Source organism: Phaenicophaeus curvirostris, chromosome 3 (assembly GCF_032191515.1).
Source record: "Phaenicophaeus curvirostris isolate KB17595 chromosome 3, BPBGC_Pcur_1.0, whole genome shotgun sequence".
Taxonomy (NCBI): Eukaryota; Metazoa; Chordata; class Aves; order Cuculiformes; family Cuculidae; genus Phaenicophaeus; species Phaenicophaeus curvirostris.
Genome location: NC_091394.1, coordinates 76,019,030 through 76,079,977, shown reverse-complemented (window position 1 = coordinate 76,079,977; position 60,948 = coordinate 76,019,030). Strand labels below are relative to the sequence as shown.

At 41.8% G+C, this 60,948-nt stretch overlaps 1 protein-coding gene across 1 annotated transcript; it reads left to right on the top strand.

Moving 5' to 3' along the window:
- The first annotated feature begins 947 nt into the window (after positions 1–947).
- Positions 948–53,042, top strand: NIPAL2 (NIPA like domain containing 2). Its single transcript, XM_069853132.1, has 11 exons — positions 948–1,114; positions 18,902–18,970; positions 22,034–22,205; positions 31,706–31,765; positions 33,733–33,854; positions 39,802–39,898; positions 44,118–44,253; positions 46,632–46,720; positions 48,441–48,504; positions 51,440–51,534; positions 51,853–53,042. The coding sequence occupies exons 1-11, from the start codon at positions 1,010–1,012 to the stop codon at positions 51,945–51,947; spliced, it is 1,104 nt and encodes a 367-aa protein (XP_069709233.1). The 5' UTR covers positions 948–1,009; the 3' UTR covers positions 51,948–53,042.
- The last annotated feature ends 7,906 nt before the right edge of the window (positions 53,043–60,948 follow it).

Genomic DNA, 60,948 nt, shown 5'->3' with positions numbered 1-60,948 from the left:
GCTGTAAAAACAGTCTGCAACAATTTACATAGCCATGAAATACTGAAGCTGTTTTTTTTCCAGTATACCTATGTATATATGGCTGCAGTTAGCTCCATTATTTACAGAGGACTCACTGGAGCTGCAGTCACAGAAACTGGTATTTCAAGTTAGGCAATGCATGTGAACAAAACATTTCTTGTTATAAGGCAAGGTTTTGTATTTTGAGGTGTTATATAATCATTTAATTGAAGCACCACCTTGCCCCTTCTGCCTTTCCTATGTCACCTCTGACTGGATTCAAACAACATCCCTCTGGCGAATGCAGGCATTGGTTCTGTAGTCAAGTAGGAGAGTATTAATTTAACTTCAGTTTCTTTCCTGTAGTTGCATGTTCTTTACATTTTCAAACAAGTTAATCACACTGAGGGGCTGTATCCTCATTTCTCTGCCTGCAGTCAACTTTGCTGCTGCTCTTTTGTATTAGGTATCATATCTCTTGCATGCTGACATCTCTGCAGAGAAACTATCCAGGAAATACTTAACCAAGCGAAGAATAAATGACAGAAGTAAGACTTTATGGAAGTGACTTATACATATGCGAACAATAACTTGTAACTCTTGCAACCAAGCAGTGAGGAATTAATAACTGACCATTAGGTTTAGGCACTGATTTGAAGGAGTTAAATTCCCAGGCTGCCTCTTCAGAGCAGGGTGGGGCCTTAGGGAAGTGAGAGAAGAAAAAAAAGGCACCTGAGGGCCCTGGGAAGGAGCAGCAAAACCTTCTATCAAGCTTGCCTTCTTCTCAACGCTATAAGTACTCCTCAGCTGAGTGTCTCTAGGTGCCCGCTGGCAGCCATGGTCCTTAGCTGCAGACACCTGTGTGTGGAGTGACCCACGGAGCAGCTTTTCCCCCCACCAGGACGGGAGGGTCACATCCTGGTCCTGCTTGCCTCTTCTCACAGTCACCCATCCCCACTGGTGTGACGGTGCATGGCATGGCCAGTGGCCAGGGCCTAAGGGCAGGGACATGGACATCCTCCTTGTTTCAGAGAGGGCATCCTGGAACGCATCCTCTGGGGAGTCGGATGCTGGGAATGGGTCCCTCTCTGGCCCCTGGTACAGCACACACAAGGTAAGTACCTGCTGTGCAGCACTGTGCTGGGGGCCAGGAACAAGTAGGGTCTGGGAGAGCTGGGTAATCATTTCAGTCTCTCCCCACCATCCTCCAAAGAGCTTCCGTAAAGTGCCTGCTTACTGCTGACACCTGCTCCCTTTTCACCCCATGGTTCAGTCCACGCTGCCCTGACTTCCCACCTCCAGCAGTCCTTTAGGAGCAGGAACTGGGCAGAGTTGTGCTGTTCTGTGCTAGACCATCGCTGGGTTTTGTCATTGGTGTTTCTGTTGCTGTCAGTGCTGACAGTGTATTTGTGCAACTGCAAAAGAGAGACTGAAGCAGCCCCTGAGAACTAGCAAGTTGAAGCATCTGCTAACAATAAAAGTGAATTGGATATTGATTAAACCCTTTACCTTTTCCCTGCTTTTTGCTTCACAAACTAGGAGGATAATCAACATTCTTGAGTTTTGCTGCATAAGAAACAAACTATTTTTTTTTATGATGCAAAGTACTTGTAGAAATTGTGTATAAAATGGCTTGCAACTAACTGCTCTCCTTTCTCTGTGAGCGACCCAGTAGCAGGTCATAGCCTGTGGAAGGTCCCAAAACCTTTTCCCTCTGGATTCTATGTTTGCTACTGTGTAAATATTCAGGTGGCAGGAGGCATTGCTCAGCCCCATGTTCTCAGAGGGAAGGAAAACTCTGAATTCGTGTGCCCGGGTCTCCAGAGCAGCAGGACTCCTGGCTGATGGTCATACTTCCTGGGACCGGAGCTGGGATCTCTTATAAGAGACAAGAATGTAGAGCCAGAGATTATTGTGGGTGTGGAAATCAAGGCCCTGCAGCTGAGAGCACTTGAAAAGTTGCTGTGGGAAGGCAGAGACAGGGAACGTCCTTGTTAGGGGAACACCCACCTGCATGTTATAGCAGATTATTTATTTGCTTGCAAGATATCCCAGCCCTGCTCCTGTACCTTTTGTGGTGGTTGTGTGAGGGCTGCTGTGTTTTAAGCCTGGTATTTTTCTGAGGAGACTTGAATAATTTTGCAGTGTTGCTTGGGTATCAGCTGTCAAGACTGACTTTCTGTTCTTCCATTTGCTTGTAGAGCTGTGACTTTGGAGCAGGTAACGGGTAACTGTGGGTTGTGTGTTGCTGCCAACCTTCATTTCCCCAAGCGTTAAATTCTTCTGTGCACTTCCATTTCATTTTTCACATTTTTTTTAAGTATTGGAAACCATTTCCTTCCTCCATTCTGAGCAAATGGGGTGTCCTGCCTGTGATTCTGTGGATCAGCCCAGTTTCAGGACTTCACGTGGAGGCTTTTTCCCTCCCCTTTTTCTTGAGACCATTTCATGCTGTCTGTTAGATTTTGAAAGGAGGTCTGTCTTTTTTTACCTCTACAAGCAACTACAATTGCATCAGTTCTTATCTGCCTGGAAACACCCCTGGAATGCTGAGTTGAATTGCCTTTGGGGGAGTATTTTTCAGTTCCACAAACCATTAGGAGGTGAAAGAGTGACATCCTCTTAAGATCCCCTAAACATGAGGAGCTCAGCATGGCTGTGGGTCACAGCTGACTAGTGCCATGTGGGCATCAATACATTCATGTGTGACCAGCAGATCTAAGACATGTATCAGGAAAGTCTATGGCACTAGAGTAAGCCTTAAACAACAACTGTAAACATGCAGCTTTCTGGAAGAATCCAAAGTGTTGGTGTCCATGTGACTGTGCAATGTAATGCCTCCTGCATTACCTTTCTTTGTTTTGTTTTTTTTTTTAATTGGGTTTGCCTTCCTGCCAGTTCCCTGACTGAGCTAATTGGTGCTAGCTGTTGGAGTGCAGGTAGCAGGAACAATGGGGAAAGTAATGGTGGAAGTAGGACTTCTTGGTATCAGTGTGGCTGTAACTTGGTTGGTGCTGCTGGAGGAACTCCACCTATGAAATAAGCAACACAGGATCCTGTCCTTCCACAGTCTTCCCTGTCTCACCGTTGCGCTGTGTGTCATGGGACATGGGTGTATTTAATAGTGCAGTAAAAGTTGATAAAATATGTACTTAGTTACCTGAAGTATTCCTGACATAACAAAATCATTGTAATGTTTTTGGGTCTGCTGGAGTAACGAACGTAAGAAGCCACCACATGTGGATTTGGTCTGCTTTATAGAAGTATATGTCATTACTTCAGTTTAATCCTTTTTTATTTCCCTCAAGACCTCTTGAAGGTTATTTATTTATTTCCAATATTGTTGTTTATGGACAAAAACATTTTGCAAGATTAGTTGAGATTATTAACTACAATACTGATTTTGATTTGACTTTGTAGCAGAGAAGGAGAAAAGAGCTGTGTGGCAATAGTCAATGAAAGCTCGGAAGTGGTACTTCTTCCATAACTCAGTAGCTCATGTGGCTGTTGTGTGTAGTTGCTGTGTGTAGTTGTTCAACTGTGGAAGCTGAGATGGAGGTGGAAATTCATTTCACTTCTGGGCTTTTTTTCCATCTTTGCTTGTCTCTTAATAAACACAGAGTTATTAGTGGCTGCCCAGACATTCACCTCGAGAGATTGTTTTATTTTGTGGGTTGTGGTAATAAATCATTTTGGCTCTGTTCATAAGTTTTAAAATGTTGACAGCTCCTTCAGATGGATCTGTGGCCTCTTGTCCTGTGACGATATATCACAACCTGTCACATCCCATACGTGCAGGTGATGAGTATGTGCAGCCAGAAAACCTGATCCTTCATGTACTGTAATCAGCAGATTTGGTGGCTGCTATCAGGTATGATGAGAAATCCCACAAATTAAAGGCATTATTGTGAGGTCTTTTTACACTGTCTTTTATTGTATGCAGGAAATTTAGATTTTGTGTGAAGTGCCACAATTCAGGTTTTTGGCTCATTTTGTTCAAGGGCAAATTCTACAGTACTTCACCACGCCTCACCTTGCTAAAATCTAGTGCCACTGAGGCAAGGTCCCAGGTAGTAGCAGCATAATCTCTGCAGGTATTTCTGCTGTCATGGGAGCTGCTTTCCCTGTGCTATGAGAGACCAAGTGCAGGAGGGCAGGGAGGTGCTGCCATGGAGAAGATTTTTTTTCTCCATTTCACTTGGCTCAGGAGGCACCTCAGAAACGGTGAGGGTGCCTCCAGCTGGTATTACCACCACAGAAACGAGTTGTTATGCAATAGCCTACAAACATTCACCCAGAATATTTTAAGCACTTAAACCATGGATGGAAATTTCATTGTTTTCAACCAGAAAAAGCTCTAGAGCAAGCTGAGGTGTTCATTGAAGTGCTGGTAGGAATGAAAAGGACAGCATGACCACAGCACACATGTGTTTCAACCACGGCAGCTTTTCTCTGCAAGAATGAGCTTCAAGTTATTATCAATGTACTAAAGGTGAAGGCAAGCTCCCCTGTTTTTTTCCACTTCAAGTGTTTTCTAGTTTTTTTTCAGGTTGTTTTCTCAGTCTCCGTAGGGTATCTCATCCTGCAGTCTGCTGCCTGATGGACTGCAGATGTTAACTGTTTCAGGTTAATCAGTAAACCAGTCCCCAAATAAGAGGAAAGTAGAGACAAACATGTCCTCACCCAGTTCTGCTGCTGTACTTATTTGTGAATACTACGTAAAAAGTTTTTCCTCTTCCCCCTAGCTCCTTATTCTAAAATTGCTCAATGAAAGCAAACAAGGGTATCAAAACACTTAACTGCTTCACCGTGTTGTTCTTTACCTGTCATATTTCAAAGTTTACATAATTTCCTTTATTTTATGGGATGCATATGGGAGAGAATGCATACTGTTTTCTTAAATGGGAAATATGAGTTATTTTCAGTCCTTATAAATCAAAAATTTGGAAGAAGGCTTTGTTCAGCCTTTCAAGTATACCTTTTTTGAATTAGTCAGAGGGAATCCAAAAGTCAAAGCTTATCATGGAGAAGCATTGCCAACGGTTGCTGCCAGGACCAATGCATGCTCTTCTGGTGGTGTTCTGCTGTCAGGAATCCAGCAGAATTTCCATTACTTAGTCTCCATTTAATTAAACTCTGCTAGAAAAGGATGTGTGGCTTTGGGTCATAGATGCAGGACTGTCAGCTGAGCCAACTTTGCACCCAGGCTTTCAGGCTCTACCAGAGCTGTAGGTCTGATCAGCTGGAGGTTGAGCTCTGATTTGTGTTAGTGTGACTGAGAAGCTCGCATGAGAAAGCAAAATAGAGCGCTGGTTTGAAATTGTCACCCATATCTTTTTTTACAACCTCATACATCCATTCTGCCTTGCCAAACATCAGCTGTCCCTGCAGATGTAAAGAACACACCTGGCATGAAATGAGTGCACATTTCATATAAGCTGTGGCCTCCAAATTAAAGAAAGATCAACTGCTGCATGGGAACTTATTCATTACTTCAAGATAAGAGATATAAGTATAGGAGAGCCTTACTGCTTCTCCCCTTGCATCGTACTATAAACATGTTTGTGCCATTGCGGCTCTCAAATTCCTTAGGGAAATGTAGCTTTTTTTGCCTTCAGTCACTGCAAGCAGAGTGGGAGTATGCCACAGAGCTGTTTATACCTCTGAATATAGAGGAGGCTGGGGATGGGGCAGCAGGTCTGGAACAGATGCCCTGGGTGGGAACATAGGTCAAAGACTGGAGGTAACATGCAGTTTTCTGAGCCAGCCTGCTTACCTGATTTCCACTGGGCACTACGCTGGGTCCCAGAACAGCTTAATTTCCTAGTGCCTCTATCACTCATCTTGGGCGTCTCCTACAAAGGCTGGAAGGAGTCAGGTGCCTGTGGCAGGTTCCCTCCAAAGCCCAGCACGGTGTTAGGCTGCAGATAGAGCAAACCAACTCAGCTCCATGTTTTGAGCTTGGGTCACACAGATCCAAAGCAAACGCTGTTGATGGGAGAGCTCATCCTCCATCTGTTCTGGACGCTTTAATCTCTTCAGCATTGCTGACAGTGCTGCTTGAATGAGTGTTTTCTAGCCTGACAGCCAACAGAAGCTGTTGAGCAAAGTCCTTTATTTAGGCTGACAACGCACACTTCGTTTAGACTGAACCAGTCTTGGTGGCTCCTCCTGGACATCATAGCCAGGGCATTGGAAACAACTACCCTCGAAGGGCTGGGGCCATGCTGAGCGCCAGCTACAACTCTGCCATTTGCCTTCCCTGATTCTCACTGGGCTATTTTTCTCAAATCTCAGATATTTTTAAGGCTTCTCCTACCGACAGCTGCTATGGTAAAATGTTTTCAGTTTTTCTGAGGACATTAAAGAACATGTGCATTTGATTTTTATTTAATGATTAAGGTGGCAGTGCATTAATCAGGAGCCTTGTAATTAGGCTAATCTGTTTTAAGAGGTTTGAGAATGTTAATTTGGAAATTTCTAGGCAAGGCAATAAGGGACATTACAATTCTTGTTGTTTGTCAGAAAGTGGGATACAGGAGACAAATGCAAGGAAATGTGAGTCAGAAGTTATACGTCTATACCTAGTGCAGAAATTAGTTTTGCTTTAAACTGCTTCAAAATGGTATTTTACAGAAGGATTGGGAGCATAGCGCAGAATCTGTCTGATACTCTGCTCAGCCACTGACTACAGGGCTTAAAACATAGGCACTGCTCTTCAGCACAGTGATCCAGAGCAGAAGAATCTGATTCAGTTTGGGGCCAACAGAGCATGGTGAGTAATCCTCTTCCCTTAGTCAGCACTGAATAGAAAAGACCAAGTGTGGACAAGTCTGAATCCTTACCTTGCTTTGGAGGTGCAGTGTAGCACTTTGCCCTCCCTGCCCCCTGCTTCTAGACTGCTCTGCAAATAATGGAGTGTAAATTGACTGTGGCTACTGTGTTGATTTTGGTGTTTCAGACTTGCCTGGGAAATGCAAGCTGATGTAGGGTGAAGGTCTGGCTGCTCAGGGAAGCATTTCTCTGCTTCTGAGGGTTCATGAGATTGCTGTGTGGGTCTAGGACGTTGTGGCCACCCAAAGGCTAGGTGGTGCTCCCATCTTGAACCTGTGCTTCCTGCTTCACTTGCCCTAGTGCTTATTTGGATAAATTGACAGAAAAATACCAACTGATATAATTTTTCAAAAATAAATGTTGCCTTTCTCAAAATCTCACCTGTGGCCCCATATGGTTTTATGATTCAAAGGAGACTTTATTCCTCCTTGAAGATGAAGTATCAGTTTTCTCTTCCTATGCCCTGGAAGTCTGCCTTGGGCATCAAAAAAGAAAGATGTCTGAATCTTACCCTGTCGTTTCCAACAGTCTGCTGGATCTGATTAACTCCTGTTTGAAGAAATCAAAATAATACAAATGGGTCATGCAGAAATGTGACCAAACTCAAAGCCAAGGCTTTAGAGATGAGTAGAAAGTGGACTGTGCATTTCAGTCATAATGTAGGAACCTTTGGCTAACCTAGTAAGAGGAGGCTGTTATGATTCCATTTGGAGTTTTGGTGACATCTATAAACTGTTATGCTCATGTTTATAATGTCACCATGGATTGTCCCAGAAGAATGGCATTTGTTAACGATAACAGTTGGGAGATACGCTTCGCATTCTGTGACTAATCTGGACTTTGAAACATACTGCCAGCAGCTTCAAAAGATAGCCAGTTGGTGTGCAAATCAACGCCAGACCTGGAGCAGAGATCTTAAGAAATGTGGCAGTGATATTTGCAGAGCGTGCTCAAAAGTAAATAGTCAATATCAAATCAAACCAAGGCGTACTACCTAAATTGAAGTTATACCAGTATAGCTCCATTCTCCTCCATGACATCCGTGGTTGATATACATCATCTAGGCTAGAAGTTTTGGTCTTGTTTGGCGAAATGAGGTGTTCCACCCTAATGGGGGAATGAAGAGAGATGGTGGAACTGTGATAGAAAATAAATCACATGATTTTTGGAGTTTAACTCTTGGATGAGGCACACAATGGCCTTCTGGCTGTATTACCTTTTGTATTTGTGTCATGGCAAAAATAACCCTGTGATGCAGAGGCCTACATGGTGAATGAAAGGTCTGGACCATTATGACTGCAAGATCTGGAGTAAACTCTGTGTGCGGAAGCAGTATCTCACAGGAAAGTAAATGCTGGCTCCTTGGATATGGCTTCTTCATGCTGGCTGAAGTGAAGTAGTAATACAGAAATACCCCTCCTCTTGTGGACAAACCTAGTTCTTGCTGACAGTTAATTCCCTAGAACAAAATCAGCTTCATGAAATCTAGAATCTCCTCCACAGTCTTAGCCAATATGTCCAATGGCTTAATTGTCATCCTGCTCCAAAAAAAGGTCATTTTGCCAGCTAACATGGATTGCACTTGAAGCCTTTTTTTTCCAGGAGCCTTGGATATCTCTGCTGGAAAGAGGTTCCTGTGAAAAACAAACACAATATGGGGGTTGCGTACATAATGGACTTGTATCAGGATGGTTAGCTGCCCATTAAAATCTAGTTTAATTTTTTGGCGCTTCAGCTTGTGAATAAATAGATCATGACTCCATTTACTTTGCTTTATGGCTCTAACCTACTATTTCTCAATGTTTTTATTATTTCTTTTTCCTTTTAATTTTCTTTGGACTTGTTAGGACACTCTTGTATTTATTGACTTTACATTAATGTCTTTGCTTTGTTTTTCTCTTTCAGTGACAATCTTTTGCTCTCTGCAGTGACTAAAGCACCATGAACGTTATCTTTCAATGTCTGTGTTATCATGCAGCAATGACTCAGTCATCATGTCAAGATGACGGAGAGCAAATCTTGTGTCTACAGAAGCTTCAGTCAAACAAATAATCACACCTTACATCTGATCAGGGCTCTAGTACCATCTCTTAACTATTGTACTAGTTTTCATTGGGATAGAGTTAATTTTCTTCATCAGAGCTGCTGTGGTGTTATGTTTTGGATTTGTGATGGAAACAGTGCTGATAACATGGGGATGTTTTAGTTATTGCTGAAAAATGCTTACACAGTGTCAAGGCATTTGTTTCTCACGCCAACCTGTCAGTGCGCAGGCTGGGGGTGCACAAAAAGTTGAGAGGCAACATAGTTGACCCCACCTGACTAAAGGGCTATTCTGTACCATTGTGACTTTGTGCTCAGCAATAAAAGCTGGGGAAGGAGGAGGATAGGCAGGGGACTTTTGGAATTACAGTATTTGTCTTCCCAAGTAACCATTAAGTGTAATGGAACCCTGCTTTCCTGGAAATATTTGAACACTTGCCTGCCAATAAGAAGTAGGGAACAAATCCCTCATTTTTCTTTGCTTGCACGTGCAGCTTTTGCCTTACTTGTTAACATTGTCTTTATGTCAGGCCATGAATTTTTGTGCTTTTACCCTTCTGCCTCTCTCCCCCATCCCATTGTGGGGCTGTGAGCATGCGGCTGTGTGGGGCTGTGCTGCTGGCCAAAGTTAAACCCCAGCAGCTATGGATCAGAGGCTGCTGGGACAAACTAAACAGGAATGAGTAGTTTATAAAAGAAGAAAGATGATAGAATCTGACTCATTAAAAATGTGCTCAGTTTTCCTTCATTTTTTAAGTTTCTCAAAAGGAGTAGGCAGAATTTACCTCCCTGGCCGTGTCTCTGTAGTAATCCCTGTCAACAAGAAACTCTAGCTATATTATATCCTACACTAACACAAAAATACCATAAAAAAAGACAAGTTCTATATTGGAGAATCCACATAAGGTACAATTGCTGAAAGATCAATAATACTTAAAATTGAGGGGGGAAAAAAACCCCAACCAAGCAAAACAACCTTGTTACCTCTTTGTTTAAATGCAACAGAGAATATTAAAAGGTGATAAATGTGCATAGAAGGGATCATCCATGAGGCATGCTGAGTCCAACGGCATGAGGTTTAACAAGGCCAAAGGCCGGGTCCTGCACTTAGGGCACAACAACCCTATACAGTGCTACAGACTAGGAGAAGTCTGTCTAGAAAGCTGCCTGGAGGAGAGGGACCTGGGGGTGTTGGTTGACAGTGACTGAACATGAGCCAGCAGTGTGCCCAGGTGGCCAAGAAGGCCAGTGGCATCTTGGCTTGTATCAGAAACGGCGTGACCAGCAGGTCCAGGGAGGTTATTCTCCCTCTGTACTCGGCACTGGTGAGACCGCTCCTCGAATCCTGTGTTCAGTTCTGGGCCCCTCACCACAAGAAGGATGTTGAGGCTCTGGAGCGAGTCCAGAGAAGAGCAACAAAGCTGGTGAGGGGGCTGGAGAGCAGGCCTTATGAGGAACGGCTGAGAGAGCTGGGGTTGTTTAGCCTGGAGAAGAGGAGGCTGAGGGGAGACCTCATTGTTCTCTACAACTACCTGAAAGGAGGTTGTAGAGAGGAGGGCGCTGGCCTCTTCTCCCAAGTCACAGGGGACAGGACAAGAGGGAATGGCCTCAAGCTCCGCCAGGGGAGATTTAGGCTGGACATTAGGAAAATAATTTTCATGGAAAGGGTCATTGGGCACTGGAACAGGCTGCCCCGGGAGGTGGTTGAGTCACCTTCCCTGGAGGTGTTTAAGGCACGGGTGGATGAGGTGCTAAGGGGCATGGTTTAGTGTTTGATAGGAATGGTTGGACTCGATGATCCGGTGGGTCTCATCCAACCTGGTTATTCTATGATTCTATGATTCATCCGGCCAAACTGGTTTCTGTTTTCTGCAGCAGAAGGCAACTATGTAGTAGATGTTTTGGATTTTTGTGGACTAGACACCTACTTCTTATATCAGCATCCACCATGGACTGCAAAACAGTAATCAATATTTTAAATGGGTTTACAGTTTGTGGCAAAAGATTAAAATGCACAACTGTAAAGTGTCACGGGGATGCAGCTAGAAAAAAAATGAGTCAATTGCCTGTATCTTAAGTCCCGGCAAGAAATTTGCATATGAGATAATTTCTTTAAAGAGTTCAGTATCCCCAGATTTGCATCTTGTAGTTATGCCTATAAGTATGTGCAAATTAAATGCATACAATTATGTGTTTGTGTGTGTATACACCCATATATATGTGTGTGTGTGAATATTTTAGAGTACAAGACCTCTTGGTTTTAGATAATGATGGTCTAGCAGTTGTTTATACTTAAATGAGTAATGTTGCTAACCAGAAGGTCTTGCTTTCTGGAGTCTAGTAATTTTTTTAAAAAAAATTAATTTTATTTTTTGCATTAGGAGCTATCTGTAAATGATTAACACTCTCTGTGGAAATTAAACTAAGAGAGCCAAGTGCGTGAGGTGGAAGAAGGAAAGCGAGGAACTTATGTACAGCACCCCTTCTCTGCAGGAACAGCAGACTGGAAGGTCCTTTGGGCTGTCCATTCCCCTACCATAAAATCACGTAATTCTTTTAACAGATGGATGAAACTCTGTTCTAAATGCAGTCAGAACTTTTCTTTTTTCCCCTCCTGTTTTGTTACTCTGACGCTGTTCTGAAATGCCACTGGCTTGGAAGTGCTCTCATTTGCAACCTATGTCTCCCCCAGGCCTTGCATGTGCGATACTAGGGTTCAACAACTAAGCATGTTCACTCGGGTTGTGATGTGGACAGAGAAGGATTTTCTGTGCACATAAAAAGAAGGGTTAGTTATAGATAACAGAGGATTGATTGAGACAGGATGGGAGACAAGCCTGCCTTTGTTGGAAAGTGATTCTGGAGAGGCGTATGCTGGAAGAGGCGTGTCATTCCTCTCATGAGCTCCTCTCAGCTGGTAAAGGGAGATTTTTATATAAAAGTTCATTTTAGGATTTGGTAAATATTAAGCTGGCTGCATTGCTGTCAGGGTTTTTGTGTATCTGGTTTAAGTGGGATTAGAAACAGCTCATTTGTACTCCAGCAAGACTGTACTACAAAAACAAGAGGGAATGAGCTAACTGTGCTGGGTTTGGAGGCACATTTGTGTGTATGTGCAGAGTGAGCTATCTCTCCAACAGTGCTCTCAGTGCCTTGTGCTGTGACCCGATCTAACTCTTACCAGCACTATTTACTCAGTTGTTCAGATAGCTCCCTTTTGAGCTTGCCTGTTGTTATGAGCACTGTCAGTGCTCCGTCGTGCAGGGCATGCAGTAGTACAGTACAGCTCCCCATGAGCTTTGAGTCCCTTCCTTACCTCTCAATGTAGGTACCCAGGGAGCCACACGAAGCAGGGAAAGAAGTGGCACAGCTGCTCAGTGTGAGCCAGGCTGTAACTTATGGGAATTAATATAGCTAGGCTTTGAGTGGTCTGGCTTAAACTTTACCTTGTACACCAGCAGTTAGGCAGGGTCAAACAGGAATATGCAGAAAGCCTGCTCCTGGGTAGGAATAGAGGAGTATCCTTAAGCCAACTTGCTGTTTTCTGGGAGAAGCTGATTAGGCAATGCTGGCTTGCTTCCTGAGGGACCTGGAAACTGGGAAAAAATTGTAATCCTATTCTTACTTTTCTGGGTATGTAATTTCTATAGTTGCTATGGAGATGTTATGTGATGGTCCTTGAAAAAATCTTTCTATTAAGATGCTATCAATTATGACTGAAACTTTTAGAGCTTCTGTTATACAGTCATTGAAGTGATTTTTATTTGCAATCTAATAGGGAGTATTAAAAACATTAAATGATTTTTGAGTATGTGTCAAAATATCCCCGGCTGTTCACCTGAGGAAGAGTGTAAAAACCCATTCTGCCCCTTCCCCGTTTTCTCACTTGTTTGTAATTTTGAGAGTTGTTTCCTGAGAATAAGGAATTGAAATTTAGGAGTTGAAGTTTGTTTGTAACTTTTCAAAAGGGAAAAAGAAAAAAAAAATTCTACTACTCATAATGCTTGTGAACTTACAGTGGATGGATACTTACTGAAGTATATTTTACAATTCATATTCTTTGTTCTCAGTTTGTTATCCATTATGGACATAAATTAAAGTAATCACACTGATGAATGTAAGTCACATCTCATGGAAATAATTAAAGCATGGAGATGAATAGAGGCATCCCATTTCTATAGTTGCTTTATCCTCTCAAATTCCCTCACCTTTTGGTAACTTACCAGACATTCCTCCCAGCCTTTACAGTTTGTTTCTTTTCTGGAAAAAGGTGTATTTTAAATTTTTGAGGTAATGAAAGGTAAAACCTAGTAAAGGCAAGGGTACTGCCTTTATTCATGAGATAGGAACTTTATCTACTGTGATCTGGAATCCAGCCTGGCAGCCTGGATAAAATCTACAAACCGTCTTGTCTTCATTCAAATTTATCCTGGCTTAGTTACCAAGTTCTCCTCTGTTCTGTTTTTAGCAAAGATGGTGCCAATGTTTTAATTCTGTCCTTGTATATTGAACAATGTCCTTTTTTCCTTTATGTCACAACAGACAAATCAAATGTATTTTCATTAGATGTTCTCTCTCTGGTAATTGCCCTTTAACTCATATTTCAGTCTCCTTTCAGTACTTCATAGGGACCTAAACCCATATGCAAGAACATGAATTGTACTATGAAAACCATTGAACAAGGACATTGTTTTCCTTATAAATCTGTAAAGCAATGAGTACAGCCAGAGCTCTGTGAATAATAAAAGCTAAATGATAAGACTCTCCTAAATCCACATGGTGTCTCTTTTAAAAATATGGGTTTTGTTAAGAACTCTGAATTCCCCTTGCTTCAGAGTTAACTCAGAACTGGAAGTTTAGGAGGCATTTCTCCTCCTACCCCTCCGCCTTTTTTTAATAAAATCCATTGAGATCTGACAAAATCATAATTACTGGAAGCAATGTGTAGTTTTGGAAGAAATAAATGTCATTACATTTCTTGGGAACATATTTAGATCACAAATAAATTCAGAAATAAAGAAAAATAGAAGGAACAGATTAACTAGCCTTGGTGAGTGAGCTGACAAAAACATAAGGTTTTTTTTCTATTTAATTATCAGTTTAATTTTTTATCATAGAAAGTTTCCACAAATAGTGGCCATGTACCTCTTAGTCAATGCAAATTAAGTCAATCTTTCTGTTTTCATTTTACAGATCTGGCAAGTGCAGTTTAATGCACATTAGGAAAACATACATGTAATATGGGTAAATTGCATCTCATGGTATTATTAAGTGCCCAGATTTTAGTCTGCAAGGGATACATTTATTAGAATTAGAGCCAAAGATTTAGATTTCAGCCTTGCCTTAATTTGCCATAAACCCCTTATTTACTTTTTTTAACTCTTTAATGAAAAGAGACCTTGAGTGTAAAATGCCCTTTTGAAACACCACCAGAATGATGTGAAAAGGTGCTAGGGTAAATAAGCATCAGGTCCTGTGCGAGTGCTCAAAGCAGGACCATACGCAGCAATATGCCGCACTGCTGCTCATTTATTTTGAATAGCAATATGTTGCCACTTCACTTGGCAAATGGATGAGGGCTGACCAATCATTCAAGCCTTCCTTCCCACACTTGGGCTTGTGTGAGACCCTCATGCAACTGGGACGGGGGATGCCAGGTTACTGCTGAGAATGCCTTGCTCTAGATGAATTTACCACTTTTTGAACTTGTTTTCCCTGCAGATCCCTGTTGAAGCCACTGGCACACAGTGTGGAGTCACCATTTTAAAACCCTGGCTTGTGAATTTTAATCCGCCTTTAATGTTAAACATTCACAGGTGGCTTATAAAGAACATAATGGTAATGGGGTATTTTGGAAGGGTTGCTTCAAACCTGGAACAGTGACTAACCAGCCTCACAAATAGTTGTTTTAATGCAAACAAGGCAGTGAGGAACTGCGGTGGGGGTGCATAGGAAGGCATTCCTCGAACAGTCTTTGGCACTGAGGAAAATGTTGGCAGATCCACAGCCTCAGTCCATGGTTTGTGCACTCAGGAATTGTCTAGAAAGGACTGCAAAGCCAGCAAGTGACTTTCTTGGCTTGTTCCAAACCATATTAAGGTGAAGGAAATTGAATTTCTGTGGTGTTTTTTTTCACTTTCTGGAAAACTTAAAGCCAGAATGTTTCTGTGACAAATCTCATACATTTGGAACTGCTGGAAGAATGCGTCAACAGTTTGAAAACTGGGGTCTGACAAAGTGTCCTGTATGTTCAGACAGATGTTTTAGTGATGAAGGGACTTGCATTTTATGCCAGCAGTTTTGAATATTTAAGGCTCTTTCCTGTAGAAGTCCTTAGTTGACTGAAGTAGCACTGTGGCTCTGAAGTTGTGTCTGCAACTGAATTCCCTCCTGGAGGTTTGTCTCAAGACTTATATGTTGGAAGCCCTGCAGTGCTGCAGATGATATCGCAACTGGATATTGCAATTGGAAACTCTGTGTTCAAAGAATATCATGTTTATTACTTATAAAACTGGCTGTTCCACCAGTCCTCTAGCCTCTAAAGGATGTTGAACAGCAGACACAGCATGCACAATGGAGCCTTTTACATGACACAATGAGAGCAGAAAGATTGTGGTGACCTTCAGGGCATTATAGCAGCCTCTATGGTTTGGTAGGTTCATCTGTCTTCTGTTGTGGATCATCTTTCACTCATGTGTGGTTTTACTAGCCTGAGGAGGTGCAATACTGGACCTTATGGTCACCAATACAAGTGAACTTGGGGCCAGATGGGATCCACCCAAGAGTATTGAAGTAGCTGGCAGATGTGCTGGCCAAACCCCTTTCCATCATCTTCCTGGAAGACTGGGGAAGTTCCACTGGACTGGAGGTTGGCTGATCCTACACCTGGGTCTGGGCAATCCCCATTTTCAGTACATGATGGGGGATGATGTGACTGAGAGCAGCCCTGCAGAGAAGGACTTAGGGGTGCTGGTTGATGAGAAGCTTGACATGAGCTGGCAATGTGTGCTCACAGCCCAGAAGGCCAACTGTGTCCTGGGCTGCATCAAAAGAAGCGTGGCCAGCAGGTCAAGGGAAGTGATTCTGCCTCTTGTGAGACCTCATCTGGAGTACTGTGTCCAGTTCTGGAATCCTCAAATTAAAAAGGATACGGAACTGTTGGAATGGGTCCAGAGGAGGGCTACAACAATGATCCGAGGGCTGGGGCATCTCCCATATGAGGACAGGCTGAGAGAGTTGGGGTTGTTCAGCCTGGAGAAGAGAAGGCTTCAAGGAGACTTTATAGTGACCTTCTGGTACCTGAAGGGGCTACAAGAAAGCTGGAGAGGGACTGTTTACAAAGGCTTGTAGGGATAGGTCTAGGTGCAATGGCTATAAACTGGAGAGGGGCAGATTTAGACTAGACATTAGATAGAAATTCTTCACCATGAGAGTGGTAAGACACTGGAACAGGTTACCCAGGGTAGTTGTGGCTGCCTCATCCCTGGAGGTGTTCAAGGCCAGGTTAGATGGAGGCTTGGGCAGCCTGATCTAGTAGGATGCCTCTGCCTATGGTCCCTTACAACCCTGACTATTCAGTGATTCTGATATGTATCCTATTTTTTTAATCTCCTGCTTTGAGCGCTGCTGTATGTGATAATTCTTGTACACTACAAATTGCTTCCTGATTTAAGATGCACTCTGAAGTCTGTGATCCAGTTTCTCTCTTTACTGCATTTTTATTCCCTGGGTTTTTTTTAGTGTTGGCACGTGTGAGTATGAACCTGTACAAGGCAGTTTTGCCATGCTATAGCTGTATGGTGTTATTGTGCTTTCATCTCATCTCCCTGAATGCATCCATGTGATATTTGACCTCCTTAGGGCATCATACTCTGCTTTTAATCTTTAGTGGTCTGTCCAGCCCTGCATTTAGAAGTATAGTAGTATCACTATATTAACCAGAGCTCACTAACTTGTCAGTCTGAAGCAGGCAGCCCAGTATATATGCCAACAGTAACGCTCGGATGAAACACAGTCATTATGTTAAAAGAACCTGAGCACTGAGGGTAAGTTTTCAGCCCAGACTGCCACCACGAATTTGCCTTGATCATACATATGCACTGTTTTTCCTTATCTGCAGACACAGGATGTTGCCTAAATTAGTCACAAGGGAGCATCACCTCAACAGCTTTGCATGTGTTTGTCAGGACCCTGAAGGCACCCACAGCCCTGCCCACCCCTGCCAGCCACCAGGGCTCTACCCCCCTGCCCAGGATAACATTACGGACCCCTGGGGCCATCAGCCTCTGCTCCAGCAATGCCACAGCAGGGCTGTTCTCCAGCTCACTGCAACCCCACCCTACCCTGCCTGACCCACAGACCAATGTCTTAGCCCAACCTCAGCTGGGGCAAATGCTGATCTTGGTATTTCACAGGGAAGTACTGAGACAATGGTTGCCCATGTCTCAGTATTTCCCAGAAAATGAGAAGACAACTGAGAACCTGTAAGAAAAGGATTGACTTTTGAGAGATGGTTCCTGCTCAGACACAGGGTGGTCATCATGGTAGGAATCTTGCGTGTCCCACAAGGATATACGAGATGGGAAGGATCTCCACTGGCCAGGCACTAGAGGATATGGGCAAAACTCATGAGTAAAACTTCTCATCCAATGCTTCTTGCACACATTCTGTAGCACTGGTGCTGTATTACTTAGCATAGAGGGTATGTGAGCAAAGGGAGCCCTCTTGCCTCCTGCATTCCCCTCTCCGCATCCCCTTCTACCTGTCAGTCACATTTTGGTGACACCTGACAGTCAGAGAAGTACTTCACCCGGAGCCATTCTCTTGTCTGCATCTCTTTCTGTGTCTAAGCCACTACAGAAATGGATAGGCTGGAGGTACTTGGATTCAGATGCGTCTCTTAAATAAGAATATTATCATGCATTTGTAATAAGGCTGTTGTTTCTTCACAATTTTGGGGATGCTCTTTCCTAATCTGGGAATTATATAGCCATGATGATAATCCTACTCTATTGACATGTCCAAGGGCTTGCTTGAACCATGTGTTGCCTCTTTATAAATGTTGAAGTGCAGCAGCCTCTGTGGCTGGTAGGCACTGCCCATTAAAATGTGCCCAAGGACCTTCTTAGGGAAGAGTCATAAAAGCTGAGGCTGTGAGGTCTGAGTTGGATGCTACATTACAGCTTCCAATCAATAGTTCTGCTGGGTTACATTACAATGACCTTGTTTTTAAAAACTCTCAGACTGTATGTTTGTCTTCCCTACGAGCTTATGGAGCTCCTCACAGCACTATACCAGTGACCTTGAATGGGTCTTGAATACACTTATGACAACATTGCAAAGTGATTCAACACTTTGAAAGAAGCCAAGGAGCTCTACTGTAAACCTGTTGTTTGAGCTTGCTAAATGGCATCTTTGAATAGCTGCTTTCCACAATATGGAATCTTGCTTGAATGTTTATAATTTCTCAGCTTCTTAGAAAGTTTGGAAATCTTACTGAAAATTAAGCTGATTAGAAAAGAATTTGATGAAATAACACAATGCATTAAAGAAACTGTCAGGAGACCTATGTTCCTGGATGACCTGTCAAATAGTGGATGTGTTAGCACATAAGATAATTGTGTTCCAACATGAACAGTTCCATTTCTGTTGATTTTCCTTCTGGTTTACATAATAAAACAAGTTAACTTTTTGGAAAGAATAATACTTGAGTGTAGTGTTCAAATGAGACCTGTTTTCGTTTTTGGGGTTTTTTTTATCCAAGAGTTTTAATGTGTTGTATGTAAGGACATCAAACCAACCCTTTGCACTGGGATGCCCTTTCATTCCCAGTTTCCATACTACTTAAGCTGTTGTCAACTGTGCAGAGATTTTACTTTTTTTTAATCAATTTACTTAGTGTAGTGGTTGAAAAGTACCCTAATTCTTTTTTGGATTGGGTTATGATGTGCGATCTGAAAGCCACTGTTATATTGTTCTTATAATAATAAGTATTTTTGTATTTCTTTATTTTGTGATCTTGCAGACTCAGCTGTTTGGAGTTTTACTTGCTGCTGTTTCAAATTTTCTGATTAGCGTCTCTTTGAATATACAGGTATGAAATTATTTCCCTTTATTGTAGGTTGCTTATATTTAGCGAGTAATTTGTTACTTTTTTTATGGTGAAGTTCAAAACACAAATTTCATTATATTTTATGAACATTCCCTCTCTTTAATGAGTGTCCTGCTGTAGTTGATGGCAGTATGTTAGTTATCAACCTGTTCTGTGCTGTGTTTCCCATGTGGGAAGAGAAGAAAATTCATAACACTACCTCCTCCTCTTTGTAATGTACCATAAGGAAATACCAGTGGTGACTGGCTTGTGGTCCTACTGGATGTCACATAAACCTGTCTCGGAGTGTCCAAATCTAAAATGGAATTGACCACGAGGTCTTAGGGGCTGCTTAATGGAGCAATTAATGTAATTAAGTGCATAGAAATATAAAGTTTTTTTGTAATATTGGACCCCAAAATATCTTTAACTAATTCAGTTTTCCTTCTGCAGTTAGAATGAAATATTCTGAGTAAATATTGTTTTAAATCATAAAATCAGTGAGAGATGCTGAGCTTACAACTATAGCAAAGGGTTGTAGAATGAGATTTGTAAAATTCTTTCTGTATTAATGATTACAATGCATACTCAGTAGAAAGTTAAATCATTTATTATAGTCCATATCTTGTATCATGGTACTATTAGATCTTCTAACAAAAGGTTTTAAAGCGCAGAAGGCATTGTCATATAGGTTTTCCAGAAAAAGTATTTTTGCTAGCTTATTTCATGAGTTGTGTAGGTCTCACATAAAGCTACTTCTTACTTTTTCTGTAAAGGATGAAACAGTAAGCTGTGGAATATGAAATAGTCATAATAACCAATTTCATTATTGCTGGAAGGTTCTTCAATTAATCTCTTCTATTTTAAGTACCTCTGGTTGGAGAATCCCATAGAAAGGTATCTGGTTAGCCAGAAGTGGCAGGCAGGTTGAGTTGACTGCTGCCTTTCCAATATGAGTTCCAACCTGCTGATGGTGACAGTACAAGGACAGGCTCTGTTTCAATGGAAAAACTCTTGTTGATGAAGTGGAAATTCATTTTATCCCACAATAAGGAGGTTGTTCAGACTTTGACTTTTATCTGTTGAGGGCACTGAATGCCAAAGTGGATTTTTTGCCAGGGGATGTAGAGGCATGCAGACAAACATTTGTTGACTTATAATCCCTAACAGCATTTGCTGGATTTGAACTATCTTCAAGCTTTTTAAATGCTCTTTAGGGAAACCCAGTAGCTTTGCATTGCCATTTGACAGACAGTTTCCACTGAAATTGTAATTTAAATTGATGATTATAAGGTTTTCTCCATTTAGGAATGATGTCTTATAAAAATGAATAATATTTATTATGAATAATCTCTGGATCTCAACATTTATTTTCACATTCCTATTAATTGGACTGGCCGAATTATATTGTTCTCTGTCCCTTTCCCACCATGTAATCAGTCACCCTCCCTCTCTTCCCTCTAGCTAGTTGTCAGTTAAAGAACAGCCTGCCATTTCCAACATATTTCAGCTGGATTATGAACAGCCTACACCTAAATACCATCCACACACATTACAATGCAAAGAAGGCAGACATCTGGAGAAAGAAAGTGTAGGGGAGCTGTTAAGCTCACCCTCCTCTCTACATCACACATCTTTTCAATCATGCTGTGCTATCAAGAGTTGTTTCTACAAGAATTTGGGAAGAAACCAGAGCCCAGGACTCAGTTAAGAACTTGACCTATTTGGTTTTCAGCAGAAATTTAGATTCTTGATTTCGCAATATTATTTAATATTGATTTCTCTTTTGGGCTTTTTCTGTTTGTTTATATGTGAAACATACAAAATCCGAATGTTACTGTGAATTACTGGTCTGCGGCCCAGGGGAGTTTGATTTCCTTGTTCTCCCTTTATCCTTGGAGGATGAAATTTCTTCCTAGGATTTCATCCCTTAACATGTTTCATAGCATGAAGTTGCAATAATGTTCTGCATCCTCTCAACAAGAGGAACCACTGAGGTCTGTCACAGATGTTAGTGTTTGGCTGATACCCTGTAGCATAGTCTACAGAGTAGAATGGGAGCGTGAGAAAATTTATTTACAACTTCTTTGAGGCTCTGCAAGGGCACTTCCAAAATCAAATATCAAGCGATGGAAGAAAAAAAATGTATTTTACTGCCATTTATGTTACAATATCTGTAACATTTGTTTTCCAACCTTTTTGTCCCTTTTCTCTGAAAAGAGGAATCTGAAAAAGGAGACAATATTTTGCAGAACTAATGCGGTAAACATTGCATCCTTCCCAATCGTGACACCTTCCTGATGGAGACCACCTTCACTCTGTTTCAGAAGACCAGTGTGGTCAAAGTCAGTTACCTTGTAATGCACAGATTCTTGCATACAATCAGAAAGAAAACTATTCTAACATGTGTAAGTGATAGCTTCTCTATATAAGAATTGTTGATGAAGTTTTACTTGATTATATATTATATTTGTTTTCCTTCTGAAAAAAATGTTTTACCTGAGATGGTTTTCTAATATCATACAGAAGATTGTACCCAAATCTTAAATTCTGATTAATTTAGAGTCCTCCGTACAGCAGATGTGATTAAGTGCTGCCTTTTTCATTTTGAAATTGTATTTCTGGCTAGGAGCAGCAACACCAAGTTGTTTGATCCCCTTCTCCCAGTTTGTTGCCAGAGTTCTGGTTCTGCCCCATCCTCTGCCTTTGAGTGTTTCCAGGTTGGCAGCACAACTGTTGAGCATTGCTTTGAAGGAAGAACAGAGACGTGCAGGGATATCTAGGAAGACTAGCTAGTAGTCACTTAATATTTTCCCCGATTATTGAGAGCTCTATTTTTTCAGTCATTTCCACCCCGGATAAGAAAGCACGCAGCTGAAGCAGAACTGAGTTAACACAATAACAGTGGGTCTGCAACAACAAGCTGAAAGTCATGTTTAAAAAGAAAACCTTGATGCACCTGGAATCTGAAGTTGACAGCCCCCTTAATTATTCCACTTTTGTCAGACATAAGAACACAATGGAAGTCTTTCTTTTCATGTCTGTTCCTAACAATTATTTTTCTAGAAATGCGCTCATCTCCGACTGACTTGCCAAGCAGAGCTGAAGCCCTACTACATGAGCAAGCTATGGTGGTGTGGTACTACCCTCCTGGGGCTCGGAGAGGTGGGCAATTTTGCAGCCTACGGATTTGCCCCTATTGCCCTTGTTGCGCCACTGGGATGTGTATCTGTCATAGGTGAGATAACTTACCATTCCTTGCTTGGGTACATACTTTAATCAAGTGCTTGTTTGTGACTAGAGGAATAATACCACAGGAATTGCAGCAAGAACACAAGGGGAAAATGTTAATGTTGTGGTTTGAAAGGAAATCGTTCATATAATTACATGAGCTGACAGTTTAACAGAAACCCTCTACTTAACTCAGAGTCTCTTCTATTATCTTTCTTTTTCCCATAGTTTTGTCTTTCGTGTCGCTTTGTGCTCTGCTAGTTCTGTCAGTTGGTCACCCAGTGCTGTATGAGTGTTGACAGCTCTGCAAACCCCCAAAGCAGAGGGCTGGTGTCCTGCTGTCCGCATGGGGCTGTGGTCAGATCCCGAGTACCTACAATGTGTTTTCTGTTACTGTCACACAGAATGGTTTCTGCTGCCTGTCCCCTACCCATCACCATGTTTCATGGTAGGCACACTTACTTGACTTTCTCTTTTGTGTGTGACAAAAAGGGGCTAGAAACTTTCTGAAGTGCTTAGTTTATTTATGGACATTATTGAAGTTATTAATTTGTTCCTTCGTGTTCAGATGAATCAGACTTGAGCGAATTCCTGTCCTTAGGACTCACTTTATATAATCTCACTCTCTACTTAATTTGGTTTTTTTGTAGTTAAGGTGTTGACAGGTATGAGGTGTCTGTTTCTTTGATGAAGAGACATACATTTTAAAATGTGCTATTACGTTCTCCTAATGCAAAGCAGTGTGGATGGGGCAATACTGTAGAGAGGCTGTGAAAACAGGAATGCCAGCTGTAGCTGTATCCCTTAACTGAGTTGCTTCATATTCGCGGCTGAAACGTCCAGGGCTGAGATATCTCAAGAGCTCTGTATATGCTAAGGCTCATTCACTTGCTATTGACAAATAATAACATTTCATGGTCTGTCTTTTGCAACCAGTTTCCTGCTTGGAAGTGGCATTACAGTGAATGATTCTGCATGGGAAGGTAGAAAAGATGAATTTTTCTCACGGTGGACTGCCTGGCTGTACTGGAAGGAGGCAGCCAACTGTATGTGGGTGGAATTTTAGCAAAGAGACAGTGAGAGAAGGGAACTGCAGGCAATTTACGGTAATCTTTAATGTTAAACTGTTGTGGAACTGTGGTGAATGAAACACAAAGCCACGGTAGTTTACCACTGTAGGAAAGATTCCTCAAAGAGAGGAATGAGATATTACCTGAGATGAAAATGTAAAAATTAATGTGACATATCCCATGTTGGTGGCAGTAGTTATATCTCTAACACCTGCAGACATTTCCAGATACCTCTGAACATAAGGGACACTGGCCAATCTGATTTGTTGCCCAAACTGAATAAAATGCACAGTGAAAATCAGTGGGAAGGGGAAAAACTCCATTTGTTATTAAACAAAGAAGAGGTCACCTTTAGGGTTGATTTTTATCTGGGCATATTCCTTCTTTACCATGCTACAACTGTTTCCTCTGTTTCTCCAATTCCCTTTACTTATGACACATACAAAAAAACCATTTTCCTAATTGTAATATCTTAACAAAATTTTCATCCACATTTTTTTTCTATAAATGACCCAAAATGCTTATTCTGGAAGACCCCAGAAAGCACTTTAATATCTTCTATTTCATTCCCATATATCAGCTGACAGTATTCATTTCATAGCCCAAACAACAGAGATATCTGAAATTTTATTTAGTCTAGCAAACATTCCCTTAAGAAAGGGAAAGTAAAAATTATGTAGGCAGCCAATTACAACAATAACTTCCCAGTAACACTTCCTACCACTAGATACTTTCCTGTCTTCTGAAATTAAAGCCAGAAAGAGAATGAACTCATTTAATTTTAGAGAATTTGACATTTAGGGCAATGACAAATGGACCAAGACACATGCACATCATCTGCTGCCAGCTGGCCAAAGGACAGTTTAGGCAGCAGGGCTTCCAGTTTAAAACATCAAGAAATATTTCCCCTGTTCAGTTGTGACCTATTTTATGTGGTGGAGGGTGGACTTCATGCAGTCTAGTTGGCAGTTGTTTTGAGGTACTGTTGAATGTGTGTCTTCATAAGTCAATTTTTTAAATGAAGAAATTAAGGAATTGATAACAAACTCCAAATGTGCATCTGAACCCTAAGTCTCCCCTTATGATAAGAATTTTTTTCCAAATTCAATGTAGCACATCCCACACTGTAAGACCTGACTCTCACTGATATTGGGTACTCAGTACTGAGAGGAAATGTGCTTTGCAGAATGCCCGCTCTCTGAAGATCACCCATCACACTGGGTCTGCATGGAAAGTTTCCTTCTCTTGGAGACCAGAGGTTTGGAGAAGGATAAGGCACACTGGAATCTCTGCCCAGAACAGATTTGGGCATCATATATCTCCAGACCTCTGAGATGTGTCTTAAAATAGATGGAGCCAACATCTATTATGCTCTGCTGCCACACTTAACTGCATCCAACTGAATTTTGCACTTAACCCAGTATCAGTTAACTATTGAAAAGTTTTTGTCTCATCCTATTGAGCCAGGTATTTCTGATGGCTGTTTTAGAAAGAAACCAACAGCACAGACCACGAACTGACATAACACCAGTAGATTTTAATTTTTTTTTCCTTAGAATTAAGCTACAATGGCTATATTTTTCTTCTTACACAGTGTAAGTATTTCTGTGTGTGGTTGCAATGATGCAAGCTCTACATCTGTTCAGGGTTTTAAATAGTTTGAGAAGACAGCAGTTTTTTTCTTCAAGAGGAGAAACTGGTAAATTTTTAATTTAAAAATGAAGTAGTAATGCATGTTTGATGTGATCATTAAGAAGCTGTTTATACTTAAAAATTAAAAATCATGTTTTATATGTAACGGGTAATTTTAGGGTAATTTTAGGTTTTTCATCTCATTTCCTTGCAGAAATAACTTGGTGGGTTAGGGGGATGAAGAGGGGTCAGTGCTACCAGAGAAAATTCCTTCTGCAGTTTTCATCTTAATGTAGACAGTTGCTTTACGCTTAACTCCCTTAGATTGATATTGTTGAGATCCCTTTGCGTTTTTATATGCTCCTTCTAAACAGGTGTGGGGCAAGAAAGTAGCTCTTTGTTTAGCTCTGGCTATGCATACAGGTATTCTTCAACTTTCTCGAAATTTGTGACACTCCTCCCTGACACAGAGCTCTAGCCCTGAAGGACACCCAAGTCCCACCAGGTCTAAATGCATCTATCCTCCCTATAGTCGAATCGTCTCCCCTGACTACCCCAAAATGACCCAGAGTAGGTCAGCAGACTGGTTTTCCTTGAGCACCTGCCCTCCCCTTGGGCAAGACAGTACACGTGAGAAAGTAGGCAGCATAAGGTGAAGGAGGTTTTAAGCTATTAGTCTCAGGGCAGGGGATTCTTGGTCATTAATTGCCTATACACAGACTGCATCACAGAGAAGGTACTACAGGCACTCCAAACCAGCTGTGTTTAATTTGTCGGTGCCTGCAGAGTGCCCACGCACCTGCTTGTCTTTCTGCTTTGTGCATGGGCTTCTGTCCCCTCCAGTAGCCCTTTGCAGGAGAAAGAGAGAGAGATTTTCTTCTGCTCCAAGGCTGCGAGCACAGTTTCTTTCTCCAGCTCCTTTCCTTCTCGATGTGCTTGATAAAAACGGCTGGGCCATTTTTTAATAATTTTTTCGCACTATCTTTCAGCTAAACCCCATTCCTCTCATCACCAGATGTCTTACCATGTCAGCCTTTTTTCGTGTCCCTCTCTTAGTGTGCAGCCTCTGGATTCCCTGTGGAAATTCTGGTACTTGCCCAGGAAGACCAGTTTCCAATTCTCTGCCCCCCCGAACCACCTGCTTCTTTGAGTGGCAGTGATCGAATGTAATCACCTGCCTCATATCCTCTCCAGATCTCCCTGATTGTGTGGCAGACCGCAATAGCTTGAGTCTGGGGATAGTTTTAAGCATCTCCAGTGCTTCTGTACCAATATGGTACTGAATCTCTTCAGCTTGGTCTGTCTGTATAAAGCATTCTTTAAGATCACATCTTAAAATGTGACTGCAGCAACTGCATCCTCCAAGCCTGAGCACCACTCAACCGATTCTGGGCAAAATCAACTGGGTGAGCTTCAACTGACCCTTAAGTTGCATAAAACAGTGTGAATGCTTGGTCTCAAAGTGAAATGTTTTTCTTGTTGCACAAACTGGGAGAGATGCAAACTTTAAACAACGGTCTTTGAATCATGGCTGGTACTCCTCCTTTGGTATTTCATCCAGACCACCAGTGAAATGTATGCAAAAGTACTCTGCAAAATGGGTGGTTTTAAATACCTTTACTTAACTGAATCAGTTAATCTTAACAGAATGAACATTTGAAGCAAATACTAAATTTTGTGGGTTTATTGGAAAAATATTGGATAGGACAGAAGCAGTAAAAGCAGTCTATGCAGTTATGAGGAACATATTAATGTGTTTAAAACAATACATAAAGCTCATCTAAGAACTGAAAAGAGGCAAAGGAGGAATATACTAATGTTTGAAGTTATGAACAGTTATGAAAGGAGTTACTTACTGTTGACCTGACAGTAAAAATAGAGGTAAAAAGATGAGATTCATAAATAGCTTCAGTACCAGGAAAACAACGTAATAATGAAATATACTTATTTGTGACATAGCTTTGGATAGGAAAAATAAGTGATGGGCACTCTTTCATTTGATTTATTAAGGCTAGCTTGGACAAAATACAGAAAATACACTCTATGGGTCAGTACATATTTTCTGTCTAACTCTCCTGTTGAGTATTATCCCTTTCTTAAAGAAACAATTCAGAAACAGTCTTAACTACATCTTTCATGTCTAGGAGGCATTCAGTGTCTGCTAGTGGCAGAACTGACACATCATTCTGCTCTTTATTTCTGTTTGTGCTGGAGAAAACCTACATATTGGGATCATCACAAACTCACTCTCCTAGGAGAAGTAGCATCTGATTAAGCTATGTGTGGCACCATTACAGCTCTCCCTTAGGGGACTTAATTGTATATTATGCAGAAAAGGGATATTTTTCTACCATTTTTTCAATTTAAATTGAAAATCACATCCTCCAGCGAATATATATTCATTCAATATATTGTGAATATATATTAATTCCAGAATAAATTTTATGCTGATGTATGAGAAGACAAGTTTGTTTCAACATAACAATTAAGATCCTGAACAAAATGTTTCCCCCTTTTTCTACTCAATATTTTTTATTTATTGTGATTTTGATGCAGTACCAAGTAATAATATTTTTCATTTGAAATACTAACTCTGTGTATCTAGATTGAAGAGTTTCCCAAGCTTTCAGAAAGACTCTGTCATATAGAGACAGATATTTTACAAGATGTATTTACTTCTCAGTTTGTGGATGTTAATACAAGCATAACTCAATTAAGGCATGAAATGAACTCAAGGTTTTCATTAGGACGTGTTGATTCTGTAATGTTCAATCCTGAACAGATTATCTCCTAGACTTTCTGCCCTTCTCTTGATCTAGCAGGCTATCTGCCACTGCTTTCAGTGGGAGTAGAATCTGCGTTGGGTTTTGAAAGTTTTGCCTTAATAGAAGTTAAAAACCTAAAAATGTTCTGATTTGCCCAAAAGTATGTGAGTCTTCTCAGATGACCAGGGATGCATCCTTTGCTTCAATAACTTACAGGGTAACAATCTGGGCTTAGAGTTGTGCATGTGTTGTACTGCTAAAGCCAGTGGCTCAAAACCAATGAGGCTTCAGAACAAGGATGAATTGCTTGTTTTGCTGCCAAGCTGTCACCAGCTTACACTTCAACACAATTTTTTGTCTGCATTTATGTATTGTTATATTCTATTGCTGATGAATTAATGAAAAAGAGAGACTATTTCTCCCTATGACACAGATCACAATCTCTATAACTGTCTATATATTTTTTTAAGAAAAATAGGCAAACAAATGAACAGTTGCAAAGACACATTAATGCTTTTCAGCACAGCAGTTTCCCAAATTCATCAGTCTGTTTCATCCCTAGAGTTGAACATAATGTTCAGTGATTTATTTTCCACGTCAGTAAAATGGTGTAGGAGGAGGAGGCACACAGCTTCTGTGACAGAGGGGGGAAACAAGAGGACCCTAATGTGGGAAAAGGAAAACTGGAGCTTGATGGTTGGAAGTTAGACTTCACTCTAGTGAAGGGGTGAAATCATGGAGAAGAGTAAGCTGTCTAGGAGGAAAGCAAGAGGGTGTTGAGGAGGAGAGGTGAAGAGATAGGAGACACCTCACTTATGGTGTGAGGGATGGTGGGGAAGGAGCAGAGCACAACAGTTTTAACAGGGCTGCACACAAGAGCTGAATCTGGGACACAGTAAGAACTTTAACTCAAATATCTAACTGATGGGCTTAGCCGTAGCCTATAGCTGCCCTCTTCTGCCAAGGTTTCACAGGGTCCTAGGGTAACTCAGGTTGAAAGGAACCTCAGGAGGCTCCTCACTCAATCTCCTGCTCACAGCAACGTCAGCTTGGAGGCCATCAGGCAAGCAGGAGATGGGGGATGGGGGGAATGTGCTGACCTTCCCTGGAGGTGTTTATAAGACTGGTGGATGAGGTGCTGAGGGCATGGTTTAGTGGCTGATAGGAATGGTTGGACTCTATGATCCTGGGGGTCTTTTCCAACCTAGTGATTCTGTGATTCTGTATTGCCTTAAACTGCCTTTTCTGGAGGAGTAAGCAGCTAAACACATCTGAGACTGTGGGCTGGAGCCCAGAGAAGTTATGGAAGAAGGGCAGAACAGCTGTGAAGGCTGTGCATTTCTCACTGGGCTCCTGGGGCATGTGATGGTACATGCTATTTGTATGGCAGCTGAGGAGAGCTGCAAACCCAGCAGAAGGCAAAATGAGCAGACAGGATCCTTGGGCTCACAGCCGCCCTTCATACTCCTCCTCCTGTGGCCCAAAATTTCTTGTGAGCTAATTCCTGCTTCAACACAATCTGCCCTTGATTTCTTTGAATTAACCTGGCTCAAACCCACCCCGCAAATTAAAGAACATAGAAGACTAGTAAAAGTCAAAATTAGTGATTTTAAAACCCAGTAAATTATCAAAATAAAAATAAAATGTGTTAGGCGGTGTGTAATAGTAAGGTATTCTCTTGCTTGTGCTAAGGTAAATCACTTAAAATTCATCCCTGAAAGTAATAGCCACTATTTGCCAGGCTGCTGTCATGTATGTCCTCCAGCATCTCATTAGTTCTGTGTAATTTTTCTCAGCTTCTTTGCTTAGATTTATCCCATTTGCTTTTCTTCTTCACTTGAATGCATATGAAGTATTGACTTACCCACAGGGGCAATTGCCCTTTGTGTTCAAAGTCTCTCCTGGGTCTCACTCTCCTCACCTTTGTGTTGCACTCCCCTCCTACTTCAGGTTTTACTCTAGCCCCAGATTGCCTAATATATATTCTTAAAACCTCTCCTATTTTTAGAGTCCTCTGCATACTAGACATCATAAAGAGCATTAATTATACATACATTCTGTTAAGCTCATAATCTCTTGTGCATTACCAACTATCTCTGGAGAAAGAACTTGTCGCATTTGAATGCATTATTAAAGTGGATGACAGGCTTGGTGACAAGTTTCATTATCTGGATGCATTCCAGTGCCTCCCTGTGCCCACTGCTGATGTTGGAGATTGTGATTCCCCCCAAGCTGCCATTTGACATCTCCAGAGAAGCAGGTAGTGGAATTTTAGGCATAACTTATGTCACCCCAAATTAGATGCCAACACTAGAACTGAACCCTAAACTGTATTTACTAGATCTCCACTGATTGCAGAGAGCCCAGACAAGAGCATACTCCTCCTCCCCGCCCCTCCCCCCCGCCCCAAAAAAAAAGAAAAATCACTGAGGCATCAGTGAGTTAAGCAACAGGTCTTTGCTGTTATGGAGATTGCCTAGGTGGGTGGCCTGAGGTGGGATGTGGGAGAGCTATGACAGCAGGGAGACAGAGTAGTAATTAATTCCTGCACTATCTTGTGTTGTCGCTGCTTCTTTCCTGTTTTTTGTCCTCTCTCTTTTCTAAACCTAGATAACTCTAGCTCTGTGTTGCCTGGATACCAGTGTCTTTTCTTCAGCAAAGTTATCACTGAAACATTGAATAAAGGAAACCATTTTAGGCAGCTTACTTCCAGTGAGGCATTTTCAATTGAAGATTCTTTTATTACACTTATTCCTTTGCGTGGATCTTCATCACTCTTCATACAGTTTATATTTATGACTTATGCTATATCTGATTTTCTACTGGATAACACAGACATCACAATGAATTCCAGTTCTCTGTTTACCTCCTGGTATAAACCTTGCCAGATTTGTCTAGAGTACAACTACTAGCTAACCACAAGTTAAATTTTCCATCGGAGCAATAGGGATAATGTGGCAAATATGGTTGCAAAAAATGTTGAACTGTTATTTCAAGAATAAACTAAGAATTCAATGCTCTAGGCAGGAACAGAGCTTTTGTAATAGCATCCCATGATTTAGGTCCAATGAGTCCCTTCACTGTCCCTCCTAGGCAGAGTGTTTCTTTGAGATTTCTAAATGAATCTAACATTACCAACGCACCTCTCCCGAAGTCCTTTTCTCATCTCTTTTGAATAGGAGCTATTCAGCCTCTTTTGTATCTCCTTAGAGGTAGATGTGTGTGCTGGAGTAGAGCCATGTCTCCCGGGTGGCCAATGGTCTCATCCATCTTAAGTCCAACCCCCTTGTCCCTTTTCTAGCACACATCCACACTGAAATGCTTACCTGAAATCCTGGCCTGATCACTACTGCTGCTCACCCATCCTGAAGAGGCCAGTCTAGAGGCTGGCGTGGGGGAGACATGAGAACTGAACAATGGGAAGATTTGCCCAGGGCACAGAAGGTCATTTCCAGGGCTCACTTCCATTTTTCTGGTTTCTTATCTCAAATCAGTCTAGAAGACCATGGGAAGTGCTCCCATGTGGTTCCTCCACCTGCTTTTTACAGACAGTTTGACTGCTCTCTTAGTTCATACTAAACAGATGCTTTTGCAGTGGCTTTCTTCCTCTCAGATGTACTGTTGCTGCTTTTCTTATAATGCTAATACGCTGAAGTCTGAAGAAGCATAACTTTACCCTTCTATGAAGCAATTTGCCTTGAGCAGGTCCATGGGCAAAAATAGGTAGTGAAACAGTAAGGCTGGCCACTGTCCAGCTTTCCTGACACTTCCAGATGTGACTGAGCAGTTTAAGCAGGGTCTGTGTGGTAGACAGGAGGGATATTGCATCCCTTCATCTACGTAAGAGCCTGTTGAATAAGTATAAAATGTACAAAACTGACTGTTTCTTCATTGCTGGAATGGAATCCTGGCTGGTTATATTATGATATGGTGCAAAAGCTAGCCATGATATATATTTATACTTGGCCCAGGGCAGCTTTTTGCTATAGCACTTGATATTGTATCAGATATAAAAAATGGTCTTTATATATCTGTTCTAGGTAGTGCATTTATTTCTGTCTTATTCCTAAAGAAGACCATGAGGGCTGCTGATATATTGGGTAAGTAAGCGTCTGCTAATACAGACGTGGATCACCATATGGTTAGCAAGCTGTAATTCTCACGCAGCCCCTCACCTTCACACTCCCACTTTCCCAAGCAAGTGCTTTGAGGCAGATACTTTCAAAATTGGGAAGAAGTGACAAAAAGAGAGAAAATCTTTAATGCATATGGGAAAGACTGCATTCCCAAACCCTTCGCTTTTATAACCATAACTCATTCCTTATGTGTCCTCATTGCTCAGATTTATTTTAATTATCTATTTTTGCCTCTGAGGTTGTATTTAGTATTATCTTTATGAGTACAGTACAATTTTAATAAAAACAACGAAGCTATTGAGTTTTTCATTCAAAATAGAAGATTTTTTTTTTTCCTTAATGCATAGGCATTGCACAAAAATTCAAGCTCAGTTTAAAGTGACGACTTCCCTTTTGCTATTAGTTTTATCCCTTCATGTTGGTAATATTTTGTTGGGAAACATCGATGTCACTGTAAAAGCATGTCAGTTTTTTTGTCTGTGTTCAAGATTTTTTTGCATATCAGGACTGCCCTGGTTGAACACAGTAATAGTGAGAGAAAAGCATATTTCAGGGTATGGGCTTTATACAGGCCATTTCCTTTGGGACGGTGCACCTGATGTTGTTAAAGGGTACCTGATGTGTCTGTGGGGTTCCTAATGTCTAGGCTTGATTGCCAAGACTATAACAAGAACATCCCAGCTGTTCTCATGAATGTTTTGGAGAGATCAGTTCAGTATTTTTCCAGGAATACTATATAATATTTATTTAGGCTTGGGATCCAAGTTTGCCAGCTCAGCTGCTACATTCAGAATACCCCCTCCCTTGACTGATCATGTTTCCCTTATGGCCTTATACGCTGCATGCTTCTCTAACTAGTGTTTAGCACTGATTTATTTTATTTCTGTGAGTTCAACTTTGCAAGAAAGATTTAACAATGTTGCTACATTCCATAGGAATGAGCTGTATGATGGGAAATATGTGATTTTTTGCAAGCACATAAATATAGAACAGTTCTGCTTTTTCAAAGGCACTATGTGCACAATAGCTGTGCCAGCAAAGCCCTCCGGATCTGCTTTGTTTTGTTTTTCTGAGCCTTGTATTCCACACCAATTTGTATGTTTGCCAAGAATTTTAAAGATTACTTGAAAAAAAAAATTGATCAGTTATTATCTTCCTTAATTCAATACTGTTTATGAGCTCAGGATCACTTCTATCTTGATACTTTGATGAACATCTGTGTTTGTCAGCTGGATGTCCACAAGGCAGAACTTCAAGATTTTTATTAGAAGCACAATAACGCAAGCTTGACCTTGAAAAGGGGCCCTGGCAGCCTAATGGCTGAAGAGTCTTTTGCAAATCAACCTTTTATAAAATAGGTCATAGGTCTACAAACACAACAGGGAGCGGCCAAAATGTTGGCTTCGTGACAGCTTCACCTAAGCATGGACTGGAACATACCTGTTGTGCATAATGTTTCCAGGGCAGGTCCATAGCTGATGCAGATCTCTGTGGTCACGCTGACTTTAGGAAAGTTGTATTTATTAACACTGGTTAATGATCTAGCTGCCTGGCTCAGTAAGCAGCTTGTCCTTTCACTTTAGGATAAGTTTATGTGACCTTCTTTGTGTCTGTGAGAAGTACAAAGGATTGATTCTCCTGTCATGCACTCGGTGTTAGAATTGAGACTATTTGAAAATGCATTGCTGTTTTGGAACTTTAACTCATGAGGCTTTACTGACAACATTTTTTTCATATTTCCAAAATCCTTTGAGTCTTCAATAAAAATTACACTAGGTAAGGCCACAAATGCAAAGCAACCCAAGAACCTAAGCCAGTATCTGATTAAATGGACTTAAATTTTCTTCTAGAAACTATTTCCAAATCAGCTGGTGAACAAAGATAACCATGATTAACTGTATTACCAAAATAATGTGTCCTTTTCTTTAAAGGAGGAACACTGACAGTAACAGGGACATACTTGTTGGTGACATTTGCTCCAGATGTGCCCCAAGAGCTCACAGCAAGACAAGTACAGAATTATTTAGTGAGCTGGCCTTTTTTGGTGTATTCAGTGAGTATCTGGTCCATATTACTCCCTAAATCAGAAAAAAATGGGGTTCTTGGGCTTTTTGCAGCGTTCTGAATTAGTGGCAGGAAAAGATAAGATTAATTCTATGATTTTCATAGAAGAGAGAGCAAGTTTCTGGGTCATCACCCTAGTACCCAAGCTTAAAATATACTGAACTAAAAGATGTCTTTCAAACTATGTGCCAGGGAAGAGGCATAGTTGTGCAGGATTGACAAGAATGGGAAGATTTTGCATTTCAGTGGGCTTGAGAGAGAACCTAAACATTTGTGCTGCTTATAGTTCCTATGTATGTGTTCATGCCATGCTATCTGCCTGTATATCTAAGTGCTTTTCTGGAATGTAATGGACTTTGCTTTTAAAACTCAGGCTGTGTGTGCTCTTGGTCCTGCCTTTTTCTTTCATATCACCCTGTTTTATCTGCATGTTGCCAAGCCTGGCTGAAAATAGCTTTGAATGGAATTGAAATGTGGAGAGGTGACCTACTTCACTGCCACTCAGGTTAATCTAAACCTGAGTTTGAATTCAAATACAAAAATATAATTTTGTATCTGTATGCAAACTTCAAATACCATACATCATCTTTGATGTATTTAATTAGCACCAGGAACAAGACCAGAGTAAGTAGGAGGAATTTCTCTCTCTCTTTTCCTCTGGAATGCTGAAAATTTATTCCTCCAGCTGAATGCAAAAAAAGTGCAATATAGGAGTTTCAGAAGCAGTTACTTTTCTCCCAGTAAAAGGACTCACTTGGGTTATGTTATTAGTGCCCAGGCTTCTCTCAGTAGGAATCATAGAATGATAGAATCATAGAATGACCAGGTTGGATGAGACCCACCGGATCATCGAGTCCAACCATTCCTATCAAACACTAAACCATGCCCCTCAGCACGTCGTCCACCCGTGCCTTAAACACCTCCAGGTGTTTAACACTCAACCACCTCCCTGGGCAGCCTGTTCCAGTGCCCAATGACCCTTTCTGTGAAAAATTTTTTCCTAATGTCCAGCCTAAATCTCCCCTGGTGGAGCTTGAGGCCATTCCCTCTTGTCCTGTCCCCTGTCACTTGGGAGAAGAGGCCAGCACCCTCCTCTCTACAACCTCCTTTCAGGTAGTTGTAGAGAGCAATGAGGTCTCCCCTCAGCCTTCTCTTCTCCAGGCTAAACAACCCCAGCTCTCTCAGCCGCTCCTCGTAAGACCTGTTCTCCAGCCCCTTCACCAGCTTTGTTGCTCTTCTCTGGACTCGCTCCAGAGCCTCAACATCCTTCTTGTGGTGAGGGGCCAAGGAAGGTCAGTTAGAAAGACACTGAGTAGGCCTGCAAACTTTATAAACACATCTAATTATCCATGAGATTAAGCAGAAAATATACGCTTCCACAAAAATTCTTGATCCTCTTGCTCGATTTTTTGTGCATATTCAAGGCTCCTGAAAGAAGGTGGTACAACTCAGTGGAAGGCATTAATGATCATGCTGCATAAATCCCAATATTTACTTTCAATCAAGCAGTAGAGAGGCTTTTGAAAGCAATGCCCAAGAGTTCTGGTGTATTTAGTAAGGGTAGCTTCAGTATCAATGAGAGCTTCAGTAAGTCCACGTAACCAGCAGAGGGAGAGGGACTTCTCTAGGAGGGTATTCAGAGCAAGCAGCTTGATGCTCACTGGAGGACCTTCATAATTTTTGTGTAAAATGCCTAGTACAGATTAGCTGCTGAGATGTAAAAAAGCACAGCAGAAACTGCAGTTTTCAGTATAAATTTGTAGTGAGGAGACAGTGCAGTGGTATAATGCAGTCCAACACCCTTTCTAAAAGAAGCCCCAAAGTGTGGTCTGCTGAGGAATACCAAAGCACCAATGGTACAAAATGTTCTGTGTGGGTTATGAACTATCCCCATGTGGCACTCCACTGGCATCAGAGGAGTTCTGCAGAAATAGCCTCTAGTTCCCACATGAGACAACTTTGAGTCACCTTCTGAGACTTTGCGGAGGCATAATAAAGTCTGAGCGAGAGTGCCTCTCCTAGCTTGTTTTTTGTCTGTTTTGCTTATGTGCACTTTGAGTCACTACAGAAGATATCAATTATAGATACCGCTCTTAGGTTTCCCTAAACAGAAGTGTAGTGAATATTGGGTTGTTAATATTTAATCTCTGTAAAATCAGGTTCAAACATTTCTGTTCTTCCTTCAAAGTGCCTAGAAGACACTTGCTCTGGTGCCTTCCGGTAATGCTTAGAAACATGGAAAACATCATGATTATAAAAAATGTTAAGGAGATGTGGGCTTGAGGAGACTTCAGTAGAGATCAGTTATAATAGCAAAAAACTATTTTAAGCAGGTTAAGTCCCTTAAATTCCTCCAAACAAAATATGTGAAACTGATATAATCTACACACTGTTCCTAGACTTTGTATTTAACACTACCACAGCTATCAACTATAAGAGTGAGCAATGTTTTGGGTAATTTTCAGGAGACAATCATGGGCAACACCGAGGAAGGCCAGGAGGGTCCCTGTCTGCATCAGGTCCTGTTAGGAGCCATGGACTCTGCTTGCAGCTTGACTCAATGTGATGGCCTCTCCGTTGTCTTGTGATTAAAGGTGAGCTGCTGGTGGGTCACCAAGTGGCAGAGAACCATGGAAGAATAGTTTGGCTGCTGAGCAGCATGATGTGAGAACCAAGTGTTTGAATTTCAGAGTTGAGTAAACTTAAATAACACTCCTGAAAAGCAAACATCATCTTTCTGTCCAGGTTTGGCCACAGGACCGCCATCTCTGGACATATTCCACTGCTGCTTTTGGGGCTTCCCCAGGAGGCAGAATCAGCCAAGCACATGGAGCTATGCACCCCTTTCAGAGCTGCCATCAGGGACTCTTTTATGTCCCTTTGATGGTTTTGCTTGGCTGTTTCCTTTCAGAAGTGACTCTTCTTGGTGGATTTGTTTACTTTTAAATAAGATTATGATGGAGCCTTATGGTAGCTCTAGCAAGAGAAGAGCTGATGAACAGAGCCAGCAATGGTCAGTCAAGGTTGGTGATGTTTAGCTCTACCTGCCACTTCGGGGTCAGAGCGAGGTGGAAGAGGGAGTACAGTAACAGAGCTGGTGTGATGGAGTGGTTTGAGCCCACAGCTTTCCCTGGGCTTGATTTTGAATGATTGTTCTTGCGCAGTTTGAAATCTAACTGACAGGGCAGTTGATGGTGCTTCCCTCTATTGGCATTGTGATTAAAGTTGTCTAGGGGATATAAAATAAATCAATACCAGAGGTGTAGCTGGCTGCTTACAGCAGGGCTGTCTCATGGGTTTCTACATACTCTGTAGCAACCAGTCCAAGAGTCTGGGAGAGGTGATGGGAATGCTGAGGTTTGCACTGAGGGTGAAGCAGATGTCACAGTGCTGTGTCACCTGGAGCTGTGGCCCCATCCCAGTCATACAATCCTGTGTGCCAGTCCTAAACTGGTGTGTCATGGAAGAGGATACTTGGGACATCTCTGAAGCTTCTTTCTTAGCCTAGGTACCTTAACATTTAGGCAATATTTATTTAGCACAGCTTTCTTCTATTCTGTTAGCAATTGTTCACTGTCAAAATAGCAACTGAAGCTCTTTGGAGGCTGTTGTGGCTGCAGCCTGAGAATGCAATATCCCTCTCTGGCCCTCAAATGCTTTTGCCAGTGGCGTGAAGAGTGAAGCTGCTACCTTTACTTCTCCTCTTGAGTTCCCTCAAAACCCTATCCTAGTCTTCCACAAGGAGGCCAAGATGAACTTAAATATACAGACCTTAACATGACTTCTGCTTTCGTTCCTGATTTAGATATACCCAGTGTCACCCTGTGGAATGAAACTGGGGAGGCTGGCCAAGTTAGTTACTGGGAGACTGAGGCAAAGGTCTCTTTTCTACCATCTGGTGGCCCTGCTTGCACCTCTGGGTGCAAGCCTGATAAGGAGGGATGTCACTCTGGTGGGAGATGAGGCCAGCAACCCACAAGAGATTGCAAAGATTATTAAATGAGGGTTGGTCCAGGAATGTACTTTTTATAACCAATAACAAAATGCTTGTTTCTATTTAACACATTATTTTTTTAAAAAAAAAAAATCTACTTTGCCTTTTTTTTAAAATCTTATGATAATGTTTGACATGTTTTAAAAAGAAAGGTGGTATAAACCCCAAATTTGTGTTTGTAATGTTCTGAGATGCAGTTGTTTCTTGGTTGTCTTTGGAAGCAAGAGACCACTGTGAAAGTAAAAAAGAAATTGATATAAAGCATAATTATGTTCTGTTCATATTTTTGAACACTACTAAGCTGGGGGAGGTGTGAGTGTGGTAGAGAATTTTAGTCTGTCTGAGAGTAGCTGACAGCTACTTTCATGCTGCAGTCACTCTCCAAAATAAGAAAACAACTATGTTAGATTATATAACCATTGCTAGTAACTGTTCAGTCGCTTCTTTGGAAACTTCATCACCACAACGCCCAGGTCTTTTTGAGTCTAGTGCTGCCATATTGCAACTGTTGGTTTAAGAGCGGAGTGGCATTATAAAGCATAAAATAGTCTATAAGGATGAAACCAAGGACATAGACATGAAGTTTTTCTATGACTTGTTTTGTTGCTTAAAATGGCAACAATCAGAGTCAGTAGTGATGACAATCTCATTTTCTGTCTTATATTCTAACATACACAAATGAACTTCTGTTTCTCCATGCAGTCTTTAAGGCCACCAGGCTTCTGAGCATCTCTCAGTGCTGAGATCCGCTACGCCTGTTTTCATAAGTCTTCTGGGCTTCACAGTTTTTTGGCTCTTCCATTTCACCTCCCTAGCTATGCAGCACAGAGTATAGCTTAGCGTTGGCTTGAGTGGCAGACGGCTTCTGCTGAGCTGATGATGCAGAAATGGCATTGCACTGGCAAAAGGCAAGAATTGCTGGGGGAATCTGCAAAGACACACATTAACAACAAGTCAGGAAATGTAACTGTCCATCATTTAGCTTGTTATTTCCACAAGGAGGCCAAGATGAACTCACTTCTCCAGACCTTAACATAACTTCTGCTTTGCTTCCTGATTTAGACATACCCAGTGTCACACTGTGAAATAAAGCTGTGAAGGGTGGCCAAGGTACATACTGAGAGACTGAAGCAAAGGCCTCTTTTCTACTATCTGGTGGCTCAGCTTCCACCTCTGGGTGCAAGCCTGATAAAGATGAGCTCCACCACTTTAGATGTTAGATGTTATTAAGGGAACAAGTTTGGACCATGCACAGTGTAGGTAAAGCTGCTTCAGCAGCTGCAGATGTTTTGGAGTGTGGTCTGCTAGTGTTTCATTGAGATTTTCAAGGTAAGCTCCTGACAGGTACCTGTGCTTTGAGGATCACCACCACATGAAATAAATGCTTTCCTCCTTACAATGTATGCAGAAAGTTTGAACAAAAAGACAGTGTTTGGGGGGAATTTTTTTAGTGGGACTGGGGAGAAGAGCAAAGAAGGTAGCAAAAATAAGTTTGCATGTCACGAAGTATGACACTAGGAATACCATAGCTAGGAGAAGAGACTGCTGTTCTTCCAGGTAAGTATTTTTCTCTATAGGAATTATGAACAGTTTCTGTAAGAATTATTACCAATGAACATGGGTATCTTTGCTGTCAGGTTAAAATAGTCTTCTCAGTGCTACCAGTGACAAAATATAGCTAGAAGTGCAAAAAGAAAAACTAAAGAAATAAGAAATGCTCAAAGTTCAACTTTTGCTATAACGGGAAAGATAAATGACAACAATTATTTGATAGCTCAGTCAACTGGTAATAAGTTTAGTTCTGCTAAAGCAGAAGATGTTTAATAAAGTAGTTCTCCTTTGAACTGTTAGAGCAGAGAAGATGAAAAGTGACATTTCAAAGACTGATGAAGCATTTATTGCATAGTTTCACAGCTCTAACTTTCTTCCTTTTTCTTTTCAGATTGTAGAAATTATAATATTCTGCATTCTCCTCTATTTTTACAAAAGAAAAGCTGTGAAGCACATTGTGGTTTTGTTAATGATGGTAGCACTACTGGGTAAGAACATATTATTCACTTTAATGTTCCTGTCTGCTGCTTGATAGTTCCTTGTCACTCAGTCTCCCCAGCTAGTTTAGATTAGGAACATCTCAAAGCAGTGTGCTGAAGGAGAATCGTTGAAACACTTCACATGCTTCTTACTGTGGTCTCTTTTTGAAAAGACAATTATGAAACATATTTTCTATGCTTATTGCTGGGATTATTTATTTTTACTATTTAATTTTAGCATTTAATATGCTGTGTGCAATGGGATTAGGAAGAGTTTTTTTAAAAGAACACATCAGCTTGAGATCCTAGGAAAGAGGACTGTATGAAACTGTTTTAGAGAGAAGGCTAGCTGTGAAAGTCTTTAAAACAGAGCAACATAAGATGTTGTAAGAAATCTGTAAGCAAACACAGTGATATGCTGTGACTGTGAGGACCTTTTCTTTGAATTATCTAGGCCTGTTTGCATATGCTACATTTCATACTTCACCACCTTTCCAGAAGCATAACAAGATCTTGGTGTGGCCTTCTAACATTGCCACAATCAATACTCAGGGAAACAAGACAGATCATTATCAGGGAGCTTTCAGTAAGGTTAAACTTGAAACAGTTTTGAAAAATGCTGAGATACTATCACTAAAGCTCCACTGCTTGCAGGCGTACTGTAAGAATTTGTCACTATCCTGTGTCTTCTCCCATCCTTGTCATATCACTTCACCATGAAATGCTGATGGGACACCACATTTCTTTGGTTGAAGTGAAAAGGTGCTTCAACTGTGCCATTGAAGTCAATTATTATATTTTTCCTGAGTTCAGCAGGTGCATGTATCAATCTGCAAAGACTAATAAAGCACATTTCTAATGGAGCTGGTCATGAGTGTTTTGATAAAACACTCAGTAAAGTTTGCCAGTTACACAATTTGGATTTAACTGAATGTGAAAAGCCTTCATGGATTTAATTGCTTTCCTTCAGATCCTTGCCTGGTTTCTTACCCAGCTGAAAAACTCAGACTTTCAGATCAACCTTTTTGAGACAGTCCTGCCATTTAAGTTTCCCAGTGCTAGGAACATAAAGATCTGTAGCTCTGCAGAAGCCTTGAAGGATTTCCATGCTTCCTGCATGAGACAGAGATGGAAGGGCCCCAAATGCCTTAGGCCTAACTGTCCAACTGCTCTTGGTTTGGAGGAGTGGAGTGTGAGTCCAGCCATCCCTCGGCTCCTAGCATGGAGCCTGAGAGCTTTGGCAGAGCTTTCTTGAGCTGCTCTGCAGCTTCCAACCCTGCCATAAGGAGTGTGAAGCACTGTGCATGCCTGAGGGATGAGCAGGTCCAGTCTCCTTGTATAACTGGAAGCCTGAAGATCCCCAAATGGGCGTCTACACTTGGATGCTGCAGTTCTGGGTAGACTCACCATGACGGGTGCCCCAAGTAAGGTCAACACAAGGCTCTGGGAGACCTGGGCCAATGGGTTGTGTAGCCCTGTGTGTTTATTTTGCAGTGAAGCTTGGCAGCCCTGATGTCAACGGCGCCAAGACCCACTGGACGGCAGCAGGGCTGTAACACCCTGCCCCAGCAGTCACTGCAGTTTGGTGGTTAGGCTGTCACCAAAAGTGACAATTTCAGCTGGCAGCTGCTGGGGTTTTGGTGAGCACATGCAGCTTCAGGAAAAATGTGTCATTATTTCTGCTCTATTAAAAAAAGACACAAACAAACGAATCCTGGTTCATGGGAACTTTGAAATACCCACATTTCCCTCAAGCAGGAAACCCAGATCTGTGGCTGGCTCTGGTTCCTGCAGTTGTCCTGGTGCCTGGCAGTTCCCACAGAGCTACACTTGGAGCCTTCTGCGTGCTTTCCAAATGTTCTGCTGAGTAAAGTGATGGGGAGCTGAGAGGTGGCCCAGCAGCTTTGCTCCCAGCCATCTGATGTGTGTGCTGCCCTTGGAGGGCCCTGGCTGAAGGAGGAGTGGACAAGGCTTGGAGTCTTAGTGGCAGCTTGTAGCAGCAGATATCTACTTTTTCTCATGTCCGTACAGGTACTTTCCTGGTAGAAGATTTGTACAGATGGAAATGAAATGTAGAAAGGTTTCTTTAAAGTGAGGGCAGCCTTTATGTTTCACGGGATAGGAAAGCTTCTTTCATTATGAAGAAAATACAGAGGTGATCATTAAATCCGCAAACATTTTGCTTAGCACAACTCTGCAAGTTTGTTTTGTGAGAATTATATTTCCTTGTGTATATAGGGGGAGTTTTCATAAGTTTTGGGGGAAATATTTCAGATTAAAGTGGGATTTCTGAGTTTCCTGTCCCAACAGCTGGAAAGTGACATCATTTGCCGCAGTAGCCTGAGGGGAGGGGGTGGTTCCAATGGAGAAAGGAAAACCATTTCCTAGGTTTTGAAACTTATTCCAGGGCTACTTTAATCAAAAGATCATTCCACTTATCAGAAAAAAAAAACCAACAACCAAAAAAACCAAATAAAAAATGAACCAAAGCAGAATAAAAGCCTCCTTATGCTTTCTTTTCTGGTTTGTTAAAATGATACGGGATGGAAACTGCCCTTTCATCAGAAACAATATTTCTGCCATATTTACAATGACTGAAACCGTGTTTACCCATTGTTGGACAACTCAAACTGCTAATTTTTACCTGTAGGTGCTCTTTTACAATAACAACCCCCCCACATTAGAGTGCAAATCTTAGTTTTTATGTAGTCTGCTTTTTTGGGCTTGCTTTTGCTTTTCATCATTCCATCAGTACCACTGCAGGCCAACATTTGAGCTCCTCTGATCAGTTTTACTGCTGTGTTTGCTAAACCACTCCACCTATTTCAATTACAGAGCAAGAAATTAGGTACTTGATGGAAAGGTTGTCATGAAAACAGTGAATTTCATGACAGTGAACACAAGATGTATGCAGCTGCTACTTTCCCCTTGAACTTCTGGACTTGCTGTAAGAAAAATGGTTGCAATCACAACCAAAGAATTGAATCTATTCTTCTTCCCTCACCTTTTCTCCCAACCCTTAATCTAAACCTTTTGCACAGTGCAGCTCTCCTTGGCAATCTGAATTTTGTAGTTATAGGAGGGTGAATCAGACCACCAAAATCCAACACTCCTCAGCTCTGGAAGAGGCTCTTGCTGGATCCTGGCTGGGAGATGGTGCTCCTGATGATTAATTACTTTTCTTTAAAGGTCATCTCTGCACCCTGACTCTTCTTATCATTTTTAGTTTCTTTTGAATTTGTTACATTTTACTTGCAGTAAATCAAGAATGCACTCCAAAAGGAAATCTAAAGTAACTCTTAGCTGAACTGTCAGCCCCTTTTCTATAATTAAAAATACGTATTGCATGACTTCACTGAACTGGAGATGTATTAAAACCATTGCCTGCTGTCTGATATTTGTTTGTGGTGATGCAATGACAATAGCTAGAGGACTGAAAACATGTTACTGAAATGTTCTATTTTGTGGGCTAAATCGAATAAATGGTCTTAAGGGTCTGGCCCCTGAAACAAAATGCAGGCCTTTGCCTTTCTTGTCTGCTCTCCCTATGTAACCCACAGGGAGATTTAGGTACAGCTTTGCCCAGCACTGACCAGCTCCTGTCTCAGCAGAGAAATCCTGAGTGTGAGGAGTTATTTTAGGCTGCCAATGTCACATGCAGGCTGCAATTAGGATATGTCCCAGCTATGTGAACAGATAACGAGACCTCTCAGACCTGTCCTGAATTATGCAAGATGGGCTCCAAATTAGCATCTGGAGCTAAATTAAGTATGTCTGGAAGATGTGGAGGCTGTTGTACTACCTCCAACTGGTAGTGCAGTGTTAAGTACCCAGCAGTGGGAAATGGAACTAGTTTTCCTCTACCTGAGCTCAGCTTGTTGTACACACACAAGTCCTACATTGCAAGATTTTATCAAATGCTAACCTCACCTACTCTGGTGAAAATGAGGAAACTTTGGGTACATGCAGGGTTGCAGACCTCAGTGCTACAAGAACTTAAAAGCAAAACACAAAGCACACATGGAGTTAAAGCCACTCTGAGTTTTGGCAGTAGCTTAGTGAGCATTTATAAAATCACACACTTGGTTTTAGATAATCAAGTCCTATCTCAGTGTCTTTTTAGGTGACCAGACCCATGGCTTTGACCTGGCACCTTGTCCTCCCTCATTGTTGCTCTGAGGTCCCTGCTGTGAATCCTGCCCTGATAATCTCTTCCTTTCCCTTTCAGCATCACTGACTGTCATTACTGTAAGGGCTGTGGCCAGCATGATAACACTCTCTGCAGAGGGGAAAATGCAGCTAACTTATCCTGTTTTCTATATCATGAGTATTTTAATGGCAATTTCTTGTGCTTTCCAAGTCAAGTAAGTGAATTTCTACTTATCTCCTAACCTTTGTACCTATATATCTGTCAGGTTTTGTTCGGCACTGATATAGACTTCAGAGTCAAGTTGCACTTAAAGGCAGCAAATTCCTGGCAGAACCTTGACAGGTGCATGAATTCCCTCCATCTCATAGTATTGTTTATTTAGGCTTTATTTCTCAGTTTATAATTGATTAATTATACAGATGCTACCTCATCTCATCAGCATCTTATGCAAGGTCTTCCTAAATTTAGTTCTCGTTTTGGCACAAGTTTCGAACTTATTAAATGAAATTTATATTTATTTAATAGGTATTTTTATTACTTTTAGCAACCTTAGCATCTCTTTTCCCTAGCTTATGTCACTTGTCAGATCAAAGAAAAGAGTTTACCCTGACTTTCTCCCTACCTCTGTTAAATCTGCATTCTGTGTTTTCTTACCCTGTATGTCTGTACCTTTTTCGAAATAGTTAACTTGTAGTGTGCATGGGACATCAGAGTTTTCCCTGCTGGCCTCTGGCCTGTTAAGTGATTGCTTTATGCTGCCTTTGCAGATTGCTAGGGTTGGCAGCATGGTAAAATATGGCTTGCAGCTGAACAGAAAGCCCATTCCCTTTATGCCGGTCCCTGTGCTTCAGGTGCTGATAGGATCATTCAGTAATCTCATCTAGATTGCTCCAGTGTGAGTCTGGGTGTTTACTTGCACGATTATTTTCCAACAGAAGAGCCAACCCAGCTTTCTCATGGCAGAACATACCATTCCCATGTGGAATCAGAAAGTCCATGCGTTATTATGCAGTGACTCTCCATGGCTGACTCAGGAACTCCCCAGTAACAGATTATAGTGTGATTTACATCCAGCTTTTCCTCACTGGGAGAACAGCTCAGGGCATTTAAAATAGGAAATAAAAAGCTCTGTAAATAGGAAGCTGCTGAATTCACTTCTCTTTCTTGCCAGTTTTTTCCTTTCTTTCATTTGCTGGGTCAAAATTAAGACAGGAGTGAAATGTGCCCATTTCATTCTCTGGGCTCAGTGTCTTTCTCTTCTCTGTTGGACACATCTTCTAACTGAAACTGTGCTGTCAGGCTATATTTTTCATTTCAGTTGCTTCCTCTCTTATGTTATTTGACTGTCGTTTGTTAGCTCAGAACAGCCTGCACTGCAACATCCTTCTGGATTCAATGCTGGGCCTTGATATCACTGTTTTAGTCCCTGTGACCAAATTTGTTGCAAATAGGAGAAAATAATGAGGTGTTTTCAATTACTTCAAAATCCTGACTATCCTGTGGATATGTAGGATTTCTCTATTTTTAAAGCACCATGGAGACTGTTCAACAGTTGCTAAAATAACCATGCAATTACTTTAATGACTAAAACAGATCCAAGCTTAGGTTTTTACTGTGCACATATATTGTACCAGTGAAACATGTAAGTATGGTTCTTTTTATAGGTTTTGAATACACTCTGCAGCCTCCTCATTTTTCTTTTTTGTTCTGAAATGCACTGTTCACATAACAAGAGTATTTGCCGGTGCATCTGAGAGTTCACGCTCATGGTTCATTCATCACCGCATGGGTGAATGTTGATAGCTCTGGTCTCCATACAATTGGGTTAATTGCTTTGCCTTTTTTATCTGCTGAAGCAGATTGAGCAGGCTGCTTCATGGCCAATGTCTCAGTCCTGCAGGTTTTTGTGCTGTGTATGCTTCTGTGGCCCTGCACACTCTTGCTTATAAGTCTGGTGAGAGTTTGCGTTGCCTTTCTGAGGAGCACAATGGAGAGTTTCCAACCCAAGGAGCACAGGCTTGGAGTCACCCTCCTGGACTTTCCAAACAGAACAGAGTTTGTCTAGGGTACGACTGCATGGATAAACATACAAATATGTTTTAGCCAACTTGGATTGAGCACTAGCAGCAACGTGGACTTTAGCAAAGTGGAACAGTTCCTTCAAGGACTTGCACGTTCATGTCCATGCTTGAAATATACCCTTACACAACCTGTTTAAATTAGAGCAACTTGTCCCTGGCTGCTTGCAGGCAGCACTTTCTCCAAGAATCAACGCAGACTGTAAGCAGTAATGCCCTAGCATTCCTCCCTTATCTGTGGCAGACAAAATTTTTCCAACGCTGCTTCAAAGGACTCTCCAATGACCGCCTATGGTCAGAGGAATCCATGCCAACCCTCTTGCTTTTGCCTATTTGTTTGTACTCTGCAGAGTCAAAACCAGAAGGTAAATTCAGTACATACATGCATATGTCCAGGGCTGTTGTGGTAAGAAATGGTTACACTTATTGTTAAAACAACATAAAGTAGTTTAAACTGACCTAAAGTACAATGAACCTCCTGTAGGCATGAGGTGCAATAATGCTTGTCTTCCAGGTTCTTGAATCAAGCAATGCATCTGTATGAAGCAACAGCAGTTGTGCCTCTTAATTTTGTGTTCTTCACCACCTGTGCCATCATTTCAGGTTTGTTTCTGGCCTTCTGACTCTACAGAATGATTTTCTAAACATCAGTTTTCCAAGAATTACTGCCTGTGAATAGGAACACAAACTAGTCCTGTTTATCTTCACGAAAAGATGTTCTCCCCAAGTGACAGATGTTTAAGTTCTGAAAAAATAAATAAATTCACAACTTTGGAAGCAAAATAAAAATACCCAAATTCTAGCATTTCCAGAATTGATATGTTCAGTTTACTGTGTTTTGGTGGCTTACTAGAAGTACCTGCATTTGTCCTAGCCTCCTCTTGACATGCAGTAAATGCATTTACCATGTGCACACCAGCCTTTCCATATCCGAACTGGTAGAGTAATTTTAACTGCCTGGCAAACTAGTCAAATGACAACCAGCTGTGTTTCATAGTATTTAGTGTATATTCTGTTTCAGAAGGTGGAATTCTAGGTTAAGTGAAGGAAATAAAATAACTCCAAAGACTTTTAAAGTATTTAGCATTTTATTCTGGGTGAGAACTTTGAACTCAGCATTGTTAAAGAGGGACCGCAAATCTTGGAAGCAGTGCACAGCTTAAGAACATGAGCAGGGAGGATGCCTAGGATGCTGTATCAGCAATGAGCCAAAATGATCATGTTGTTAGAACATTTATGACTCATTTTAACACACACTGGGGACTTTCCTGTCATTGCTATGCAGGAGTTTCTCATGCAGAGCTGCCATTAATGAGAAGGGGAGTTAGCTTTGCGTACAGATTGCCTCAGCACCTGTGTTAGAAGAGACCTACACTTTGCAACTGAGAGCAGACTTGCACCAAAAGGGGTTTGCGTTCCTGTAACCATATGGTGAATTTGGCCTTATGCCTTCTTAAAAAAACAAGTACCTATTCAGGAATGGTTTAATAGCTTTGAGACTGGATGCACATGCATTTGCACCAGGTTAGTTAAACCACTGTAGGGCTTAGAAGAACAAGCTCTGCTGAGTCTTGCTGGGGTGTTCATAGAAGATAACTCATCCCATGATTCCCCCACTCTTTGAAGATACATTCACATATCAGCTGCACTGGTTCACACTCTGGTGTTCCTAAGCAAAACTGTGCTCATCAGTGGTTTAAAGTTAATATACTTGGCTGTGAATTAGGGCAGCTGAGATCCAGATACACATCTGGTTCTGTCACCTCCACAGCAGAGGTGCTAATTCCTGGAAGAGAGGCAAGCAGAAAGAGTTAGTGATTCCTTCAGCAAGAAAGATTCAGCAAGCAAACTTGGCTGCTGGAGCTCCTAACTTGGTGTAAACATCAAGGACAAAGCAAGTTATTGAAAACCTGTTCCCAATTGGAGTTAAGATGTCCACATGGTCTGCTGGAGTGGCTTGACAAATCCATGAAGAACCTGTTAGCTATGTTTGTTTGACTCTGCTTGAGAATAAGACCTTGAGTTTGACCTGTGTAAAAACTGATGCTGACAATGCAAAAAATACCTGCATCTGTGCAGTTGCCAACACAGCACATACTCCAACCTGATAGATTAAATCTTCTCCAGTCCTATGCAGTATCCCAAGAAAGCCTAGGTAATGGAATACGGGCATACAGTGAGCCCATCACAATGTGTACTAATACCTTATTTGGGACTTTTTTGCTCCTTTTGAGAAAGAAACTGTTCTTGACCCTCTCAGCTGTAATTCATATCACTTGGAAGCCAGTCAAGATCTGCAATTCTTGTTTCTGTCACATTCCAGGGGTCATATTTTATCAGGAATTCCAAAGTGCAGCTTTGCTGAACGTGTTCATGTTTCTCTTTGGGTAAGTGTATTGGCCTAAAATCTGCACTAACGTTTGTACTGAAACAGTATTGCCTTGCAAAATCCCTCGTTTTCTCAGTAAGAAGAAACTCATCTTGTTATTAAAGTATTATGGAATAGCCATTATGGTAGGATAAAAAAAATACATTAAAGGAAAGATTGATGTCTGTACTTTGGGAGTTTGGAGGCCTGGGTTTGAATCCAAGTATCTAAAAACGTGAGACCCTTATGAACTACTAATCTCATGATGGAATGAAAAAGCAGCAGCATGTGTTCCTTGAGCAGGAAGGAGAAATCACTGCTCTCCACCAAATATCATGATATACAGGGGTGCTTTTACGACTGTGAGAAATCTCCTCCCATGTTACTTTCCACTTGCATTCCAGCCGGTCTTTGCTGCCATTAGGCACAGTTGATTACACGGGCTGCTTTGTTACAGGGCAGTACTATATTATCTCTCCCCCATCTTCCTGTGCCAAAAAAGACATGGCATGCCTGCAGAAAAGTTCAGAGCATTCTAAGAAGCTGTTCAAAATAAAGATTTGAAGAAGGGCCTGGGTGTTGTGAAAGCGGAAACCTTCTGCTGGATACCAGCACTGTAACAACTCAGAATAAAAGACTGAGGAACCAATGGGAACCTTGTGGTTGGTGTATACTACAGGCGACCTGATCAAAGAGAGTCAACTGATGAAGCCTTCTTCCTCCAGCTACAGGAGGCTTCACGCCCGGAGGCAGTCTGGGCTGCAGTGATCACACACTGGTGGAGTTCAAGGTCCTGAGGAATATGGGGCGAGTGAGAAGTATAGTCAGGACACTAAATTTCAGGAAAGCAAGACTTCCAGCTCTTCAAGGAGTTACTTGGTAGGACACCCTGGGACATGGCCCTCTGAGACAAGGGAGCAGAACAGAGCTGGCAAATAGTTAAGGATACTTTCCATGAGGAACAAGAGTGCTCAGTCACCGTATGTGGAAAATCAGGCAGGGAAGGGAAGAGACCATCCTGGCTGAGTCAAGACCTACTGGTCAAGCTAAAGAAGAAGAGGGAACTGCACAGGCAGTGCAAGCAGGGACAGGGAACCTGGGAAGAGTACAGGGACACTGCCCGGTTGTGTAGGGATGGGGTCAGGAAGGCCAAGGTGCAGCTGGAGCTGAACTTGGCAAGGGAAGTGAAGACCAACAAGAAGGGCTTCTACAGGTATGTCAATCAAAAGAGAAAGGTTAAAAAGAGTGTATGCCCATTGATGATTGAAAATGGTGACCTCGTCACTTTGCAACCTTTTTGCCTTAGTCTTCACTGACAATTGCTCTCCTCAACCCTCCTGGGTCATGGGACAACAAGATGGTGACCAGGGGTATAAACTCCCTCTCACTGTAGAGGAGGATCTGGTTCGTGACCACCTGAGGAACCTGAACATTTATAAGTCTATAGGACCTGATGAGATGCATCCTAGTGTCCTGAGGGAATTGGCAGATGTGGTTGCCAAGCCACTCTCCATGATATTTGAAAACTCATGGCAATCAGAAGTCCCTGGTGACTGGAAGAAGGGCAACATAGTGCCCATTTTTAAAAAGGGCAGAAAAGACAACCCTGAGAACTACCAACCTGTCAGCCTCACCTCTGTGCCTGGGAAGATCATGGAACAGATCCTCCTAGAAGCTCTGCTAGAGGACATGGACAACAGGGAGGTGATTAATGGCAGCCAGCATGGTTTCACCAGGGGCAAGTCCCATATGACCAACCTAGTGGCTTTCTATTATGGGGTAACCGCAGTGGTGGACACAGGTAAACCAATGGGTGTGATCTATCTACTGTAAAGCCTTGGACACGGTCCCCTACAACATCCACCTCTCTAAACTGGAGAGATATGGATTTGATGGGTGGACAGTACGGTGGATAAGAAACTGGTTGGATGGTTGTATTCAGAGAGTAGTGGTCAATGGCTTAAAGTCCAGATGGAGATCTGTGACAAGTGGTGTCCCTCAGGGGTCTGTACTGGGACCGGTGCTGTTTAATATCTTCATCAATTATATTGACGGTGAGATTGAGTGCACTCAGTCAGATTAAGTGCAGATCATAGAATCACAGAATCATAGAATAATCAGGTTGGAAGAGACCCACTGGATCATCAAGTCCAACCATACCTATCAAACACTAAACCATGCCCCTCAGCACCTCGCCCACCCGTGCCTTAAACACCTCCAGGGAAGGTGACTCAACCACCTCCCTGGGCAGCCTGTTCCAGTGCCCAGTGACCCTTTCTGTGAAAAATTTTTTCCTAATGTCCAGCCTAAACCTCCCCTGGCAGAGCTTGAGGCCATTCCATAGCTGCAGGTATCTTCATCCTCTGCAACTGAACTGGAGGAGATGCACACAACTGCTACCTTGTTTTATTGCAGGAAAAGTGTTAGAAAATGGAGATAAGCAAATGTATTTGGCAGGCAAGAATTAGCGGTTGTGTGTCCAGCACAGATCAGACAGAAGATTTATCCAAGCACAGCAGTTTCTCATTGCTCCTGGCTTACAGCTTACCCCTGAGGCACACAGTCAAACAAGAAAAACAACAGAAATGTTGATTGTCTGCAGCTAGACTGAGTTGTTAATGAAATTGCAAATGCTACAATGCTAGCTTAGATGCTCTGTGAAGGTTTGCTCAGGGATTCAAATGTTCTGGTCTCACACTCACAGGCATTTCATTAGGCATATATTGCTGAAAGTGTAATTTTGCCTGTGGAGCCTTTGGAACTGCTAATAAAGCTTCAGGAGGCAAAATCTTGACTGAAAGGGAGCCCAAGATGAATTTATAGAGCTGCCAGGAAGAAAAGTTTCTTTATAGACTGAGCTGCTTGGGTCTGGAAGTCCTCGAAAAAGAAACTTGGAATGAAATCCTCATGCAGTGAACTCTTTCTAATGATTCTATGCCACTGTTATTTTGCAGGTGTCTCCTATCTTTCCTTGGAGTATTTGTAATTGCAAGATATAAAAAAGAGGAGCATTTACAAATTTCTTTTATTGACTGTGGACATATTCCTGGTAAGGATGACTTTTTTTTTTTCTGTCTCTCTATTTAAAAATGAGATATCAGATAATGGGATGACCTAGAAGATTTGAGTCACAAGTGCGTTCTAGTCATATTTAATAAATATACTGTTCCCTTATTTTCTATTCCTGCTCCCAAAGGTTTTTCAAAGAATTTTTCAGACTTTTTCCAAGCTATTGTTAAAACCAGTCAAATGAAAACAATGATTACTGGAGCAAAGAATGTTTAAGTGATGGATTGGAGGGGGATTTGTTTTATTAAAATTCTTCACAGAGTTGTTGTTTTTCCCTTCTCTCACCCCATTTTCTTAGGACAAAAATTGACAGGCAAAATACAACCAGATTCTCACAGTTCACGCTATGGCACTTTGAATAATGAAGACAACTCAGTGAAAAGTCAAACCTGAAAGAAGCAAGCATCTTACATGTCGATTGACTGAAGTAATGCCACTGGAACAAGGATCAGCAACACCTTTTTCTTGAACATATTCAAGTTTATGTTCAACTCCTGTATCTTGATGAGTCAAAGCATTATTTAATCCTCCCTAATTTATCCCATGGCAGCCCCAAATGTGTTCTGAAAATAAAGGAAGCCTTAGAAAAAATAAATAACCATTAATGAAATGGAACATTCTCCTAGTGTCTGTGCCTCTTCAGGATATTTTTAGAGTCTTAATTGCCTTGAAATGCAAATTAGCACAGAACAGGATTATAAAAATTCTTCTTTCAAACCCTCCAGATGCTTAAAGACAAAGGTGGGAAATGAAGATTTTCACACATTACTTCGAAGTGTTCTGCTGTGTGTACAATGCCTTTAAAAATCTGATCCTTCCTGCTCAAGAGTCCAACCTGTGGGCATACATACAGACAAAGCATATTATATTATGTATAGAGGGAAAATCCTGATTCTCTTCTGCCATCAGACTAGTTCTCTTATCTTCCAAGGAAATAAACACTTGTGTGAAGAAAGAGAAGGAAGAGAGTAGTTGCCATAAACATAGGCACATCTGCATTTGTACACATTTGTGGTGCCCAGCCAAGGCAGAGCTAGGGAACCGCACCTAACATTTTACATCTTCCCAGGAGAATCCTCTGCCCTGGGCTTGGCTGGGCTATACTACCTATTAGTATAGCCCAGCCTGAGGTTTAGACTCTTTTTACAGGAAAACAGTGTTTTAGTGAAGAAACTGCAAAGCTCTCCAGAGGGAATGGGGTAGCAAGGCTCCCTCCCTTGATGTGTCTTGGAAAAATACTCCTTAAAAAGAAAAGTAGGATAACTCCTGCCTCCTTCCTAAACCATTTATAATCTGGATGGGGAAAGGCTGTAAAAAACAGGATCACAGAGAGTCAAACAGTACAATTTTTCCTTCATTAAATGACATTGTCTCCACACTGATTTGAAGAGCCAGCAGTGATAGGTACCATGGCAATACAGGCTCTGTGTTCAGGTGTGGGGGGTCTTGATGTCCCTCAGTCCCAATCTTTAGTCAAGAAAGCTTCTTCTGGGCATCTTGCAGTGTTTGCATCTTGGACAAGATTTTTTTAGGTTTGAATTAATCTGCAGTAACGGATAGGGGCCATAGACTGTGTATATTTTGTTTCAGTGGGATATAAGGAAATGCATTCTCTTTTTTTCATGTTTATTTCATATTTACAATAGGTACAGCTGAAGATCCATAAGATAGTTTCATTTCAAACCCTAAAAAGCACAGAGCTGCAGTTGTTCCTATGCAGCAATCTCCCAAGAGCCAGGGCCTTGGGAGGTGGGGTGGGGAAGAAGGTGGGGCTTGTGAAGCTGTTTTCTAATGTCAATTTTTTTCATCTTGCACAGGACAAAACGCAGTGTCTGCACCCTACTTGTACCAGCTGCTGGTCTGTGGCCTTTCTTTCCCATCTTACAGCTTGAGTTCAACTTTCTAAGGCTTAAAGTTATAAAAAAGAAAAAAAGCATTCTTTTTCTACACTTTCTCCAGGGAATAAGTGCATGCCTCTGTCTTTCTTTTACAAGACAAATTTAAGCCACTTTCTAAGTCTCAAGCGAGAGTTTGTGCTAAAGTTGGTAATAGGAGGCCAACAGTTTTTCATTCGGTGACCTGGGAAACAAATGGGTGAAAGGATTTGGTTTTATTTTGTTTTTAAATGATTGGCCTTGGGCATCTTTCTGAAATCTGTTAGCATGATTGAGAACAGCTGGAGGAGATAATAAGGGTTACCAGGTATAGGATTTTCTCTTTAAGGCAGGAAATGAAATTTAAAAATCTGTGGCAAAAGTTATTATTTGTTTTAAACTACTGTATTTCTTCTTGAACCACATTTCTTTTCTTTCTTTAGATTTACAAAAACAATATAAGGGTTAAAGTGTTTTCTGTAAACTTGACTGGAATTGAGATTAATTTACAGAGCAAAGCACTGGCAGAAATTATGTGCAATTAAAACCTGTGATTTGACCTGATGTTTGAGATGTGAGCAAGTTCCAATTAATAATGTATCACAAGATTGGAAAAACTCGGTGATGAGACTTTATTACTTCTCTGCCAAGAAAGGGATGTGATTTGTTTCAAGAATCAGTTTCTAATCAATGTCATTTTCAGACTCTGCTTGTGATATTTAGGTTCTGAACACCACAAACAAATGCCTCCTAAAAGAAAAGTCTTTTCACTGGAATACAAAAATGTCTCTGGAGCCCTTCTAATTATGTCATTTTCTTGTGATGTTTTTCCTAACATCAAAAATGTAGAGCAGATATAAGCTGCAAAACTTGCACCTGCAGGCTGAATGTTCTTGAATACATCCTCCCCAAAATCTGTGGAAATCAAACCACAGGAAGGCGTGGTGGACAGGCAGCTCACACAGTCCCTCAGGACCAGAACCAGCAGGACTTGTTTAACGCTTGTTCCACTGCTGGTCACGCTGCAGTAAGAGATGAAGTATGAACTGGCCACGGGCCTGGAAGTGGAAACTCTGGAGTAGAACGAGGCCATGTAATTTTTGCCAGAAAATGCAGGAAGCGTTTACCAATTGGTTTCAGCTGGCAATAAATAAATGAATTTTGGACTGAATTTGTATTTCTGCCCATGGTAGGGGCTTGGAATTCACCTGACAGACTTATTGCCTGCTCCTTGCTACAGCTCAGCTTTTGATGGACTCATGTTTTGCATGTAAGGGCACTAGTCACCTAAAACCAAAGGAGAGAGATTGGACATTGTAGGGGCTTGAGTGTCTGTGCTTTGAAGCTGTGGTTTCATGCACAGGTTGTGAGCTGCTTGAATGCTTCTGTGCTGCTAAAATTCCCACTGTCTTTTCCCTGGCTGTGATGTCCTGTATGACCTGTGACTCTCTGTGAGTCAGTTCAGCCCTCTCAACCCACAGAAGCCTTCTTCTTTCTTTTCCTTTCTGGCCTGGCTCTCTGAGCTGACCCATCCATGCTGACTGGAGTGTTTGGTGGCAAGGAGGGGAAAAGGAGGCAAGGGAGTGAGACCTCTCTTCTTTAGGGGGAAGTATTACATTAGTTCTCTCCTTCTGAAGAGATTCACTGTACAGCAAGCATCCTGCTATGCTCACTCCTCATGTGTCAACATGTCCCAAATGAAGCAGTAAGTTAGCTTCTTGAAGCACTTTTAAGTGCCTGACTCCTGAAGAAAAACTGAGCCAGACTTACTGAGCTGTGGGTAGTGAGCAATGAGTGGCTCCACATGGGGCTGCAATAGGCATCTTGTGGCATGAAGAGTGTTCTAAGGTCAGCTAGAAGCCCAGACATGTCTCTGACTATACAACTTGTTCTACAGTCTGATATATTCCTTTCCATCAACTGTTTACTATAAGGTGCATTGACAGCTCTGGAAAGATGGTCTTCGTCACTCAGATTGGTCTCCCTTTGCGATCTCTCTTTCCAAATCACTTTGTGTGGCATCATCGGTTACTCACAGAGAAAAATGTTGACTGTGATAACACTGGGGTTTAGATAAATAGACTGGGCTGTCTTTCAGTTTACTCTGTTGTTGCGGTCCTCTGAGGTTTGGCATTTTTCTTGTTTAAATTTGTTTGCTTATTCCTTTTGGAGAAATCAGCTGGACTGTGTTAGCTAGTAGCCCAAAGGAGAGAGAAACTAATTACAATAATTATCATTGGAGGGCCAAGCTGGAAGATTTACAAGCCAAGGCAAATTCAGGAGAAAAAGACAGGAAAATGTTTAGTACTCTGGAATCTCCAGAGTCTGAGAAATCTTGTGTTTGAAATGTTTCTGTGTTCTGGAATAGAATCAAGGACATCGGTGACTAGTGATTCCGTAGATTTTTTTTTTTTAATGTGGTTTTACTCTGGCTTTTTAAATTTTTTTTCTTAGTGATTTGGGAGTGAAAGGTGACTATTCTCTACTTAGAGGAGCAGAGAGGAAATAAGACATTCCCTTGGGAGAAGGAAGATCGTTCAACCTTTTGAATCTGAGAGAAGTGTAGGGGCACCTTCCAAGCACCCTGGGTGCAGTAACCATTGGGTTATACAAGGAGGCAGCACTGGCAAATATACCACTACCTATTAAGCAGTCATGACCATTTAGAAGGGATTCTTGTCATCTTGTCATGAGTTAAATCAGTTCAGAGTACATGTAGCTGATTTGGCCCCTTAGGCTGCACATAAATGTATTTTTTAAACATGCTGAACCAGTCTCTGGGGGCTGAGCCCCTTGAGCATCCTATCAATGTCTCTTTGGCATGTGCTGTCTTGTGTAGAGAGTTCTTGCCAGGTCCTCCCTGTGTGGAAGTTAGACTGGGTGGTGGCTACAAACCACAGGCTTTCTCTGACAAGAGGACACAGTATTGCAAGGGCATTTGCCCTGACCTGGGAAGCATTTACAGGGTACTGTCCTACAAGGAAGTTGCACAAACCTACAGTCTTTTATTATATTGCCTTATAATATTATATTCCCACTGGAGTAAGTAAGAGCAATTTTGGGTGTCCACAGAAGCCTGGTGCCTCAGGAACTTCTGGGCACAACAGATGGACCCTAAATAAAGAGGTGAATACTGGGTAGGGTTTTATTTAATATAAACCCCAGTTTTTCAATTAGGACCCTAAAGTGTATCCAAGTCTTCCAAGGAGAGACTTCATTTAATAGTACAAATATGCAGTACCATTTTGACTGCTAATGGACTTATGCATTGGTGCCAGAAGAATTTGTGTCAGTTCACAAGGGAACAATGGGGGGGATGGCATTTTGTAGCAGAATCAGGAATATATCATGGTGGCAGGTGAGTTTTGCATGAATACAGATGAATGAGTGTGGGGGAGCACTAATATACAATGGTCTTCTGGGCTCCTTATTGACAATGTCACAAGGTATTTGTTGACAGTTTTCAGAGTAGGGCTACTGTGAAAGAGTTGCTAAACAGGTGGTTCTAACACTGGCTGTTCTGCATTAAGTCGATGTATCACTGTAGCCCATAGCACTAATACCTTAAACATGAAAAGTGGCCTGTGGTTGTTGATGAAGGAGCCAATTTCTGTACTTTGCTAGATCACATTGGGAAAAATAGAAATGATTGATTTAAGCCTCTAGCACAAACATATGCTTGCCAGCTCTCCAGTTGGAGAATTCCACTCTTGGAATAGGCATTGCCTTGCCTAGATGAAATCTTTGGAGACTACTGCCAGGTCTTTTGCCAGAATCATTAAACTGGTTGAAAGAACAGGACTGTCATTTGTCTTCTGTTTGATAGCTGGTGGGCATAAATCCAGAGCAGGATAAACACAAGATCAGGATTTTTCTCTCCATTAAAAAAAAAAAAAATATTTTCTAGAATTTCAATAGCATGTGTAACAGGCCCAGAGCTTTATGCTGTCTAATACTCTGTAATGCCCTCAATCAAGGGTAAGAGAGAGAGCTTGCATGGCACAGAGGCTGTTTATTGGGCAGTTTTTACCTGCCACTGAAGGTTACTGCTGGCAACACATCGTACGGCAACAGAGTACAACAACAAAGTCCTGGAGCTTCTATTCAGTTTTCCAAGAACAGCTGTTTTGTGTTTTACAAGGAAAAGGAGCTGAGGAATATGATATACTATTACTAAGCATCACAGTTACCCATGTGTTTGGTTTTTTCCAGACAATATTTAATGGTTAACTAACAAGCACGTCCTGACAATGGTGACAAGTGCTTGGATGTGCTGCAGGATATGATGCAGAGGTTTGAGTAACGGCAGGTTTCTGACATGAGAAAGCAGCTCAATGTCATTTGACCTGGCCTCCTGCACAGCTCCAGTCATACAACCTCCTCCAAGCACTTCTGTATGAACCCGTTAGCTCTTCTACAGAAGACACCCCGTTCTCTCCTACTAGTCAAAGTAGAGGATCCACCAATACCATTAGTAATTTGTACTAGCAATGAGTCATTGTTTGCTTTTGAACTGTGCCTTATGTCTATTTTAACTTGTCTGGATTTAGCTTGCAGCTATGTGTCTGTTGCCAGTGATTTAAAGCACTTGGTAAGTCCCTCTAGTAAAATACAGTAAGATGACTTGGGCTTTTTGCTAAATCAAACAGACAGACCTGTTAAGTCTTTCACCATCAGACATTTCTGTCAACCCTCAGATTATTTTCTGTGGTTGTCTTCTGCTCTCTCACCGTTTTTCCAGTGTCTGCAATTGGCCAAATATACAGTAAAAATGCACAGAGATGTAGCAGACTTGATTATTTCCATTGATTTGACTTCTGATTCGTTGCTGAGTTTGGTGATGGCACAAAGAGGAGGTGCCCTAGGTCCTCAGGAGGCCCTGCACAGTAGGAGACAATGAAACCCTCTGGCCCAGGGCTAGCACAGATGCAGTGGCACCTGGCCATGGTTGTAAGCAACCTCACTGAGCTGCTCTTTGTTTAGTGCCCGAGAGATCTGAGAGCTTAGTCTGGATTTGAGAGGAGCATGACTCATTCAGTGACTATTTAAGATGCAGTAAGTAAATAGGCTCTAGGAGGGGTGCGTGGATGTGGGAGACCCGGCTCAGGTTAGCTGGTCTCTCCTCGAGGATGATGGTGCTGCATCAGAGAGAAAAGATACCCTTGTTTGTCTTATACAACAGAAAAGCTTCTGTCCTCTGCCCCTTGCCGCTCACAGTCTCCCAGCGAGGATGTGTTTTGAAAGCAGCAATTTGGGCATCTCCACTCTGAGAGAACACAAGCAAAGGCTGAATGTGGCATCCAATCCCCAAAGAGCAGCAGGATGCATGTGCCAACCTTGGTATCTTTAGCTCATTCAGGTGATGAGCTATTTGCTTGGGTTGTGGATGTCCCCACCCTGAGGTACACATGGCTCCCCACGAAGCCCTGCTGGGTGGACTTTGTGCTTCTGGTCCTGCCTCTTGTCCCTGCACAAGGGTGAGTCTTGCCCAGCCCTTTTGGGGGCCTCAGTTTTGAAACACATTTGTGTTGGAGAGAATGTTGTGGTACATTTACAGCCCAGGATCCCGTGTTACACCACAGCACAGACACAACTATTTTGCTGTTACACTTGCAGTGTAAATAGCTTGAATTCAGTGCTTTGAGGTGTTTGGGTTGGTTCTTTTTCAGTAATTCCAAATTAACAGATCAATAATGCCACCTCAATCAAGCTGAAGTAATTTGTGGTGGAATTCTTACGGATGTTTTTTTAAAAAACTGCTTTTAATAGTGAAATCTTTGCAAATAAAAGGCCATGCTGGAGCACTTTGAATGTGATTACAGTGACTCACATTTATAATGGCTTTTTTTTAATCCCCAAAAGGGCTTTTTTCCAAAAAAAGTCCTACAAGGCCTCATATAACAAACAAGGGTTACTGCTCTTTTCCACACATAACATGAAAAATATCCTTGAGTGGAGCGAACTGCAGCCCATCTGCTGTCGTTTGGCCTGGCGCGCAGCACAGCTCCCTGACCATTACGCATGGCTCTTGGTAAAGCAAACCACCTGCCTCCTGTACCAGGTCCCGCCTCAAGCCTTCCCAGCACTTCTCCGAGGAGGAAAACCATCCAAACTGCTGATGAGGGATGACAACCTTGGCATTCCCTTTTGCTGCATTTGTTCTTATGCCATTTGTTGTTTGCTCAAGTGCTCCGTGGACTTTTGTCTTCTTTTCCATCCAGACTTGAAAAAGGCAAGTTGTGCCAGAGATAAATAGACTCTTACTTTCCTGTTTATTGTGCTACCTTGCTTTCCAGCTGCAGTCAGCAAAGTCTTGGGAACCCAGAAAAGCACCTTTGAAGGGAAGGGAAAAGGAGAGAACAAGTTTTGGGGAAATTTTGCCAAGGAGTAATCTGACTATCAGCCTCCTCCTCCCTGATATAGAATCTTATTATACAGATGCTTAACTGAGCTGAGCCTTTTTTGAATCCCATTTATGTCAAACAAGTACCCACATGAATTCCAGAAGTATCCTGGACATGTACTTCCCAGACAATTTACCTAAACACTTACAGCGCAGACAAACTCTAATTTTGCAAAGGCTGTGCTGAGTAAAACATGCCATTTTCCCCAGCTACTTGCCATCATGATTCACAGCTCTGCCAGCCAGACCAAAGCCACTGAGCATCCTCATGTTGCCTTCACTGTCAATGAAGGGAGACCACCGCTAATCTCACCATCACTGCTTGATGCAGATTAGGGACCATCCAAGTAACCTCATCCACCAGCTACACTGGGAGGATGCCCTGCAGTCCTGGACTGTGGAGACTGGCACGGCCTCAAAGGCTGCAGCACTTCACAAAACAAGTGGCTTCCTACAGCCTGAGCCAGCTCAGGGCATGCACTGTTCCAGGGTACCTCTTAGTCAAAACATTAATGTGCAGCTTAAAAGTATGAGTTGAAATCCTTCCCCAGTCTGAACTGGAAGAGCTGAGATATTGAGGGGTAAGGACTTCTGCTTGGCAATGGCTCTACTGCTGCAGTTCGGAAGGTGCTATGGTAGCACTTCTTACAGCTGTCAGGACAAGGTGCATCTTTCCTCTTACATTAAAAAGAAAAGAAATTCAGTGCTGTTGGTTTGCTAAGAAATAGTTTTCACTACCTTTTTCTCTGAAGAAGTTAAACCATGCTGAGGTAAACAACACATATGAAAAAATTCAGCTCAGATGGTAGAAATATGGCAGTTTCATGATCACTTCCAAATGAGCTCTTACAGCAGAGAGTGAAGCAGTGCAGCCAGCTGTGCCCGAGTCTGGGAAATGTGCCTTCTTGAAATAGTGCTGTTTGGAGGAAAAGGTGTTTGTGGATATGTCTGGTTAACTGGGTACTCGTGTGGCATTAGATTAATATGTCACTGGTACCAGCCCTATCGCGTGTTGATTAGCATGCAACGTGTTGTGCCACTTACTGCTCAGAGGGCACTTTTTTTTATTTCTGTCTTAGAGACTAAAGTTGTGCAATATGAGTAAATAACATTATAA

Coding starts and splice junctions, on each gene's coding strand:
- NIPAL2 (XM_069853132.1), top strand. CDS start 1,010: ATGGACATCCTCCTTGTTTCAGAGAGGGCATCCTGGAACGCATCCTCT. Junction 18,971..22,033: donor GCGTCTCTTTGAATATACAG/GTATGAAATTAT, acceptor TTATTTTTCTAG/AAATGCGCTCATCTCCGACT. Junction 46,721..48,440: donor CACCTGTGCCATCATTTCAG/GTTTGTTTCTGG, acceptor GTCACATTCCAG/GGGTCATATTTTATCAGGAA.